The 60,948-nt window shown below is 36.4% G+C and overlaps 6 protein-coding genes across 9 annotated transcripts in view; all 6 read left to right on the forward strand.

Moving 5' to 3' along the window:
• Nucleotides 1-4,227, forward strand: part of LOC109147781 (disease resistance protein TAO1-like) — a 5,957-nt gene extending 1,730 nt beyond the window's left edge. Inside the window, exons 2-7 of one of the 3 annotated variants that reach the window (XR_002048708.1) lie at nt 1-79; nt 273-542; nt 693-1,451; nt 1,743-2,594; nt 2,678-3,287; nt 3,862-4,227. The exon at nt 1-79 is cut by the window's left edge and continues 1,020 nt beyond it. Coding sequence is in view for 1 of the 3 variants with exons in the window: in XM_019295440.1 (XP_019150985.1) it covers nt 1-79; nt 273-542; nt 693-1,451; nt 1,743-2,594; nt 2,678-3,190 (2,473 nt within the window). In the remaining 2 variants the exon portion in view is untranslated. Of the gene's footprint in view, nt 80-272; nt 543-692; nt 1,452-1,742; nt 2,595-2,677; nt 3,394-3,861 lie in introns of those variants that run through there. The other 2 variants (XR_002048709.1, XM_019295440.1) reach the window with 2 other exon arrangements.
• Nucleotides 1-12,677, forward strand: part of LOC109147852 (TMV resistance protein N-like) — a 14,627-nt gene extending 1,950 nt beyond the window's left edge. Inside the window, exons 2-7 of the mRNA XM_019295510.1 lie at nt 7,959-7,963; nt 8,642-9,223; nt 9,368-10,484; nt 10,678-10,947; nt 11,094-11,228; nt 11,661-12,677. Of these exons, the coding sequence (XP_019151055.1) occupies nt 7,959-7,963; nt 8,642-9,223; nt 9,368-10,484; nt 10,678-10,947; nt 11,094-11,228; nt 11,661-12,677 (3,126 nt within the window). The remainder of the gene's footprint in view (nt 1-7,958; nt 7,964-8,641; nt 9,224-9,367; nt 10,485-10,677; nt 10,948-11,093; nt 11,229-11,660) is intronic.
• A 358-nt stretch (nt 12,678-13,035) lies between these two features.
• LOC109147791 (putative adenylate cyclase regulatory protein) lies at nt 13,036-15,085 on the forward strand. 2 transcript variants are annotated; one of them, XR_002048710.1, is made up of 4 exons: nt 13,036-13,473; nt 13,578-13,921; nt 14,082-14,164; nt 15,008-15,085. XR_002048710.1 is itself a non-coding variant. In XM_019295451.1 (3 exons), the coding sequence occupies exons 1-3, from the start codon at nt 13,354-13,356 to the stop codon at nt 13,894-13,896; spliced, it is 384 nt and encodes a 127-aa protein (XP_019150996.1). In that variant the 5' UTR covers nt 13,036-13,353; the 3' UTR covers nt 13,897-14,071. The 2 variants fall into 2 exon arrangements, 1 of the variants encoding a protein (XP_019150996.1); XM_019295451.1 differs by lacking the exons at nt 14,082-14,164; nt 15,008-15,085 and having other exon boundaries at nt 13,578-13,681; nt 13,737-14,071.
• A 4,363-nt stretch (nt 15,086-19,448) lies between these two features.
• On the forward strand, nt 19,449-53,690 carry LOC109147853. Its single transcript, XM_019295511.1, has 14 exons — nt 19,449-19,690; nt 35,784-36,259; nt 41,276-42,380; nt 42,465-42,743; nt 42,833-43,612; nt 43,695-44,644; nt 45,182-45,351; nt 45,631-46,207; nt 47,008-47,430; nt 47,562-48,669; nt 49,274-50,332; nt 50,455-51,000; nt 51,069-51,101; nt 51,183-53,690. Exons 1-14 carry the CDS (start codon nt 19,640-19,642, stop codon nt 53,397-53,399), a joined length of 9,774 nt encoding a protein of 3,257 aa, XP_019151056.1. The 5' UTR covers nt 19,449-19,639; the 3' UTR covers nt 53,400-53,690.
• On the forward strand, nt 36,197-39,883 carry LOC109147787 (disease resistance protein TAO1-like). Its single transcript, XM_019295445.1, has 5 exons — nt 36,197-36,215; nt 37,372-37,505; nt 37,681-37,950; nt 38,096-39,049; nt 39,145-39,883. The coding sequence occupies exons 2-5, from the start codon at nt 37,383-37,385 to the stop codon at nt 39,697-39,699; spliced, it is 1,902 nt and encodes a 633-aa protein (XP_019150990.1). The 5' UTR covers nt 36,197-36,215; nt 37,372-37,382; the 3' UTR covers nt 39,700-39,883.
• LOC109147790 (TMV resistance protein N-like) lies at nt 46,724-47,495 on the forward strand. Its single transcript, XM_019295450.1, has one exon. The coding sequence runs from the start codon at nt 46,913-46,915 to the stop codon at nt 47,447-47,449; it is 537 nt and encodes a 178-aa protein (XP_019150995.1). The 5' UTR covers nt 46,724-46,912; the 3' UTR covers nt 47,450-47,495.
• Nucleotides 53,691-60,948: the final 7,258 nt, after the last annotated feature.

The following is a 60,948-nucleotide window of genomic DNA, read 5'->3' on the forward strand; positions in this document are numbered from 1 at the left end:
GGAATCTCCTATGCAGCCTGAAAAAAGAAGTAGATTATTTTTGGCTGATGAAGTTTCGGATGTTCTCACAAACAACAAGGTAAAATGCTTGTTTGTACTTGATTTGCTGTATTGTTTTGGTTTGTTTTATTAAATCACTTGCTTAGTTAATTGCATTTTTTACTTTTTGATCAATAATTCATCTGTTATTTAATTTTTACATTTTCATTATATTTGTGTAATTGTGTCAGTCATTAGGAGTGTTTTAATGCAGTGAAAATTTTCTTTTACAGGGCACAGACGCAATTGAAACAATGATCATAAAATTGTCAAACGAAGTGCCTTTGAGTTCCAAGGTATTCTCAAAAATGACTAAGTTAAGAGCACTCAAAATCTTAGACATGAATGTCAAGGGATCTTTGAAATACTTGTCCAAGGAGCTTAGATTTCTTTATTGGCATGGTTGCCTGTTGAGTCGCATATCATCCGATCTTTGCTTGGAAAAACTGGTTATCTTAAAAATACAAGAGAGCAATATTAAAGAATTTCAACCCAAATTGCAGGTTTGATGTTTATTATATAATATTTGTTTTGATGTTTATTATATAATATTTCTTTTGACGTTGTATAATTTTTAAAAATGCATTATAATTTGATTAGATTGAAATATAAAGAAAAGCTAACCACTGTTTTTTATATTTTGTTCTCTACAGAATTTTAGGTGCTTACAGAGTTTATGGTTGGAATCTTGCAAGAAACTTAAAAGAGCTCCAAACTTTGTTGGAGCACATAGTCTAAAGGAGTTATACATTGATGGTTGTTCAAAGTTGGTTAAATTGCCAAAATCAATAGGAGACTTAAAAAATCTTAATTCCTTATATTTGAAGGGCTGCAAGAATCTCAATGCCCTTCGTAGTAGCATTTGCAACTTGAAGTCTCTTAAGCTTCTTGTTCTGCAAGGGTGTTCTAAGATAAAAGAATTGCCGCAATCAATTGGAGATTTAGAAAACCTTGTTGCGTTATATTTGAGTAATTGCAAGAATCTCAATGTGCTTCCTAGTAGCATTTGCAACTTGAAGTCTCTTACACGTCTTAATTTGGAAAGTTGTTCCAAGGTAAAAGAATTGCCGCAATCAATTGGAGATTTAGAAAACCTTGTTGAGTTATGTTTGAGTAATTGCGAGGATCTCAATGGGCTTCCTGATAGCATTTGCAACTTGAAGTCTCTTAAGGATTTTGTTCTGCATGGGTGTTCCAAGATAAAAGAATTGCCTCAATCAATTGGAGATTTAGAAAATCTTATTGAGTTAAATTTGAGTAATTGCAAGGATCTCAATGCGCTTCCTAGTAGCATTTGCAACTTGAAGTCTCTTACGCATCTTGATCTGAAATGGTGTTCCAAGATAAAAGAATTGCCGCAATCAATTGGAGATTTAGAAAACCTTGTTGGGTTATATTTGAGTAATTGCGAGGATCTCAATGGGCTTCCTGATAGCATTTGCAATTTGAAGTCTCTTCATCAGTATCTTAATTTGGAAAGTTGTTCCAAGATAAAAGAATTGCCGCAATCAATTGGAGATTTAGAAAATCTTGTTGAGTTAAATTTGAGTAATTGCAAGGATCTCAATGGGCTTCCTGATAGCATTTGCAACTTGAAGTCTCTTAAGCGTCTTGATGAGAAATGGTGTTCGAAGATAAAAGAATTGCCGCAATCAATTGGAGATTTAGAAAACCTTGTTGAGTTAAATTTGAGTAATTGCGAGGATCTCAATGGGCTTCCTGATAGCATTTGCAACTTGAAGTCTCTTAAGGATTTTGTTCTGCGTGGGTGTTCCAAGATAAAAGAATTGCCCCAATCAATTGGAGATTTAGAAAATCTTGTCATGTTAAATTTGAGTAATTGCAAGGATCTCAATGCGCTTCCTAGTAGCATTTGCAACTTGAAGTCTCTTACGCATCTTATTTTGCAAAATTGTTTGAAGATAAAAGAATTGCCTATTGACTTGGGAAAATTGAAGTTGCTAAATTTCCATGATGCAAGTATGACGTCCGTGACATATGTATCCACTTCTTGTGGATCTTTGAGACATCTCAAGTGTCTGAAACTAGTGCCGCACCATTCCGCTGTTGGTGGGCATTATAATGAGAGATGTATTGGGCATTTGGAATTTCCAAACACTAATTTATTATGTTCCTATGAAATGCTAAGTGCTCCTTACCAGTACATGCAACATTTAGATCTTAAAATTGGTGATGAGAGATTATCCTTATTGACATGGTTAGATCTAAGCTATAGTGACTTTGATACCCTGCCCTTTAACCTTTCTCATCTTTCCAATCTACAAGGCCTTCATTTGGGCAACTGTCCCAACCTTTCGGTGATTAAAGACGATGATCTTCCACTTAGCCTATATAGTTTCACAGTATATAATTGTCCCTTGTTGAAAAGTATACAAGATGTATCTGGGTTATTAAGGCTAGAGGAATTGTATCTTGGCGGGTGTAGTAATTTGAATGAGGTTGTAGGCGTTGAGAATCTGGTTAATTTAAAAGATATGAACATAAGAGGGTGTAGCGCTCTGAGCAGTAAATATTGGTGTGACAACTGGTTCAAGGTTAGTACAGTTATCTCTGTCTCTGAAACTGCTTTTAATAAAATTTAATACTCCGTATAATATAAACAACGTTGCTGTTGCAGGCACTTTTTAAAAGGCCAACCCTTACTGGATGGGTTAGAATGCGTGTTTCAAAAGATATGGTTCCACAATACTGGCGGAGGAGCAAGCAAGTAGATGGAGTTGGAGTTGGAGTTGAAGGACGTGGACGTTCATGGAAGAATAAACGGATATTTATCGTTGTGATGGTTTCATGTTTGCTTGACCCTTGGATTTTATACCAACAAGAGACGAATGGAAGATATGGAATAGTGTATGGTTCTAAGGACTTGGGATGCTGTGTATATGAGCTACCCAATAAAGTGGAAGAAGGAGAGGTGTTGATAGAGTTTTGTCCAAAAGATGCTGAAGAGAACTCAAGTGTTGAGACGTGTATAGTATATGAAGAAGAGGGTGAGGTATGCTTCTTTCCTATCAACCCAAACAAGGTGCTCAAATTCCAACCCCCTACTTTTGGCTTTGTCCCTCAACGCTGGAGAAGTGTCCCGTCCATCCAAGACCGCAACATTGTCGAGGTTATTCTAACACGCCGTTAGCTCAGCTCACTCTTCACAACCTAACCTTGAGTAACTCTTTAGGCTTTGTCCCTCAACAATCTTTGCAATCCAACGCCGCTTCCAAAGCTCAGCTCAGGTAATTTATATCATGGACCAGGTCCAGGTCTACATACCATTATGAACCCTGGATCGAGGTACATAATTCATATTCGTAAATATAGAATTTCATAACACAAGGCACATACATGTTATATGTGTGGGTTATGTCCTAGTACTCTGCAAAGAATAAGATAACAAACAACTTCATATTTGCTAGCTATTTTATTTTTCTGTGTGTAAATCTATGCATCATGTATAGATGAACTTACACAGCTGAACTTTGTGTATAGAGTAATAGAGATGCTTTTGTCTTGTAGTCTTCAGTTTGCTCTGGTTAAAGGATTAAAGCCTTATAGTTAAATTATCTTATGCTTGCTTCTGAAATTTATTTGCGTCATGACTGATTAATGCCATAAATACATTTATTTGGTTCAGTGATGGAGAAATTCTTTAAAAGAAAAATCTACTTTTGAGAATTTCATAGTTCAACATAAACATTGTATTGTAATTTATAATGTATTTTGTATTTGAACCATATTGTACGTGTTTGATATTTTGTCGTGGACTTCGCCCCCACTCACAAACTTTTCTGGATCCGCCCTTGCCCCCAGATGTTGCTGCTGCAAGGCTTTAGGGTGATTGGTCGAACGAACTGAGCTAGCTTGGCAGAGAGATTCAATATGGTTTCTTAAGAGATGAGAAGAAGAGAGATGAAGGGTGTGGATGTAAATGCAGTAGGAGATGGTCTGGTTTTTGGGGTGTAATTTTCCGTGTACATTTGTGAAAATGGTGTATGTAGGATAGCTCTCATACACCGTTCAGAAAGATGGGACTCAAAGTGTGTAGCTGATACATAGGAATATGTTAGTAGTAAATTACTAGTTTGCAGGTATCTTACATTTACTACTCAATTGATTAACTGATTTTAGGGTTGTGCAGCATTTTTAATCTCTTCTATATAGTCTTGTTGGCTTGTACACATTGTTTTGTATGGTAATGTTCTGCCATTGGGTTTGCTCTTACGGCTACATTATTTGTATTTTTATAACTGCAACAATTTGATTGAGCTTCGAGGCCTTGAGAATCTCGTTGAGTTAAGAGAAATTGACGTAAGAAATTGTAGCACTCTGAGCAGTAAATCTTGGTTTGTGAACTTGTGTAAGGTTAGTGATCTCTCTCTCTCTCTGAAACTGCCTCTAATGTTTTCTTATTGCAGCTGGTAATGTTTGTCGTTTTTAATATACGCAGGCACTTTTGCAATACCCAAACTGCCATGAATGGTTTAAAATGAGTGTTTCCAAAGACAAGGTTTCAAAATATGTGTGCAGCAATAATGAAGTAGCTGGATGTTCATCGAATTACAGTTTGCCATTGTTTTTGAAGAAAAAAAGGGATATTTATTGTTGTGGAGAATTTATGTTTGTTTCGGCTGAAATTTTTGGATTACAAAATGATTGGAACAGAGTTGATATATCCAGATGATGATATGGAGGTTCGATGCACAGTATATAATCTTTTTACAGAACCCAATAAATTCGAAGAAGTAGAGGAGCTTATAGAGTTGCATTCATCGTCTGAGCAAAGATGGAAAGAGAGAAGCATTCTTCAAACATGTATAGTATATGAAGAAGAGGGTGAGATATACTTCATTCCTATGAACCCAAATGTGGTGATAAAATTCCACCCTCAATCTACTGACGATGAAATTACAGGCATGGAAAGAGAGCAGCAGAATGAAGGGAGTTGCATTCGGGATGTTGTATGCCTGCACCCTTTATTTTAATTTCTTGGTTTTTCTGACTGACACAATTAGCTCAATTGTTTTAATCTGTTCTATATATAGTCTTGTTGGCCTGTGCACATTGTTTTGTATGGTAATGTTGTGCCATCAGGTTTGCTCTATAAATTGTGTAAACACTAGAATGCTTGTACATGAATAATTTTATACTGAAAAATAGAAAACATAAAACATGTTTGCTAGCACAGTTTTTCATTTTGAAAACTGAAAATAATTTCTAGATATTTCTGAAAAACTGGAATACTCTTAAAAACTGTTTTCTAAATGAAAAACAAAATCATCTATCATCTATTTAGTTATATGTCACTATAACCACATTACTATGATTACATTCATTATCATCTTATTTTACTTATAACTATCTTCTATCTTTTCTACATATTTTACTTATTTAAACATAACTTTTTTTTAAACATTTAAACATAACTTATTTGCTTACACTTTAATTAAAGTTAAACATTATTTACATTATCAAAATTAAGAATTAAACTCTATATAATGTTTTAGATTTTGATTTAACTCAATAGATTATTAGTTCGAATATTTTTAATTATGTTACATCGTAATACAAGTTCGGTCCAGATATCGGATGAAATCTCACATATATTAGAATTCAAAGTAAAAGTTATATATTCATATACATGTCATTCAAATGAATAAATCCAAAAAATATTTTAAATATTAGCTCAAAAAATATTAATATTATCTAAACTAAATTTTAGGTGAAAACTGAAAAATTAGAAAACATAGAACAGTTTTCTCTGTTAGTAAACAAGTTTTCTAAACAGAAAATAGAGAATAGAAAACAAGAGAACAGTTTTCTGTTAGTAAACGGACCCTTATGTTTTATTAGTGAATTTTTATACTTTTTAGTTTAATTTAAAAAAAAAAAAAATCAGGCGTCTAGGCGCCCCCTAGGCACCTAACATTTTTGCAACATTGGTCTGCAGTAATAGAGTTATAGAGATGCTTCTGTCTGTAGTCTTCAGTCTGCTTTGGTTAAAGGATTAAAGCCTTATAGTTAAATTATCTCATGCTTGCTTCTGAAATTTATTTGTGTCATCACTAATTAATGCTATAAATACATTTATTTGGTTAAGTTATGGAGAAATTCTTTAGATTTTGGATCAAATAAAAAAGTTTCTTTTGGTAAAAAATGTTCACAAAATCCAATCGAAGATGCATTCCAAAATCAAAAGGCAAGATTCAATATTAATTAAAAAAAAAAAAAACGTACGGGTGATATATTTGCAATTTTGAATAAGTAGGTCAGATTTTCTTTTGTATTTGAGTGCACATTTTTTTTTTTTTGAGTACACATTTTTTTCCTTCTTCAAATGTATATTTCTCTTTTCGAGTGCATCTATTTTGTTCAGTACTTAGTTTTTCTTTTGAGTGCACATCTTTGTGCCTTTGAGTGCAAGCATTTGGCCTTCAAGTGCACGTTTTGTAGCCTTCAAGTGCATGTTTTTCTTTCTAAGAGTGCACAATTAATTAATTTTTTTTTTCTAATTTTCCCTTTTAGTAATTTTTTTTTTTTGAATTGCCTTTCTAGTGATCCTCCCTATGCTTTCAAGTGCTCAATTTTATGCCTACAAGTGCATATGTGTCTATATTAGTATTGTGTTGAAAAAAATACTTAGCATTCCATTGAATCATTTTTTCCTCTTAATGTATGTTTTAAGCCTTCAAGTGCACGATTTTTCTTTCTAAGAATGCACAATTAATTTCTTTTGAATTTTCCCTTTTAGTGTCCTTTTTAAAAAAAATTATTATCACCATTGCCTTCTAGTGATCCTCTTTATGCCTTCAAGTGCTCAATTTAATTCTAAAAGTGTATGTGTATCTTACTATTGTGCAAAAAAAAAAAAAAAAAAAAAAAAAAAAAAAAAAAAAAAAAAAAAAACTTAGAATTCAAGTAAGCCTTTTTTTTTTTTTTTTCCTTTAGTGTAGATTTTTTGTCTTTAAGTGCACATTTTAATGCATTCAAGTGCATGTTTATTTGTCTTTAAATGCACAATTCTTGATAATATTTGTTATATCTTGTACATTCTTTTCAATAACAAATAACTAAATAATAAATTATGCTCTTCTTCCTTATCTTTACCTACCAGTGTTTCGGTCATGGAATGAAATCCACTTCTAAAACTAATCCAACAACAAGGATTTGGTATATGAGTTGGTGATGTACTTATTACTTCCTCAAATTATTTCGCTACACGTAACAAGTTTTACCCTATAAAAGTCCATATATCACTTTCCATGAAAATAATACAAGAAACTCACCTTATCAATAATGTTGACTATTCTAAATGAAATGCGTGGGGGTGACTATATCTTCATAATTATCTCCTACTCCTAAAACGAAAGCAACATCTATAGAAATAATTTCCATTATATTCCCTTTCCAAATTACAATTGCTTCTTTTTGTCAAACCAAAAGGGGCCACTCTAACACCCACAGAAGTCTGCTAAAAAATTCATACCAATTAGATTATATTTGTTTTATTTAGTGCTCTGATCTGCCCTACATCTTTATTAAAGATGGATGCAAGATATTGAATAATTATTAAGATATTGAATGGTTATGGTTGAGGAGTTTCTTTCCTCAAGGAGGTAGTTGATATTTCACTTAATAATAGACAAAATGAAATGGATGGGGCCACTGGCCACTCACACAAATGGAGCCCTGCTCACTTGTCCAGCTCCAATTTTATTTGGCGTCTACAGTTCTACCGTTTAATTAACATCGCTAATCAAGGGAGGAACTTAATTGCCTCTAAATTTCCATGGATGCTTCTTTCATTTTTCCTGACAATTCACAATTGCTTTCTTTTGTCAACCCAAATGTGGTCACAATAGGGACAATTCCAATCAAGTTAATTAAACTATTGACTTGTAAGTTGTAATCGTACGTAAGGTTACAAATTCAATTTGGCCTGGGAGCGGCCTATTAGCATATTGACACTCTAGAGATAACGAACTCCAACCTATGCTAGTTTACCTTATTGTGACCATTTGCTAGCTAGGATCACAAGACACGATTGATCTGTATACTTCTTAGAATAGTGACTGCGAATTTCTCTCGTAACTTAACAACAACAAAAGCACTCTAACATTGGCAAAAGTGTAGTAACTTAAGAATAAAATTAACTTCGTTGAAAATAATGACAGTTGGACTTTTTATCACCGAATTATAAGATGAACAAATCGGGGCCATTTGTCAAGGGCAAATAATGGTAATGCCAATAATATAAGCTCTAAGTTTACTATTACTCTAGAGAGTAATATTCTTTGATTTATACTAACTTTTAAACAAAGGGTAAGTTTATAGACGGTAAGATGTGGCTTTTAATTAGTTTGAAGGTTAGACCTTCCTTATGTACTAGTAGGTGTATGCTTTAATTGTTAAGTAGAAAAATAAAAGTGTTGCCTTTCCATCATATCAAAGGTGTTGAATAGTTCAATGGTATTTACATATGCTTTTTCAAGTCTATACATTCACACCGCAACTTCATACCAATTTCCAATATTTCTTACACTAGATCGATATGATGTGTCATGTGTATATAAATCCCACATGAAGTAGTAAGTATCAGACGCACTACTAACCATACACAAAGCAACCTCTACTTCCTTGTTTTTACCATAACCATCATGGAATCCACTTCCCAAATTAATCAACTGATCCTTCCCGCCTCTTCTTCCTCTTCACTTCCGCGCAAGAACTACGATGTCTTTTTGAGCTTTAGAGGTGAAGACACACGAAAATCCTTTACGGATCATCTCTTTGCGGCACTGTGCAGGGTTGGAGTTCACACTTTCAGAGATGCAGAAGAGCTCCGCAAAGGAGAGGACATCTCCACTGACCTCTTTAGTGCTATTCAAGAATCGATGGTTTCTATCATCGTGTTCTCCAAAACTTATGCTTCCTCTCGCTGGTGTCTTGAGGAGGTTGTGAAGATAGTGGAATGTAAAGAAAAAGCAAATCAGGTGGTTCTTCCAGTGTTCTATGATGTGGATCCTTCTGAGGTCCGCAATCAAACGGGTGAGTTTGGTGTTGCATTGGCTCTACATCAACAACGATTCGGGACAGAAAAAGTTAGCCAATGGAAAACAACATTAACTAAGGTTGCAAATTTTTCTGGATGGGACTTACAAAACGTTGCTGACGGGTACCTCTGGTTTCTCCCCTTTAAATTAAAAGAAAAAATTACTGCATACTTTTTGTTACTCTTTTCTTGTTTTCCTTGTCCTTTATTCCTCTCATTCACATGATTCTTTGGCCAGCCAATAATTTATTCAACTATAATTTACAGGTATGAATCAAAATTTATTGACAATATTGTAGACAAGGTTCTGCAAGTAGTGAACCATACATACTTTGATGTTGCAAAATATCCAGTTGGAATTCATGCTCCTGTTAGAGAAGTACTTTCTTTATTAAGAAGTGAAGCAGATGGTGATGTTCGTATGATTGGGATTTATGGCATGGGCGGGGTAGGAAAAACAACCTTAGCAAAAGCTGTATTTAACCAAATTTATAGATCATTTGATGGTAGTTGCTTTCTTGGAGATGTTAGGCAAGAATGTGTGGATAGAGGGCGTTTAGGATTAAAACGTTTACAGGAGAAGCTTCTTTGTAAAACTCTCAATGGAAAGAGATTGAAAGTTCATCATGTTGATCAAGGAATTAGTTTAATCAAAGGAAGACTTGGACTGAAAAGGGTTCTTATTGTTGTTGATGATGTAGAGGATAAGAGCCAATTAGATGCATTGGTTGGAGAACGAGATTGGTTTGGTCCAGGTAGTATAATTATCATCACAACCAGAAATGTTGATTTGTTAAATGGCCTTAGAAGAGACTGTGAGAAGTATAATGCTAAAGTCTTAAGCCGGAAGGAATCTTTGCAACTCTTTAGTTGGCATGCTTTTAAGAACCCAAATCCTTTGGTGGCTTTTATAAAACTATCAAACATGATTGTAAGTTATGTTGGTGGACTTCCTTTGGCACTTACCACCCTAGGTTCACATTTTGGAGCAAGATCTTCAATTCAAGAATGGATAGATGACTTTGAGAAGTTAAAAAGGATTCCTCATGGACCTCATAGAAATATTATGGAGACTCTCAAAATTAGTTATGATGCACTTGATGATGATACTCAAAGAATCTTTCTTGACATTGCTTGCTTTTTTACGTGTGGAGGTTTCTGGAAGGAAGATATTGTTAAGATAATGAATGGTTGTGGTTTCTATGCTCAAAGTGGAATTAGAACTTTAATTGATAGATGCCTGTTAGAAGAAAGTCTTAGTATGCATGTTTTAGTTCGAGATATGGGAAGAGAAATTGTCCGCAAAGAATCTCCTATGCACTCTGAAAAAAGAAGTAGATTATTTTTGAATGATGAAATTTCGGATGTTCTCACCAACAACAAGGTAAAATGCTTGTTTGTACTTGATTTACTTTATTGTTTTGTTTTTGTTTTTGTTTTTGGTTTTTTTAATTACATCACTTGCTTAGTTAATTGCATATACTTTTTCAATAATTCATTTGTTATTTACCTTTGATATTTTCATTATATTTGTGCCAGTTAGGAATGTTTTAATACTATGAAAATTTTCTTTTCAGGGCACCGAGGCAATTGAAACTATGATCATAGAATTGTCAAAGGAAGTGCCTTTGAGTACAAAGGTATTCTCAAAAATGACCAAGTTAAGACTACTCGAAATCTTATACTTGGATGTTAAGGGATCTTTAAAATACTTGCCCAACGAGCTTAGATATCTTTATTGGCGTGATTTCCCGTTGAGTCACATATCATCCGATTTTTGCTTGGAAAAACTTGTCATCTTAGAAATAAAAGGGAGCAATATTGAAGAATTTCAACCCAAATTGCAGGTTTGATGTTTATTAAATAATATTTCTTTTTACATTGTATAATTTTTAAAAGAGCATTATAATTTAGTTAGACTGAAATACAAAAAAAAAAAAAAAAAAAAAAAAAAAAAACTAATCACTGTTTTTTTATATTTTGATTTCTACAGCATTTTAGATGCTTGCAGATTTTAAGGTTGATATTTTGCAACAAACTTGAAAGAGCTCCAAACTTTGTTGGGGCACATAGTCTAAAGGAGTTATCCCTTTATGGTTGTTCAAAGTTGGTTAAATTGCCGCAATCAGTAGGGGACTTAAAAAATCTTATTTCCTTAAATTTGAGGGATTGTAGAAATCTCAATGTGCTTCCTGATAGCATTTGTCATTTGAAGTCTCTTACGTGTCTTGATTTGAAAAGTTGTTCTAAGATAAAAGAATTGCCGCAATCAATTGGAGATTTAGAAAATCTTGTCAAGTTAGTTTTGAGTAAATGCAAGAATCTCAATGTGCTTCCGGATAGTGTTTGCAACTTGAAGTCTCTTACGCATCTTAATTTGAAAAGTTGTTCTAACATAAAAGAATTGCCGCAATCAATTGGAGATTTAGAAAATGTTGTCAACTTAGATTTGATAAATTGCTATAATCTCAATGTGCTTCCTGATAGCGTTTGCAACTTGAAGTCTCTTACGTGGTTGAATTTGAAAAGTTGTTCCAAGATAAAAGAATTGCCGCAATCAATTGGAGATTTAGAAAACCTTGTTTGGTTAGATTTGAGTAATTGCAAGGATCTCAATGTGCTTCCTAGTAGCATTTGCAACTTGAAGTCTCTTAAGCATCTTGTTCTGAAATGGTGTTCCAAGATAAAAGAATTGCCGCAATCAATTGGAGATTTAAAAAATCTTATTAATTTAGATTTGATGGATTGCAAGAATCTCAATGTGCTTCCTAGTAGCATTTGCAACTTGAAGTCTCTTGAAGGTCTCATTTTGCAAAGTTGCTCCAAGATAAAAGAGTTGCCTATTGAGTTGGGTAAATTGGAGGGGTTAAATTTCCTTGATGCAAGTGGGACGTCCGTGACACATGTACCCACTTCTTGTGGATCTTTGAGACATCTCAAGTGTCTGATACTAGGGCCGCAACACTTTCCTAGGTATTATTATGGTAGTAAGGAAGGTATTGGGCATTCAAACAGTACTAATTTATTATGTTCATTGGTTACTCTACATACTCCTTACCAGTATGTGCAACATTTATTAGATCTTCAAAAAGGTGATGGGGGTTTATCCTTATTGAGAGAGTTAGATCTAAGGTATAGTGACTTTGATACCATGCCCTCTAACTTTTCTCATCTTTTCAATCTAGAACGCCTTTGTTTGGACAACTGTCCCAACCTTTCGGTGATTAAAGGCGATCTTCCACTTAGCCTACATGAATTCTCAGTACAGAATTGTCCCTTGTTGAAAAGTATACAGGATCTATCTGGGTTATTAAGGCTAGAGAGATTGTATCTTGGCAAGTGTAGTAATTTGAATGAGGTTGTAGGTGTTGAGAATCTGGTTAATTTAGAAAGAATGGACATAAGAGGGTGTAGCGCTTTGAGCAGTAAATATTGGTGTGAGAACTTGTTCAAGGTTAGTACACTCATCTCCATCTGTGTCTCTGTCTCTGGAACTGCTTTTAATTTTAATTTAATGCTGCGGGCTTTGTCATTTATAGTGAATAGTACAGTAGATGGTAGTGCATGCAATGCTTAATTAATTTTCAAGCATTATATTATATTGATTTGTTAATATAATATAATATAAACGCCGCTGCTGCTGCTGCAGGGACTTTTTAAAAGGCCAACCCCCCTTGGACAACATTTGGTTAGAATGAGTGTTTCAAAAGAGATGCAGGTTCCACAATACTTGCGGAGGAGCAAGGAAGTGGAAGTAGTTGGAGTTGGGGAATGTTCATTATCTGCAAATTACACCACTACTACTACTACTACTCATCTCCCATTGTTTTTGAAGAATAAACGGAGATTTATCATTGCCATGGTTTCATGTTCGCTTCACTCTTGGTCGTTATATGTATCCAACCCAGGAAGAGGAACAGAATATTTTGGTGGTAATAAGGAGTTGGGTTGCGGAGTATATGAACAACCCAATGAAGTGGAAGAAGTAGAGGTGCTTATAGAGTTTTATTTGTTTACGCTAAAAGAAGTTGAAGATAATTTGAGTATTGAGACGTGTATAGTATATGAAGATGAGGGTGAATTTTACTTTTTTCCTATCAACCCAAAAAAGGTGTTTAAATTTATCCCTCATAATATTTATCCTCCCTTGGAAAAAAACTACAAAAATGTCAAGGTTACTCTAAGTGGCAATTAGTTCGATCTTCACAACCTTGAGACACTCGGATCTTTAGACTTCGTCCGTCAACAATCCAATGTCACCTCCAAAGATCAGCTCATGGCCGGTCAACTTCACTCTGGACCAATTCCGGAGTGATACGGCCTGGACGAAGAATTCTGATTCTACGGTTGAGAAATTTCAACCTAATTTGCAGGTTTGACATTACATCTTTTTAACAAAAGGCATCGCAATTTAATTAAACTAAAAGATAAAAAAAGGAAAAGCTGACATCTGGTTTTTATATTTTGATTTAAACAGGATTTTGGATGCTTGGAGGTCTTAGAGCTTGTTGGTTGCAAGAAGCTTAAAAGAGCCCCAAACTTTAGTGGACCATGTAGTCTGAAGACACTGTCCCTCTATGGTTGTTTAAATTTGGTTGAATAGCCACAATCAATTAGAGACACTGTCCATACGTTATTGTTCATTGCTGGAAAATGTACAAGATCAATCTGGCTTATTAAGGCTACATGAATTTTATCTTTATGAGTACAGTAATTTGATTGAGCTTCGAGGTGTGGAGAGTCTGGTTAATTTAGAGCGCATTGACCTACATGGTTGCTATCACTCTGAGCAGTAAATCTTGGTGAGTGAAGTTGTTCAAGGTTAGTCATCTCTCTCTCTCTCTCAAACTGTCTCAAATAATACTTTTTCATAGCATGTATGTGGTATTTGTGAATTCAGCTTTTGTACGTTTATTATCTTAGCAATGCTTCGATGAACATATTGGATTTGCAGTTAATTTGGCTGTTTCACTTGCCTTAGAGTCGGGTTGCTGGATGCTGATATCTATGGGCCTTTAATTCGTATGATGATGAGACTCCATGGAAAGGCTGAAGTGAGTCAAGGTGAGGCTTTAAAAGCTCCCTCCCCCCTTCTTTTTTCTTATTACTTCTCTTTTGTGCAATCAAATTCATTATACGACTTAGTTATATGAGGTTAACGAACACTTAGTTCAAGATGAACGTACAATTGAACAGTAAATTTGTATTTACAATCAGATATGTTCTAGGAAATTTAATTAAATCTACATTTAAGGCACTTTGAAACACTGGTGAGAATGTGAGATAGTAAGAGAGAGAGAGAGAGTAAGAATTCTTGCTGGTAGTAAGGTCATAATAATCAATATTTCAACTAATGGAGTACAAAATTCAACTACTTCGTTTATAGTTATGTGTTTCCCTTGCTATTTGTTATATGAGCTTTCTACTTCTGGTGAATTGTTGTCATAGTTTGACTATTGTGCTTCAATTCTTTGATTCTCATGTTTTCACCCCGAGATAGTGATTTGTTAGAGTAAAGAAGCACAATAGCTCTTAGTTCACCCGCAGATAGTTATTTATTTTTTACTTATTCTCTTTGTTTACCAAATAGCTCTTAGTTTACCTTCTTTTTAGTAATCGTTACTAGCTTTGAAGTCAAGAATGCTCTCTCTGAAGCCGAAGAGAGTACACATCTATAAAATACTTTTAATTCCTTTCTCACGTTTATTTCTTTTTCTTCAATGCATTTTGATTAATAATTGGCCTTTTAGGCCATATTAACTTTGTTTTAGGCTATATATAAGAACATGGGGAGCGGAAAACAAAAATGACTTCCTTTCACTATCATATAAAAGGCATGCTGAATATTTTGTTATAACCTTTTAGTTTGATGCATTGCTTCATTAAGCCATATTTTGAACTCTTCAGAAAGGAGTGGCAGCTGGTGAAGAGGTGATGGTTGGTGTGAGAGTTTCCATTGCAGCAAAGTCGGCGCAATGAGATTCTCTACATGTTATGACTATATATCATTTTAAATATGGAGTGAATTGTATTCTGAAGATAATAGTAATGTGATTAAAGTAATTGTATAAAATTTGTGTAATTATAATGATATTCTCAGTGAACTTTGTGTTAACTAATCAACTAAATAGAATAACACTCCAAACATCAATCTGAATTTATTTTCAGTCTTATAGACAGTCTTTAATTTTTAATTACTTTTTGTAGGTATGATCGTTGGTGAGAGGCTGGTCTGATCAACCACAAAGGTATAAACTGTTGGTACCGTTGGTAGAAAACAAATAATAATCAAATAAAAAATTGACTATTATTTTCTGGAAAGAGGGGAAGAAAAAATGAAGAAATTGGCTAGTGTTTGGTGTTGGGTTTTTGCAAGAGTCGAGTGAGCACTCTCTCCTTAAAACCTTATTTGCCACCTCCCAAAGATGCTAGGAGGGTTGTGGCCTAGGCTTCCCAGGATAAAACTTGCTAATGATTCAATGTTTGAGCACTCAAACAAGGAATCCGGCGAGCAAGACAATGGCTATGAACACAGTAGGCCAAGAAAGAGTAGAAGCAGAGAGGTTTTGAGGTTGGAAAACAAAAGTTTCGTGCAGTGTTCTTGCTGTTCTCACAGTGTGGATTATGGCAATGAAAAATGACATGTTAGCGTACCGAAGTTTGGCGCCCGCAAGGCCAGCCAATTTTTGTGCCCCCAGGTGCCGGCGCACACGAGCTCGGGCTTGAATCAAGCCTTTTTCAAGCTCTGCTAGTTGGGGGGAAAATCTTCATACCAAAGCAATGTGGGACAAAAAGCTCACTTTTTCCCTTCATTTTCCAACTCAAATGGGTCTACTTTGAGAATCAATATCTCATTCACCCATTATCCGTTTTGAGCGTACAATATATCGATCTCTTCGTCTCACTACGAAGAATCGGAATCCACTTTAACCCGACCCAAATCGAAAATGGACCACACTGATAATTGTACCACAAAATAGCCACTTAACATGCCATTTTATGCCATTTTAAGCTATTTTTTCCAACATAAACCAATTCTGAGCAAGTGCATTGTGCAGGGAGATCTTGAAATTGGAAGTGTTAGAGAAGTTAACTTTAGGTCAGGACTTCCGGCAAGTCGACAACCACAAGCAAGGAGAGAATTAGAGCTCCTAGGTGATAATGAACATATCTTCAGCCACTGTTACAACAGCAATCGGAGGTTTCTCGCTGCTTCGTCGACGCGGCTTTCTCGCCGGACACGGGTTCGGCGTGCTTCGGTGCCATACATCTCTCAGCCGATGGGGAGTTTCTCGCTGGTGTGAATGGGCCACTTCCATATGCGGCGAATGTGCTAACGGTCGAAGTTTTAGCATGTAAGGATGCGCTTTCTTGGTTAAGAAATCGTGCAGTCGACTCGGTAGCCATTCACACTAATTGCTCGGCTCTACATCGTCTCATTAAGAGTTTGGGGGAAACACCAAGATCATATGTTGGAGTGGTGATTAATGATTGCAAGGCTACAATGGTCTCGTTAATTAGTTTACTGTTCTTGTGACACACAATTAGCAATTAGGTAGGGGCACTCTATAGGCAAATCAAACTCCACCTTTCTCAGGCTAAGTTGGTTTGGCTATTAACTTGTGTCCTGCTGGTTATTAGCTATCAGTTAATACATTCATATATCAATTATGAGTTATAAGGTAATTGCCAAACACCTAATTTCTTTTCTTATTTCTGATCTTCACTCTTTCTCCGAATTCAAGCTGCATGCCTGCATGCCATTTGGTCTCCATTTTCCAACTTTTGCTATGCTACAAATTAAGTTAAAGATTGAGATCGAAGAAAAACAATCCACTTTTTGTAGTCTTCCATGCAACTTCATACCAATTTCCAATCAATTTCTTAGATTATGGCCTGGCCTACATGCATCTTCTAATTTTCTGCTTAATTTCTAGGAATGACCGAGCTTGGTTTTTCCTTCAATTTTGTGATTAGTGTCTAAGGGGCGGTGCAAAAGGTTGGAAATTAAAGTTATACACAAGATTAATAAACAGCCGGTGTGTGTCTCAACAGCATTCAATATCTGCTTGTCAAACACAAACGCAAGACCATCAAAGTCAATTAGAAGCATTAATTGGAGATCGAGATTGGTTTGGCAGTATAATTCTTCCAAAAAAAGCTGAACCCCAATCCTAAGGGCTCCCCACACCCCGGCCCGACAGAGCATTTGGGAGGATGTAAATCATGGTGACTCAACTGAACATGAACCACAGAGGCTAGACCGGTGCTCACTGCGCACAAGGAGCCCCCTCACTTTGAGAGGTTGCTCCCACACTGCCGCTGGTGAGACTCGATCATTATTATTATTACAACTAGGAATGTCAATTTATTGAATGGTCCTAACAAAAATTGTGATGAGAAATACTCCGTATAATGATGCACTGCTAAACTCCAAAAAATCATTAGAGCTCTTTAGTTGGTATGCGTTTAAAAATCCAAATTCTTTAGAGGCTTTTGAAAACTATCAAACATGATAATATTTTATGCGAGGAACTTCCGTTGGCCCTTACCATTTTAGGTTCACATTTTGGAACAAAATCATCAATCCAACATTGGAAGATAATTCTTGATATTGCTTTTTTTCTTTTTTTAAGGATTTTTGGCATAAAAGAGATTGTTAAGATATTGAATGGCTGTGGTTGGCTACTTGTTTTCTAATTTTCTACAGTGTAAGCTTGTACCTAGGACAAGATGAAATGGAGCCCTGCTCACTTGTCCTATTCGATCTAATTTTCTTTGCCGTCGCCAATAAAGGGAGGAACTTGCCTCTAATTTTCCATGGATGCTTCTTTCATTTTTCCTGCCAATTTACAATTGCTTTCTTTTTTCAACCCAAATGTTATCACAGGAGAAGCAACCCCAATCAAGTTGGTGATTTTTTTTGTATTTTGTGTTATATGTCTTGTATTGTGATTTTTTTTGTATTTTGTGTTATGAAATTATGTACTTTACGAGTATAAATTTTGTACGTCGTTTTAAATCAAGGACCATAATACTATGTGGGCCCTCGTCCATGATATAAACGGTCAATTTTTCATGTTTTAAAAGTAGAGAAAAAAATGACAGAATTACAGTTCTTCCAACCAAAGTCCCAGTAAATAGTGGGTATCCCCCTTCTAGTTTCATGACTTGCATCTAAAAAACAAAAAGTCCCAGTAAATAATAGTAACCATAAAATAATAAATTATGCTCTCCTTCCTTGTCTTTACCTGCAAGGGCAAATTATGTCCTAGAAACGTGTTCACCGTGAATGGTGAACACAAGACCAAACGACGTCGTTTTTAGGCAAAAAAAAAATATTCGCGGATGTGGAGTTAACGACGCGCGTTGATCAAATTATGAATTTTCTGTTATGAGATTATGAATTTTCATAAAATCCATAATCTCATAACAGAAAATTCATAATCGCATAACAGAAAATTCATAATCTCATAACAGAAAATTCATAATCTCATAACTGAAAATTCATAATCTCATGGTTCCAAAGTGAATGTGTAGGCATGGTTCCAAAGTGAATGTGCAGGCATGGATTCATAATTTATGAATGTCCGTGATTTCGGACGGGAATGTGTAGGCATGGTTCCAAAGTGAATGTGCAGGCATGAATTCATAATTTATGAATGTCCGAAATCATTGTTCACCTCAAATTAAAGTGAAACCGCAAAATGTGAAAATGAAGAAGAAAAATCACGCAATTAATTAAAAAAAAAAAAAGATAACGGTGTACTAACACCGTTGGAACCGTGTTCACCATGAATGGTGAACACGGTTCCATGGCATAACGCTCCACCTGCAAGTGTTTGGGTCATGGAATGAAATCCACTTCTAAAACTAATCTAACAACAAGGATTTGTTGTATGAGTTGGTGTATGTACTTATTACTTCCTCAAATTATTGCACTACACGTTAAAAAAAAAAAAAAAAAAAAAAAATTACCCTATAAAATTTCATATATCATTTTTCATGAAAATAATACAACCTAACAAACCCACTTTATCAATAATGTTGACTATTCGATCGGAGCACTATGAGAGTTGGCATCTAGCTCAACTTTCGGGGTAAAATAAATGCATGGGGTGACTCTATGCTATCTTCATAATTATCTCCTACCAATATCACCTAAAACGCAAGCAACATCTATAGAACGAAATTTCCATTCCCCTTCCAAATTACAATTATTGCTTCGTTTTGTCAAACCAAAAGGACCACTCTAACACCCACAAAAGTCTACAAAATAATATATACCAATTAGATTATTTTTTTATTATTTAATGCTCAGCCATACATCTTTATTAATGATGGATGCAAGAAAATACATACCAATTTCCTTTTCTTACAGAAGATGTATATATAAATGCCTCCACATGAATTAAAAGCAACAAACGCAGTAGTAATCGTAAGTAAAGCTTTAATCTCCACCCATCCTTAGCTTCCTACCTTCCTTAGCTTGTTGTGTCTTTACCTTAAGGTGTTTCCACTTTCCACCACCATCATATCATGGAATCCACTTCTGAAACTAATCAACTGCTGCTACTTCCCTCATCTTCCTCTTCACTTCCCCGCTGTTGGCACTATGATGTCTTTTTGAGCTTTAGAGGTGAAGACACACGAAAGTCTTTTACAGATCACCTCTTTGCTACGTTGTGCCGAGTTGGAGTTCACACTTTCAGAGATGCAGAAGAGCTCCGTAAAGGAGAAGACATCTCCACTGACCTCATCAAAGCTATTGAACAATCAAAGATTTCCATTATTGTGTTCTCCAAAACCTATGCCTCCTCCCGGTGGTGTCTTGAGGAGCTTGTGAAGATAGTGGAATGTAAAGAAAAGAAAAATCAGGTAGTTCTCCCCGTATTCTATGATGTTGATCCTTCTGAAGTGCGCAAACAAACCGGTGGGTTTGGTGAAGCCTTAGCTCAACATCAACAACGATTTGGGACCAAAAAAGTTGGTCAATGGAAAACATCTCTGACTAAGATTGCAAATTTTTCCGGTTGGGATTTACAGAATGCTGCTGAGGGGTATCTTATTTCTCCCTTTTATTTAAAAAACTAAATTATTAAATACTGTCTGTTAGTATTTTCTGGTTGCTTGTCTTCTTCCATTATTCCCCTTATATAAAACAATTCACCAGTCAGTAATTTACTCGACAAAAATTTGCAGGTATGAATCAAAATTTATTGACAAAATTGTAGAAAATGTTCTACAAGTGGTGAACCGGACATTTTTTGATGTTGCAAAATATCCTGTTGGAATTGATACTCGTGTTAGAAAAATACTTTCTTTATTACAAAGTAAATCAAATGGGGATGTTGGTATAATAGGGATTTATGGCATGGGCGGGGTAGGAAAAACAACCTTAGCAAAGGCCATATTTAACCAAATTTCTGAAACATTTGAAGGTAGTTGCTTTCTTGATGTTAGATCAGAATGTTCAAAGGGAAAGATTGTAGGCTTAAAATGTTTGCAAGAGCAGCTTCTTTGTAAAACCCTCAAAACAACGAGATTTGAAGTTAACCATGTTGATGAAGGAATTAGTTTGATCAAATTAAGACTTGGATCGAAAAGGGTTCTCATTGTTGTTGATGATGTAGACCATGAGAGTCAAATAGAGGCATTAGTTGGAGAGCGAGATTGGTTTGGCTCAGGTAGTACAATTCTCATTACAACTAGAAATGTTAATTTGTTGAACGGCCTCGGAAAAAATTGTGAGAAGTACAATGTTGATGTGTTAAGTTCTAAGGAATCTTTGCAACTCTTTTGTTGGCATGCTTTTAAGGACCCAAATCCTTTGGAGGCTTTTACAGAACTATCAAACGTGATAGTAAGTTATGCTCGTGGACTTCCTTTAGCACTTACTGTTCTAGGCTCACATTTTCGGTCAAGATCATCAATTCAACACTGGAGAGCTGACTTTGAGAAGTTAAGAAAGATTCCTCATGAAGATATTTTGAATATTCTCAAAATTAGTTATGATGCACTTGACGTTGATACTCAAAGAATCTTCCTTGATATTGCTTGTTTTTTTGAGGGTGGAATTATCCGGGAAGAAGAGATTGTTCAGATATTGAACGGTTGTGGTTTCTTTGCTCAAAGTGGAATTACAACTTTAATTGATAGATGCTTGTTAAGGGGAAAAGATTATTATTCTTATTATTCTATGCATGATTTAGTTCGAGATATGGGAAGAGAAATTGTCCGCAAGGAATCTCCTATGCAACTTGAGAAAAGAAGTAGATTATTTTTGTATGATGAAGTTTTGGATGTACTCGTGAACAACAAGGTAAATTAAAACACACTTGATTTGCATTAATCTATTATTTTGGTAGGTGAGTTTTTCAAATCATTTACTTAATTAGTAATTACATTTTGCACTTCTTCAATAATTTATTTGCCATTAATTTACGTTTTACATTTTGATTATACTTGTGTCACTTATGAATGTTTTTTTTTATTTGTTAGGGCAATGAAGCAATTGAAACAATGATTATTGATTTGCCAAAGGAAGTGCATTTGCATACTAAAGTATTCTCTAAAATGAGCAGGTTAAGATTACTCAGAATCTTATCCATGAATGTCAATGGACCATTAAAATACTTATCCAAGGAGCTTAGGCTGCTTGTTTGGAATAATTGTCCATTGAGACACATATCGTCTGATCTTTGCTTGAAGAAGCTTGTTATTTTAAAAATAACAAACAGCAATATTAAGGAATTTAAACCTAAATTGCAGGTTTGAAGTTTAGATGATTTTTTTTTTTTTTTTTTGACATTACATCTTTTTAAAAAAGTTATCATAATTTATTTAGACAAAATGATTAGAAAAAGCTTACTACAACTTTTTATATTTTGATTTAACAGCATTTTAGATGCTTGGAGATCTTAAGGTTTGATGGTTGCAAGCAACTTAAAGGATCTCCAAACTTTGCCGGAGCACACAATCTAAAGACATTGTCTTTCTCTAGTTGCTCAAAATTGGTTGAATTGTCGCCATCAATTGGAGATTTGGAAAGCCTTGTTGAGTTAGATATGAGAAGTTGCGAGAATCTTAGAGCGCTCCCCAATAGTATTTGTAACTTGAAGTCGCTTAAGTGTCTTAATTTGGAAATGTGCTTCAAGATTAAAAAATTGCCTACTAACTTGGGAAAATTAGAGCAACTATGTGTGCTTAATGCTAAATGGACTTCAGTGTCACATGTACCTTTTTCTTGTGGATCTTTGAAATATCTCTACTATCTGACACTAGGGCAGCCCAATTATAACAATGAGTATAGGAGTGTGGAACATATTTCTTCAGATGCTAATTTATGTCTCTTGGAAACTCTACAGGCTCCTTACCAGTCTATACAACATTTAGATGTTCAAATGGGGAGTCTATCATTCTTGAGATTTCTAGACCTAAGCAATAGTTACTTCACTACCATTCCCTTTAACCTTTCTCATCTTTCTCAGCTAGAAAACTTAGGTTTGAACGATTGTCAGAACCTTCAACTGATTAAAGATCTTCCACCTAACCTACGTAGGCTCTCTGCACAACATTGTCCCTTGCTGGAGAATATACAAGATGTATCAGGGCTACATGAGTTGTGTCTTTCTATCTACAAAGGTTTGATTATTGAGCCTCGATGCAGTTTCAAAAAGCTCAAATATTTAGATCTGTGTGATTGCTACTTGGATACCCTGCCCTTTAACCTTTCTCATCTTTCTCAACTACAATGTCTCAGTTTGCATAACTGCCAGAACCTTCGAGTGATTCAAGATCTGCCTTACTCAAGTTTAATGGATTTGTATATTCATAACTGCAGTAATTTGATTGAAATTCAAGGCATGGAGAATTTTGTTGATTTACGTTCAATCGACATGTTACAATGTAGCGCTCTAGCCAGTAATTCTTGTCGTGCAAAGTTGTTCAAGGTTAGTGATCTGATCTGATCTATCTCTGATCTAATGCTTCTCATGCATTTATTAATTAATTTCTTTCTTAATATATATATACGCACACAGGCGTTTTTACAAAACCCAAACTTTCACGGGGTTAGAATGTCGGTTTCAGAAGACATGGTGGCAGAAGTAGTTGTTGGATGTTCATCATCAAATTACACATTGCCATTGTTTTCCTCGAAAAAACGGATACTTATAGCTGTGTGGATTTCATGTTCGTTTTATTGTAATTGTTATTTAAGATACAAAACCACAGAGGAGTTTGAGGAGGTGAGCTGCACAAATCCCACAGAAAGGAATACGGTGTTGGAGTTGAGAGTATATGATGATTTTATAGAAGCCAATAAAGTGGAAGAAGTAAAGGTGGTTGTAGAGGTTTATTCAGCGCTGGAGCAATTAGGAGCTGAAGAGAATTTGAGAATTGGAACATGTATAGTTTATGAAGAAGAGGATGAGGTTTACTTCTTTCCTGTGAATCCAAATACGGTGATCAAATTCCACCCTGAAGATTCTACACACACCCAGATACATCATACGCTGATCAAATTCCTCTCTGAATATTCTACACACACCCAGATACATCAAAATCCAAAGGTTAATATAACAGTCACAATTAGCTCTCCAACCTCTGATTCAAAAATGGAAACAGAGCACCAGCGCCATAGGCGATATGAAGAAGAAGAAGAAGAAGGGAGTTCGAAGCCTTTATGTGGGTGTGTTGGCCGCTTTCTCTGACACACAATTCGGCTGGGGCGTGGGGGCACAATTTTGGGCAGAAGGGAAACAGTGGTAGGCAATCACCTCTTGCCATTTTGACTTTCAGTGGTTTTCTGATATTTGTTTTTTTTATTATTGGGGTAATATGTGATTATAATTATATTATTTTCATCCCTGTAGTTTTAGTTGTATATCTGATTTTTTTTTTTACACGTATATCTGATTTAGCTCATGTATATAGTTAAGGACATTATTTTCTAATGTTGTTTATTATATTAATAATCTGACCTAATAATAGTGATTGAAATTTTTAGTAAATATGATATATCTATATTCTAATTTGTAGGATATTAATTAAAATATTTGTTAAATTTATTTATTTTTTAATGTAAAATTATGTAGCCTTCTTCAAACATATATAGCATATATGAAGAAGATGATGATGGTGGGGTATACTTCATTCCTATCAACCCAAAGGTGGTGATGAAATTCGAAGCTGAATATAGAGATGGTGAGAGTACGTAGAGAGCAGCAGAATGAAAAAGGGAGTAGCAGTAGCATATGAGATGTTGTATTTGGATGTGTTGGTTTTTGTGACACACAATTAGCAATTAGGTAGGGGCACTCTCTAGGCAAATCAAACTTCACCTTTCTCAGGTAACCCAGTTGGTCTGACTATTGACTTAATAATGTGAGCTTAATTGTACATGTTTTTCGTGTTAGGTTGAATCTATTTGTGATTTTAAATTTATTAAATTGATACTTTAAATGTATATTCCATTATTTTCTCATTTAGATATAGTTTTACACTTGTTTTGAATATTGTACGGTGTTTGTTATTGTTTTGGAACAATTGTAGATCAATTGCAAAAGCAAGGGAAGTTCTAATACAAGTTTGGAGCCAAAATGGACCAAATGGTGCTATCACAGAAGATTTGGCGCGTCGAGAAGTTCCAGCAGGCTGAGTCCGAGTGGTCATCGAGGAATCGACGCGTCGAAAGTTTCCAGAGAGTGGTTTGAGAAGTCAACGTGAAGACTTGGAGTGTCGAGTCAACACTTGACGCGTCGAGCAGTTGTCTTGGGCTGATTTGCGGAAACTTCTTCTTAATTTGCTATTATTTGAGCTCCCGCTATAAATGTCCGCCTTCCTCAAACCCTAAGATCATCAAGCCGCGTTTTTGAGACAAGAAAATAGAGAATCAAGAGCTACAAGTTGCCTTTGGAAGCAAGAAGATCGAAAGCTAGAAAGATTCGAGAGTATTTCTTTGGTTTATTCTTTTGCTTTCTTTGATTGCTTGTAAACTCTTTATTATGATTGCAATGAATTCTATTCTAGTCATCAGTGGCTAAGTTATCTTAGAGATTCTTGGGTAAAAGTGTTTATGAACCTACGTGCCTAGTTCTTTAATTCTTTAATATATTTATATTTGGGTTTATAACTTGTGTTGCAATTGTGATTATTTATATTATTGATGCTTGTAATTAATGGTACGGTTATAGTTACTTGTTCCATAGTTATCTTTATGTCTTAACGGGGGTTAGGGTATAATTGAGAGCACTCATAATTGCATTTGACTATTGCACCTTGGGAGATGACATATTTGTTAAGGAGTTGTCTCTTAAATATTGCACATCGGGAGATGATATGAGTTAGGGGTACGTTTACATTATTGAATGCTTGTTCTTACATTGTTGGGTGTCTATATCACGGAAGTACGTGAATATTCAGTTGTATTGTTTTAGATTGGAGTTACAGGACTAATTCTTTCCCTTGTTTGCATTCTCACATTTATTTAAACCCATATTAAATATTGTTCTTAAGATTGACACCAGGGGCAAATTATGCTGTGCATCCGTATGCACCATGCATGGTGCATACGGATGCAAAAACGACGTCGTTTTAATAAAACGCGCGTCTCCCCTTAAAAAAAAAAATCAGGTTCGATTCCCAGCAACAACATATGAACTAAAATTCCATAATCGATGAACTATAATTCCATAATCTAATCTATGAACTAAAAATTCCAGAATGAATGAACTAAAATTCCATAATCTATAAACTAAAATTTCAGAATCGATGAACTACAATTCCATAATCGATGAACTATAATTCCATAATCAATGAACTATAATTCCATAATCTATGAACTATAATTCTAGAATGAATGAACAATATAATGTTGTTGCTGGGAATCGAACCTGAATTTTTTTTAAAGGGGAGACGCGTATTTTTTAATAAAACGACGTCGTTTTGGCATCCGTATGCACCATGCATGGTGCATACGGATGCACAACATAACTATCCGACACCAGGTGATTAATTAAATATTTGAATCTCACGAATCTCATTCTTCCTCTATTACTTTTAACCACCTGCTATTTTGTTTTCTTTTTAATTAGTTATACTTTTAACCAATCATCCATAATTTTTGTTAGGATTAGTTTCACAAGAATAAATTAGTAACAGTTATTTCGTGCTTCGTTGGCTACTTGCTTAAAGTAGTGTTGTGTTGATAAGCCATATTGTCCCGTGCGTGCAAACGGTTAACTCGTGCCTAGCTGGTTACTTGCTTAAAGTAGTTGGTAATCCAAATTGTTCCATGTGTGCAAACGGTCATTTCATTCCTCGCTAGCTACTTGCTCAAAGTAATGCTAGGATAGCTATATAGATTGTTCGGTGCACAAACTGTTATCTTGTGTCCTGCTAGCTATTAGCTATGAGTTAATACATTTACATATCAATTATGAGTTAAAATATAATACCTGTCATTCACCAAGAAACTTCCTTCATTCGTATCACCAATTCCCAATCAATTTGTTATATTATGGCCGTCATGCATCATCACAGCATCTACATCAATAGTTTTTTCTTGATTTTTTGTGCGGGTTCAAAATGAGATTAAGAATAAAGGAGTAAGATAGAGAACGCATTTTTTCGATAAAAATATCTACAAGGCTCATGTATTATAATATTTTGTTCAATTTAGTTTTTATACCTTTATTTTATTTAATTTAGTCCATGTGTACTTTTAAAAGTGGAGCATTAAGGACAATAATTAATGGTGTTAATATTACCGTTACCTTCAGTTACATGACGCTGACGATATTTATGTTCCTACTCATATATTACTTTATAAATATTTAAAATTAAAGTTTTTTTACCACTAATATATTAAATTAGTATGTCCAAAATAAATAATTATAACCATGTTCCTAATGAGATTTGGACCATTATCTTTAGTTTTACTACTTTTTAAAGTATATGGACTCAATTGAACAGAATAAAGGTATAAGGACTAATTGAATGAAACACTATAGGGGCACATTGAGGAACATACAGGGGCAAAAGATGCAGGGACAAAATCGTTAATAAGGAACAGTAGAGAGACTAAAATTGCATTTTTTCCTAAAGATCCGTTTGAAAAGCAGGAAAATGACTTCTGAAAAATGAGTTATTTTTTCAGAAAATATTTTACTTTCCTGTGTTTGGCTATCATGCATTTATTAATTAATTTCTTTCTTAATATATATACGCACGCAGACATTTTTACAAAACCCAAACCTTCACAGGTTTACGCACGCAGACATTGCTACTTTGACTTTCAGTGGTTAGTTAATCATTTTTTTTTTTGGTAGTATGTGATTATAATTATATTATTTTCATCTTTATAGTTTTAGTTGTATATGTGATATATGTGATTTAGCTCATGTATAGTTAAAGGACATTATTTTCTAATGTTGTTTATTATATTAATCTGACCTAATAATAGTGATTCAAATTTTTAAAAAATATGATATATCTATATTTTAATTTGTAGGATATTAAAATATTTGTTAATTTTTTGGGTGAATCAACGATTTGGTCCCTCACTTATTCGCGACTTGTCAATGTTGCCCCTGAATCACGTATTCATCGATTTAGTTCCCGAAAATAATTGTTTTTCGTCAAATCAGTCCCTATGGCCGTATTCCGTCAAGTCTCATGCGAGAGCTCCGATTTGCCCTGGGCATTTTGGTCTTTTCACGCCTTCTTCTTCATTCCATTGTCGCCGATGTCAGCTTCACCTCCGATGATGAGTTGTTGATCCCAAACGTCACTCTCCGGCGAGTCATCCAGTCGTGGTGCCGGTTTGCTGCTTCGCCGGGAGGGATCAACTGCCAGGGACCCACCACTGCCGTCTCTGCCTCGCCGGGAAAAGGGGAGGTCGCCGCCGCCATCTCTTGAGCAAGGGTCGCCGGAAAAACGAAGCTAAGCTTGCCACGCCGCCGCCGATCTATTTGCTTCGCTGGAAAAGAAAGAGGGGCGGAGGTCGCTGCTCCGATCTGCTGTTTCCACCTCTTCGTGATTCCACCAGAAAGAGGGAGGGGAGATGTAGGTCCATGGACCTTGTCTCGCCGTCGGATGTTGTTGAAGCCGTACGTGAGTTAGCCGAGAGAAGAAGGGAGAGACGAGAGGTAGATAGGGATTTGTTTGGTTGTTGCTCAGCTTTTATCAAGAGAGAAGAGAGACGGAGCTAGCCGCCGCCTGTCGCCGCGATCTGCCGGGGGATCGCCGGCGCTCGCCGTCGGAGGAGAGGAACAAGAGAGAGAGCTAAGATGGAGAGATACGGCAGAAAAGGGTTGTTTGCTGAGATTCTCAAATTGCATGATAAGGAATGGAAGAATTCTCCTTGTTTACCATTGGATTTGATTCATAACACCATAGGTGTTAATTAGGCAAGCCATCGGAGGTGCAGCTGACGTCAGCGGAAGAGATGGAGCTCCCTCCGACGAGCTTGAGCTTCTCCGGCGAAGTTTGGTCAGAGTTAATGAAGAAGAAGGCGTGAAAAGACCAAAATGCCCAGGAAAAATCGGAGCTCTTGCCTGAGACTTGACGGAATACGGCCATAGGGACTGATTTGACGAAAAACAATTATTTTCGGGGACTAAATCGATGAATACGTGATTCAGGGACAACATTGACAAGTCGCGAATAAGTGAGGGACCAAATCGTTGATTCACCCTAATTTTTTTTAATGTAAGATTAAAATTTGAAAAATTAAGATGAATGATACATGATAGAACTCATTTGTACTTGTACCTATTGATACACCAATGTGATATTAAATATTTAAAAGAATATTTAATGAATAATACAAAATACTCTTATCTATATATAAAAAAAAAATATCACTTCATTTATGAATTAAATTCAATATATGTTTGAAAGTCATAATGTCTTTGGACCATATTTTTTTCTATTCTTTTTGTCATATATATATATATATATATATATATATATATATATATATATAATCAAATGAGACAATTTATTTAGGTTTGAAATAAGAATTGTTGCCCGGCACCTCAGTTGATATTCATAGGGGTGAAATAATGTCTAATCTCTATTTTTTTTTTTTTTCTTTAGGAGAGAGGGGGGACACCCCAAGAAAACACAAAACACTCAATTTCCAGACAAAGCGCTGGGGACCTGTCGCGTCACGTTAACTCCGAGCTTGTCGAGGCAAACAGCATCGCATAACTCCCTTGGAACGTCGAAGATGACCCGCACACCTAGTTGGTGATTTAATGCTGCCGTAGCCAATTTATCCGCCACCACATTTCCATCTCTAAGCGTGTGTTTGAAAACCACCTCCGGGATTTTCTTTGACTCTTGCCAACAGCGTCCGATAAGATTAGAGGTGATGGGGTGGTTCGTGTTCGTTTGGCAAAGGATTTCCACAAGTCTCTTAGAGTCACATTCAACGATCAGCTTTGTCACCCCGTACTCGGCTGCCATGCAAAGGCATAGCCAAACTCTCCAAGCTTCTGCGTCAAAGGCCTTACAACGCCCAAGGTTTGAAGAGAAACCTCGGCACCATGTTCCATCTGAGTCTCTGAGAAGCCCGCCGCAGCCAGCCATGCCGTTTGCCTTACTGCATCCATCGGTATTAAGCTTTAGCCACCCGACGTCCGGCTTCGTCCATCCCACCTGGTCATCAATGCGAGTAGCATGCCCCTGATCGGACTCACCCGCTTGGCAAAAGCGGCTTTAGTCTCACTATCACACCGCTCAAGCCAAACTGACTTCTGCCTCACGTCCAGCGATTGCGACTTGAAGATCTCAGCATTCCGCCAACGTTCTGGCCAGTCAGCCGGAAAACCTCGGCTCAATTCGCCTTTTAGATTCGTCTCCAACCAATCGCTCCAGCTGAGTGATTGAAGCCTGTTAAGGGTGCGCCAGTGCAAAGCGGTTTCCCGGACACTTGTCGCTGCCAGGCAGAAGCGAAAGAGGTTATCTAAGTCTTCTACCTGACCTGCACAACGAAAACAAAACTTGTCAGTAGTTAGATGACGCCTAACTCGTTCGGCGTTGGTGAGGATGCGCCCATGCGCACCAACCAAACAAATGGTGATCTTGGCCGGGACTCGTATTCGCCACATGTTGCGCCAATACCCTTCCATATTCGTCTCAGTCGTGTTCACAATCATCTTATACGCTTTTCGGATTGAAAAACGTCCATCATCTTCAAAGGTCCATCCGACCCTGTCCGAGCTGCGGTCCTCCGCCAGGACTACACTCGCCAAGCGTTGCATATTCTCCTTTGTTTTTTTTTTTTTTTAAAAAAAAAATTTAATATTGATTTAATGGTTTAGACTGGTAATTCGAATCCGTTCAACTTGGGTTTCTATATCAAATTGAGATCTCAAACTCGGATACCCATTTTGCTATAGAGTTTGGGTTTCTCGTTTTTCGAGTCATGCTGACCTTTAACTCCATGCATGGCTTTTCTATCAAGTTAAGAATAGTTCAATGTAATATTTCACCGAGTTCTACTATACATACTCTCAAATTCTCTTTCTTACTTTTACTTCTAAAGATGATAAACAAGGATTGGTTATTTTTATCATGTGAGTCCACAGAAAAATGTCTATATCAAGAACATGTGAGAGAGAATACAAGTTGGGAGTATAAAATAAGAGTCCATCAAGTATTTTCATATTCCACCTTTTTCTAGCATTCACCACGAAACTTCCTATATGTACTAATTCCCAATCAATTTGTTAGGTTATGCCAACATCATTGATGGATATATTTAGAATGGAATCGGGCAGAAGCAAATTGATCTAAAGGGAAGCGGAAAAATGATCCTGGAAGAGGCGGACTGACTCGGTCAAGGCCGATCCCTAGGTGGTCAAGGTAGACCAGAGGTCGTCAAGGCAAACCAGAGGTTGTCAGAAGCAAGCGAGCGGCACGGTCTAATCGAGGGTCGTAACTACTTCACCAAACATATAGCGCCTGAATTGCGCTGCAGTTACTCGAGAGTTGTGCATAAATAATTGCATTTGTCTTGTTATGACATTGGATGCCTTATTAAAAATTCCTCTTTGAGTAATTAATGTGATTTCAAGACAACTTGTTTCTTGAAACACTTATTTATCTTTACAAGATATCCTTTCATCCCTGGCCGTAGACAAAGAAGTTCTTCTTCTGCAGCGAAGGGACCTCTTTGTCTTCAGGCTAGAGACGAAATTGAGATCCTTTTTTTTTTTTTAATTTGTTATTTAAAATTATTTAAATAAAATAAAAAATAATTATTTTAATATGATAATCTCCACATTAACAAACTAACAGGTCAACAGGACATTTTTGGCTTAATTATATCATTTTGAATTATTTAGTGACCTAATTGCATTATTTTTTTTAATTCAATAAGATAATTACATTGTTGTATGTAGTTTTTTTTATCATTAAGAAGGGGGAGACCCAAGCAAACACGAGTAAGGTTTACACCGAGACATATACATTTCTCCAAGAAGGATAGCCTAACATATCATTTTCCAGGATGTTGCTGATTTCATCCGGGGGGTCGGTCAGAGAGAGGAGTCCGAAATCATGATTTAATGCCATTTTAGCCAGAGCGTCTGCTACGCAATTTTGTTCCCTGAATATAGATGTAAGCTGCCAGAAGTCGAAATGCTGGAGTTCCCGCCTACAGGCCAAAAGGACATTGTGTGCCGCCATTGCCGATGGTCTAGAACTGTGGAGAAAATCGGCAGCTTCCTTTGAGTCAGTCTCAATGAGGATTCTTTTTACTCCTTGGGCAGCGGCGAATTGGATTCCCTTGAGGATTGCCCATGCTTCAGCTTCAAAGGGGGAGCAAACGCCAAGCTTCACTAAAAAGCCCATCTTCCAAACACCCAAAGAGTCCCTAATTACGCCGCCACAGCCTGCAAGGTGTGAGTGGTTGGCCACAGCTCCATCAACGTTGAGTTTAAGGGTACCCTCAGGGGGTCTGGACCAACAGAGCATTTTCCATGCTAGATTATCCATGGGTTGCGACCCTTTCGACCTTGCAAACGCACGATTGATTTCCTCTGATTGAGATGTAATAAGCAAGACTTTTGATTTCAGAGGTAAAGACGAAGCTTTGAAAATGGCTTCATTACGCCATTTCCACAACCACCATAGAATAATTGCAAAAGTGTGGTTATCGCTGCATGGCCTTCTTCCAAGGCCCTTGGTCCTCAAGCCTTCATCAAGCCATTCAACAAGGGGGAGGTGTCGCAGACTATCATGCAGCTGGGGCAACGTGGCTTTCCATACTTCCTCCGCAACTGGGCAAAACCTTAGTATATGATCAGCATCCTCAACAACAGATCTACAGTACCAGCAGTTTTCATCGTTCGTGAAGCCTCGTTTTTTGCGATTCCGGTTTGACATAATTCTATCATGTCTTAGCAACCAAAGAAATGTGCATATACGATTTGGAACTTTAAGTTTCCAAATATTATTCCATTTAGCCGCATCAACTGACTCCGGAGTGGCCATTGCAGACTCATATGCTGTGCTTATCGAAAACTGTCCATTTGCCTCTTTGCTCCAAACAGATTTATCGTTGACGTGCGGATCTTCAATGAGAACAATGGTGGCAAGTCTACTCAATATATTGGCTGGGAGAAGGCAGTCCAACAAGTCCCATTTCCAGCCCTCACCCGGATTCCAATAATTCGCCACAGAATTGTTTAGGATAGAGGGGGCAATCTGTTCAGAAACAGCACCAAGTAGAGGGAATTCTTCCATCCATACGTCTAACCAAAAGCGAATGGTCCTGCCATTGCCTACATGCCATTTAATTCCACCTTGCAGGATTGGTAGAGCTTTGAGAATCCCTTTCCAAATATTGGAACTGCTGCGTCTTGGTTGCCAAGTGGAAAAATCAGCAGGAACGACTTTGTATTTGGCTCTTAGGATTTTTACCCAAAGGCAATCTTCCTCTTTAAATAATCTCCACGCAAGCTTGGCAAGAAAAGCTAGGTTCATATACTTGAGGCTTTTAATACCCAAACCACCATTGGTTTTGCTGTTGGTCACCACATCCCATTTAATCAAATGACATCTTTTTTCTCCTTCCTTGTTGCCCCAAATGAAGCCTCGGATGCGCTTCTCGATGGCCTCGATCACTCCTGCTGGTAGTAGAGTCAACTGCATAGTATAATATGGGATGGCCGATAGGACTGATTGGGCCAATATATGACGACCGGCAAGCGAGAGAGACTTGGATTTCCAACCTGTGAGTCTTGATTGAATTCTGTCAAGCATGCTACTGAAGGATTCCTTATTTATCCTGCCATGAATTGAAGGCAGGCCCAAGTGTCTGCCTAGGTCCAAGACTTTAGGAATGCCCAGGGATGCTTCTATGCTTTGCTGAATTATAGGATCTGTGTTCTTTGAGAAGAACAAAGAGGATTTGTGCAAACTGATGCTCTGGCCAGAACTCGAACAGAAGGAATCTAAGCATCTCTTCATCTCCAGCGCCTGATTGATGGTAGCCTCCCCGAAAAGTACTAAGTCATCTGCAAAAAATAGATGTGTCATATTAGGAGCATCATGAGATATCTTCACACCTTTCCATTGACCACAATTGGCAGAGTTTACAATTAAATGGCTTAAACGCTCAATACATAAAACAAATAAAAGAGGGGAAATTGGATCTCCCTGTCTAATTCCCCTTCCCGGGGAAAACCAATCAGTTTGGTGACCGTTCCAAAAAACCGCTAGTCGTGACGTTGAGACGCAGTGCAAAATGTTCCTGACCCATGTCTGATTTAGTCCAATATCTAGCAGGGTGTCTTTTATAAAGTCCCAAGAGAGCTTGTCATAAGCCTTCTCGAGATCAACTTTGAGAACCATCCATCCCGATCTTCCTTTTTTGTTGGCTAAGGAGTGCAGCAATTCCTGATATGCTAGCGTGTTATCTGTGATCTGCCGGCCCTGTATAAAACTTGATTGTTGGGGACCTACGAGTTTCTTAGAGACAGCTTTGAGGCGTTCCGACATAATCTTGGTGATCAGTTTGTAGACCACATTACAAAGCCCAATGGGTCGGAACTGTTTTATGTTTTCCGGTTTATGAACCTTCGGGATAAGAGAAATAAATGTGTCGTTGCAACCGGGAGGAAGGGAACCAGTTTCAAAAAACTTCCTAACAAACTGATGGAGAGACTTGCCAACAGTAATCCAAGCCTTTTGATAGAAGCCAGCTGAGAATCCATCGGGACCCGGTGCCTTACAAGGTGCCATCTCAAACAAAGCTGCTTTGATTTCATCCAAGGTGATGAGGGCATATACTGGATTCCAATCCTCAGAAGTAAGGGGTGGGAAGAAACCATGTTGTAACTCGTGGGTGATGGCTCTGTTATTAGCAGTGAATAAATTCATGAAGTAATCCCGGACGTGATTCCTGATAAGATTCAAGTCAGATAATATTGTACCATCCTCCTCCTTTAAACAGACTATTTTGGATTGGTTTTTCTGGATTGAGGTTGCCAATTGGTAGAATCGAGTGTTCCGATCCCCAGATTTGATCCACTCCTCCCTTGACTTTTGGAACCACAATAGTTCTTCTTGGTAAAGAGTTTCTTCGAGCTCCTTGCGTAGTCTACGATTCAATCTGATAAGATCGGACCTTGATGATGATGAAAGTCTTCGTTGTATACCATCTAACCTTGCTAACAATTGTTGCTTCCTCCGGAATACATTGCCGAAAGTGGATCTATTCCATATAGTAAGGACCTGGGCCATCGCTGCTAAGTTTGTGTTGATTTCTAAATCATCTTTCCAAGTTGATTGTACACAGGCCTGGAAGGTGCTATGCGTTGTCCATGCCATATTGAACTTAAATCTGTTGATGGCAGCCTGGTGGGCAAGTTCGGATGTGGAAATAAGTAGCGGTGAGTGATCCGATCCGATCATGGGGAGGTGGGAAACAATAGCATCAGGGAATCGAAGTCTCCATTCGTCGTTACTTAAGGCACGGTCCAAGCGAGCTCCTTTGAAAGAAGAAGTGTCTGCTCCTCTCATCCAAGTAAAGGTCGAGCCTGAGTAGCCAAGATCTACCAAGCCTTCCCTGTAAATCCAGTTATTGAAAGCTGTACATCTGGAGTAGGAGAAAGAGTCCGGGTTGCTAACTTCATTTTGCTCGGTGACGGAATTGAAGTCCCCAACAGCAAGCCACGGTCCGTGGGGCACAAAGTATTGACCTGACAAATCCATGAACAGCCTCCTTCTTAAGGCCGGGTTGGGACTTCCATATACCGCAGACATAAGCCAGGGTGATGACCCATTCTCGATAACCTGAAACGAGATAAACTGAGGATGTGTGTATAAAATCTCAACAGAAATTGAATCCTTCCATAATTGTTGTATGTAGTTAAATGACTTATTTGATCATTTTTCCTATTAAATTATTTACTTCAGAGCAATTTACATTCACCGGACACTTAGCTGCTGCTGTTTATCCGAGAAACTTCATACCAATTTCCATTTCTTACACAAGATATGAAGATGTATATATCTCCAAGAGACGCAGTATGCCAGTATGTAGTAACCCTAAATTAAGCAACCTCTGCTTCCTTCCTTCCTTTTCTTAACCTTCAATTCAGATGTTTCCACCACCACCATCATGGAATCCACTTCTGAAACTAATCAACTGCTCCTTCCCTCGTCTTCCTCTTCACTTCCGCGCAGGCACTACTATGATGTCTTTTTGAGCTTTAGAGGTGAAGACACACGAAAGTCTTTTACAGATCATCTCTATGCGGCGTTGTGCCGAGCTGGAGTTCACACTTTCAGAGATGCAGAAGAGCTCCGTAAAGGAGAAGACATCTCTACTGACCTCATCAAAGCTATTCCAGAATCAAAGATTTCCATTATCGTGTTTTCCAAAACTTTTGCCTCTTCCCGGTGGTGTCTTGAGGAGGTTGCAAAGATAGTGGAGTGTAAAGAAAAGGGAAATCAGGTAGTTTTTCCCATATTTTATGATGTTGATCCTTCTGAGGTCCGAAAACAAACAGGTGGCTTTGCTGATGCATTCTCTCAACATCAACAACGATTCAAGCCCGAAAAAGTTAGCCAATGGAAAACAGCTCTCACTAAGGTTGCGGATTTTTCTGGGTGGAACTTACAGAACTATGCTGACGGGTACCTCTAATTACTCCATTTTCATTAAAAATAATAATAATTTTACTACATACTTTTTGTTAGTCTTTTCTTGTTTTCTTTGTCATTTATTCCTCTCATGTGCATACAATTCTTTGGCTAATAATTTGCTTTAATTTACAGGTATGAATCAAAATTTATCTATAAAATTGTAGAAAATGTTATACAAGTGGTGAACCGTACATACTTGAATGTTGCCAAATATCCTGTTGGAATTCATGCTCGTATTAGAAACATACTTTCTTTCTTGCAAAGTGAAGCAAATGATGATGTTGGTATGATTGGGATTTATGGCCTGGGTGGGGTAGGAAAAACAACCCTAGCAAAAGCCGTATTTAACCAAATCTATAGAACATTTGATGGTAGTTGCTTTCTTGGAGATGTTGGAAAAGAATATGTAAATGAAGGTCATGTATGTTTAAAAAGATTACAAGAGCAACTTCTTTGTAAAATTCTCAATAGAAAGAGGTTGAAAGTTGATCATGTTGATGAAGGAATTAGTTTGATCAAAGAAAGACTTGGATCAAAAAAGGTTCTCATTGTTGTTGATGATGTAGACCATGAGACTCAATTAGACTCATTAGTCGGGGACCGAAATTGGTTTGGTTCTGGCAGTGCAATTATTATTACCACTAGAAATGTCAATTTACTGAATGGCCTCAGAAAAGATTGTGAGAAGTATAATGTTGCAATGTTAAGTCACGAGGAATCTTTGCAACTCTTTAGTTGGCATGCTTTTAAGAACCCAAATCCTTTGGAGCATTTTATAAAACTATCAAACATGATAGTAAGTTATGCTGGTGGACTTCCTTTGGCACTTACTGTTCTAGGCTCACATTTTCGAGCAAGATCGTCCGTTCAAGAATGGAGCAATGACTTTGAGAAGTTAAGAAGGATTCCTCATAATGATATTTTGAAGATTCTCAAAATTAGTTATGATGCACTTGACGATGATACTCAAAGAATCTTCTTAGATATTGCATGCTTTTTTATAGGTGGATTCTATAAAGAATACATTATTATGGTGTTGAATCGTTGTAATTTCTATGCTCAAAGTGGAATTAGAACTTTAATTGATATGTGCTTTTTAGCAGAAGATCTCTCTATGCATGACTTAGTCCGAGATATGGGAAGAGAAGTTGTTCGCAAAGAAGTGCCTACACAGCCTGAAAAAAGAAGCAGATTGACTTTAGCTGATGATGTCTTTGATGTTCTCAAGGGTGACAAGGTAAATGCTTGTTTCTAGTTGTTGTTTTTTTAGTTAATTACATTTTATAGTTTTTCAATTATTTATTTGTTATTTATATTTCCAAATTAGGGACATATTACTTGACCTGGACATTTACATTATATTTGTGTCATTTAGTAATGTATTAATGATGTGAAATTATTTTATATGTCAGGGTACCGAAGCAATTGAAACAATGATCATATATTTGCAAAAGAATGTGAATTTGAATACTAAGGTATTCTCTAAAATGACCAGATTAAGATTACTCAAAATCTTGTCCATGAATGTTAGGGGATCTTTAAAATACTTGTCCAATGAACTCAGGTTGCTTTATTGGAAAAATTGCCCTTTGAGATGCATATCCTCTGATCTTTGCTTGGGAAAACTTGTTATTTTAGAAATACAAGGAGACAATATCGAGGAATTCCAACCTAATTTGCAGGTTTGAAATTTATATGTTATTTCTTTTGACATTACCTTTTTTTTTTTAAAAAAAAAAAAAAAAAAAAACAGAAGGTATCACAATTTAATTACACTAAAAGATAAGGAAAAGCTGACCTCTGCTTTTTATATTTTGATTTCAACAGCGTTTTACATGCTTGGAGGTCTTAGTGCTTGCTCTTTGCAAGAAACTTAAAAGAGCTCCCAACTTTGGTGGAGCACATAGTCTAAAGAAACCCTCCCTGTGGGGTTGTTCAAAGTTGGTTGAATTGCCACAATCAATTGAGGATTTAAAAAACCTTGTCCAGTTAGATTTGGGTGCTTGCAAGAATCTCAGGGCGCTTCCTAATAGCATTTGTAAGTTGAAATCTCTTCAGGATCTTAATCTGCGAGGATGCTACAAGATAAAAGAATTGCCTGCTAACTTGGGAAAATTGGAGCAATTAGGTCTGCTTAATGCAATTGATACTTCGGTGTCACATCTACCTTTTTCTTGCAGATCTTTGAGATATCTCAAAACTCTGCTACTACCACCATTGTTGGAAGGGTATAGGAGTGTGAAACCTATTGGGCATTTGACATCTTCATGTGCTAATTTATGTTCCTTGGAAACTCTAAGGGCTCCTTACCAATCTTTGCAGCATTTATCCTTATTGGCAAATTTAGATCTTCAAACTGGTCATGGGAATTTATCCTTATTGAAAGATTTAGATCTAAGGTATAGTTGTTTCCATTCCTTGCCCTTAAACCTTTGTCATCTTGCCCAGCTACAAGTACTCCGCTTGGACAACTGTCTGAACCTTCAAGTGATTAAAGATCTTCCACCTTGCCTGGAGAATCTCTTTGCAGTAAATTGTCCCTTGCTAGAAAGCGTACGAGATCTTCCACCTAGCTTAAAGGATCTCTTGTTAGATGATTGCCCCTTGCTGGAAGACATACAAGACCTATCTGGCTTAATAGGGCTACATTATTTGTATTTTTATAACTGCAGCAATTTGATTGAGCTTCAAGGCCTTGAGAATCTCGTTGAGTTAAGAGAAATTGACATTAGAAATTGTAGCACTCTGAGCAGTAAATCTTGGTTTGTGAACTTGTGTAAGGTTAGTGATCTCTCTCTCTCTCTCTCTCTCTCTGAAACTGCCTCTAATGTTTTCTTATTGCAGCTGGTAATGTTTGTCATTTTTAATATACGCAGGCACTTTTGCAAAACTCGAACTGTCGTGAATGGCTTAAAATGAGTGTTTCAAAAGACATGGTTTCAAAATACTTGTGCAGCAATAATGAAGTAGCTGGATGTTCATCGAATTACAGTTTGGCATTGTTTTTGAAGAAAAAAGGGATATTTATTGTTGTGGAGATTTTATGTTTCTTTCGGCAGCAATTTTTGGATTACAAAATGATTGGAACAGAGTTGATATATCCAGATGATGATATGGAGGTTCGATGCACAGTATATAATCTTTTTACAGAACCCAATAAATTCGAAGAAGTAGAGGAGCTTATAGAGTTGCATTCATCGTCTGAGGAAAAATGGAAAGATAGAAGCATTCTTCAAACATGTATAGTATATGAAGAAGAGGGTGAGGTATACTTCATTCCTATGAACCCAAATGTGGTGATAAAATTCCACCCTCAATCTACTGACGATGAAATTACAGGCATGGAAAGAGAGCAGCAGAATGAAGGGACTTGCATTTGGGATGCTGTATGTCTGCACCCTTTATTTCGATGTCTTGGTTTTTCTGACTGACACATAATTAGCTCAATTGATTAACTGTTTTAAGGCTTGTGCAGCAGTTTTAATCTCTTCTATATATAGTCTTGTTGGCTTGTGCACATTGTTTTGTATGGTAATGTTGTGCCATCAGGTTTGCTCTATAAATGCTTGTACATGAATAATTTTATACTTGAGTTAAACCAACACTTTCATTTCTTTCGATCTAACCCAATTTGCCCTAAAAAGGGTGACCGAATGAGTGGAGCATTCGTTCCATTCTGATTACTTGTTATCACTCTCTCGATATCCATTTGTAAGCAACCTGGGATGGTACTCATCGCGTGAAAACTGCTAAAGTTTGATTCTTTTCAACAATCGCCCAACTGCCGGATAATTACTGGTAAGCAACCGGACTTCTTCATCTCAACTGATACTTTGTTCATGTCATCTCAACTGAAGCTATCCCTGATTCAGACATTGATACAGAGCACAGTAGTTTGCCAAGGCGATGCAAAGAGAGTGGATTTTCAATTTGGAGCTTTTTCGCTGTTTTAAGCTTGGAGTTGGATTGAACAAACTACAAAGATGGTATTTCTGAACCCAATAAAAATTCTAATGAACCCAGTTTTTGCATTTTGAAGGTTTTGAAAAAGTCTTTGTTTGGGTGGCTAGCTAATCATTGCATGGATTTTTTTATTAATAAGAAATTTCTTACGATGATGTATGAATTGACTTTATGGGAGTTAATAATTGTTTAAGCTTCCTTCCATCCAAATTCCACAATCAGACAAAATTTCAACCATTGTGCAGCACCCCATTGGAAAGAATCAGTGAATGGGTGTTTTTCTTTGAATTCTCCGCTGCGTTACAAAAAAATGGCAACTTTACAAAGAGCATGAAAGCCCAGTTCTGCAGAAAACCACTAGTAACCAACCAACTTGCCTCATCAGCTTCTTCATCTCACCCATGGCTGACACCGCAACATCTTCTTCACTTCCTCGCTGGTCATATGATGTTTTCTTGAGTTTTAGAGGTGAAGACACGCGAAGGTCCTTTGTGGATCACCTCTACTCCGCGTTGTGCCGGGTTGGAGTTAACGCGTTCAGAGACTCGGAAGAGCTCCGGAAAGGAGAGGACATCTCTGTTGAGCTCTTGAAAGCCATTGAGCAGTCCAGGATTTCCATCATCGTATTCTCCGAAACCTACCCTTCCTCCAGATGGTGCCTTGAAGAGCTGGTGAAGATCTTGGAATGCAAAGAGAGGCTAAAGCAAGTGGTTCTTCCTGTATTCTACCATGTCCATCCTTCCGAGGTCCGCAAACAAACGGGTGGATTTGGTGATGCGTTGACTCAACAAAGACAACGATTTACCAATGAAAAAGTTAATGAGTGGAAAGCTGCACTCACTAAGGTTGCAAATTTCTCAGGTTGCGATTTGCAGAATGTTGCAGATGGGTATGCCGTTTTCTTATTGCCAGAGTAAATTTATAATGGTTCTTAGAACAGTGGAATTGGGATCCAAGAATTTAAATTTACAGTGCATTTGCCTGTTTTCCTTACACTTAATTTGCCAGTGTGGTCTAATACTTCTCTGCAATAAAAATTTTCAGGTATGAATCAAAGTTTATTGATAAAATAATTGGAGAAGTGTTATTGGAGGTAAACTGTACATACATGAATGTTGCAAAACACCCGGTTGGGATTGATATCCGAGCCAAAGAACTACTTTCAGTCTTGCAACTGGGAACGAATGATGAGGTTCGAATGATTGGAATTTATGGCATGGGAGGTATAGGGAAAACTACCCTTGCTAAATCTGTATACAACCAAACATTTCAAATGTTTGAGGGTAGTTGCTTCCTTGCAAATGTTAGATCAGAAGCCTCGGAGAAACATGTTGGTCTAACTCATTTACAGAAGAAACTTCTTTGCAAAACTCTCAGGAAAAAGAAATTTCAAGTTGACAATGTGGATGAAGGAATTAGTTTGATAAAAGCGAGGCTGGGATCAAAAAGGGTTCTTGTTGTTCTTGATGATGTAGACCATATAAGTCAATTGGAATCGCTTGCAGGAGAAAGGGACTGGTTTGGTTCAAGCAGTAGAGTCATCATAACAACTAGAGATGCTCATTTGTTGAGTGACCTTAGAACGGATGAGAAGTATGAGATGCAAAGGTTAAGCTCAAATGAATCTCTGCAGCTCTTTAGTTGGCATGCTTTTGGTTGTTTTCCACCCGCGAAAGGCTACAATGTGCTATCAGAAGGAATTGTAAATTATGCTGCAGGCCTTCCGTTAGCACTTGTGGTTTTAGGCTCGCACTTCCGTGGAAGATCAAAACAAGAATGGATATATGACTTCGAGAAATTAAGACAAATCCCCCATGGCGATGTTCAGAAAATTCTTAGAATAAGCTATGATTCACTTGATGATGACACTCACAATATCTTTCTAGATATTGCATGTTTTTTCATTGGATCTGACATACAAGATGTTGTTCCCATATTGAATGGTTGTGGTTTCTACGCTGAAAGTGGAATTCAAACTTTGGTTGATAGAAGCTTGTTAACAGTTTGTAAAGATGGTGAGCTTCAGATGCACGATTTAATTCGAGACATGGGAAGAGAAGTTGTTCGAATGGAATCGCCCAGAGATGTTGGGAAAAGAAGTCGATTGTTTTTACCTGATGACGTCTCTCAAGTTCTTCAAGAAAACAAGGTTCAATTCGTTCTTGCTCAGTTTTTCTTGTATTTACAAGATTCAGGTCTAACTTACTATTATGATTTTTTTTCCTGTTGTCAGGGAACCGAAGCAATTGAAGGAATGATTATACATTCTCAAATGTTAAAGAATGTGCATTTTAGTACCAAATTGTTCTCAAGGATGGTTAAATTAAGGATACTCAAAATTGATGGTGATTTGCAACTAAAAGGATCTTTCAAGTACCTATCCAATGACCTTAGATTGTTTTCTTGGCGAAATTGCCAATTAAGACACATACCATCTACTTTTCATCTGCAGAAACTTGTTTGTTTAGATTTGCAAGGTAGCGATATAGAGGAATTTCAACCTCGTTTGCAGGTTCGATGCATTGTTTACTATTATATAAAAAGTACTACTTTGATAGGAACATAAGAGACTGACTGCAAGTTTTTTATTGATTTGGACAGCATTTTAGTTGTTTGAAGATCTTAAAACTTGATGGTTGCGGAAAACTGAAAACAGCCCCAGACTTCACCAGAGCACAAACTCTACAGAGGTTGTCCCTTACATATTGTTCTAATTTGGTTGAAATGCCAGAGTCAATAGGGGATTTGAAAAGCCTTGTGGAGTTAGATTTATCGTTTTGTTCTAAGCTGAGGAAACTGCCAAACAGCATTTGCCAGTTGAAGGCCCTTGAGAAACTAAGCATGTGGAGCTGTTCAGACATCCAATTGCCGACTGACTTGGGAAAATTGGAGCGCCTAAGGGAGCTGGATGTAAATGTGAATGCTTTTTCCCATCTATCATTTTCTTGTGGAGACTTGTGTTCCTTGAAGATTCTACGGGTCAACAACGACCATGGGCACAAAGTTGGTCTTCCGCCAATCTGTTTTGGGGGTTTATCCTCAGTGGAATATGTGTACATAATTAGCAGTTACTGTCATGTCTTGCCATTTAACCTTTTTCATCTTTCCAATTTAATCTCTCTCACATTGATTCACTGCACTAATCTTAGAGTGGTCCAACAATTCCCTCCTAGGCTAAAAGAACTCTTTATGTATGGTTGTATCTCACTGGAAGTGCTGCCGGATCTGTCAAACTTAACAAGACTCAACATATTGGATCTTCATGGATGTGAAAGTTTGGTTCAGCTTCAAGGACTTGAGTTTCTTGAATCTCTACAAGAAGTTGATATAAGGAATTGCAGTGCTCTGATTAATTTTCCTTTGACTGATGAATTCTTCAAGGTTAGTGATCTCTCTTCTTGCTTTAGTTCTCATATTTAGATGGCTATACATGTCATGTATTATATTCCTAAATATATTGCAGGCTCATTCTGAAGGTGATATTATCGAGATATTCCTCACCCTCAATGAATTTCTAGAATGGAATATCAGCCTTCTCCAAGGAGTTGGATGTTCTTCATCCACAGGTCTTCGAATGCCATTGCTTTTCGAGCATGAGTTCATAGGAATGATCTTTGGGTTTTTTGATCAGGGAGCACACTCTGTAATTATCAATAACAAAACTACAAATGTTGAGTTGCTTGAATATTGGGCGATGGGTGGTGGATGGAAAGTTGAGGATGGTGATATATGGTTGATATACATACCGAAACACCACTTTAGAGGCTCCATAGAATTTGGAGACAAACTGGAAGTGGTTGCAGATACTCCTGAAAAGGGATCAGACGAAGAACGAGATGTGCTTCTTGATACTCCTGAAAGAAATCTGGCATGCGAGTGCAAAATTCAGCTAGGGATATATCAGGACAAAGACGGGCATCTGTTTTTCTTTCGTATGAATAGAAATCTGGAGACGAATGACATAAGTGAATGCACCACTTCGCCTAGAAGCTGTAAGTATTCATTGTCATTCTCTAATCAGGGATCTGATTTAGACGCAGACTATGATTCAATAGGGGAAATGGACACATACTCTTGTGCCTATGATTCAACAGCAGAAATAGACACATACTCTTGTTCAAGTTATACAGGTGATCACAACATTTCATCCACTCCTGGTGTATCTCGTTTTGATGGTAGTTTGGCCACTTCTTCATTTAACAATGCCACTACTGTTGAATTTTTGGATAGTCCTGGGGTTGTTAGTTTTGATGGTAATTTGACTGTGTCGTCATCCAGCAATGCCACTCCTGTCGTGTTCTGTTCTGGTGATAGTTTTGTTACTTCCTCATCCAGCATCACAACTCCCAGTGCATTCAGTTTTGGTGGAAGTTCTATTGCTTCCTTGTCCAGCAATGCCACTCCCAGTGTATTCAGTTGTAATGGCAAGTCTATTGCTTCCTCGCCCAGCAATGTCACTCCCAGAGTTTACAATTTCAGCGGTAATTCTTTTGCTTCCTCATCTAGCAATGACAGTCCCAATGAATTCACTTCTGGTGGCAGTTCAGCCTCTTCCTTGTACAGCAATGCCATTCCCACTGTCTTCAGTTTTAGTGGCAACTCTATAACTTCCTCGGCTGGCAACTCTATTGCTTCATCATCTAGCAATGCCAATCGGAGTGTATTCAGTTTCAGTGGCAATGCTTTTGCTTCCTCGTCCAGCATCACCATTCCCAGTGTTTTCAGTTTCGGTGGCAGTTCAACTGCTTCTTTGTACAACAATGCTACTCGGAGTGTATTCAGTTTCAGTGGCAATGCTTTTGCTTCCTCGTCCAGCATCATCACTCCCAGTCTATTCAGTTTCGGTGGCAGTTCAACTGCTTCCTTGTACAGCAACGCCGCTCCCAGTGTATTTAGTTTCAGTGGAAATTCTATTGCTTCCTCGCCCAGCATCACCATTCCCAGTGTATTTAGTGGCAGTTGTATTGCTTCCTCGTGCAGCAAAGCCACTGCTAGTTTCAGTGGCAACTCTATTGCTTCCTCGCCCAGCAGTGCCACTCCCAGTGTTTACAGTTTTAATGGTAATTCTATTGCTTCTTCATCTTGCAACGCCACTCAGAGTGTATTCAGTTTTGGTGGTTGTTCTACTGCTTCCTTGTACAGCAAAACCGCCACTCGTAGTGTTTTCAGTTTCAGTGGCAATTCTACTACTTCCTCCTCCAGCACCACCACTCCCACTGCATTCAGTTTTGGTGGCGGCTCCATTGCTTCCTTGTCCAACAATGTCACTTCCAATGCATTCAGTTTTGGTGGCTACTCGATTGTTTCCTCGTCCAACAATGCCACTCCAGGTGCATTCAGTTTTGCTGCTTCCATGTTCAGCAACACAACCCCTGCCTGTGTATATAGTTTTAGTGCAAATTCTACTGCTTCCTCATCCAGTAGAATTTGCAGTGTCCACACAGATATCTTGCCCATTAGTGCTGGAGCAGGATCAACAACTCCTCCTGCCTTGAGCTCTTCTTCCCCTTTGTCAACCGAGTTCACCTTTGGCGCACCAGCGCCAATGATTTTAGCCTCAAGAGGTCCCGGCTTTGCATTTGGATCAGCATCATCAACTTCCAATTCCCGGACTGCATTGGGAAATTCTGTTTCCACCATTGGACCAAGAAATGGAAACAATGGCTCAACAAGTATGGAGGACAGCATGGCTAAGGAGGATGCAGTGCAGTCATCTGCAACTGCAGAAGCTTCTGCATCATGCTGTTTCCCTTTCTCCCACTTCCTCTCTGTCTTGTTCAACACTTGCTTCTCCAGTCCATTTCAATCTGGTGTTGGTGGGCAGCATAATCAATCTACACAGCAAAATTCGTCTGCGTTTCAGGCATCAGATAATCTGGAAATCGGAGATGGAAGGAGCTTCTCATTAGGCAGTGGAGGCCACAGCAAATCAGGTCTAAAGATTGCAACAGTTAGAAGAAGTAAGAAAGGAAGGAAGTGAAAGCAATAAGCAAAGCCATTGCTCTAATTCTGTGTCGCCAGCAACTCGTCCGGTCAGTTCCCAGCTTCCCTCCCCTATCTGTACACTCTGTCCACAAGAATGGATCTTCATCTCCTCTGTCCGATTAAGGTTTCCATGACCTCCAAGTTCCAGTCAGATTTGGAACAAGATTTTACAGTGATTGGCTCTATTCATTCTTAAATGATTTAATTAGAAAATTCCATATATCATTTTCCATGAAATATATAATACAAGAAACTCACCTTATCAATAATGTTGACTATTCTAAATGAAACAGATTTATTAAATGCCTGGGGTGACTCTATCTTCATAATTATCACCTAAAACGAAAGCAACATGTATATAAATTTCCATTATATTCCCTTTCCAAATTACAATTGCTTCGTTTTGTCAAACCCAAAGGGGCCACTCTAACACCCACAAAATTAACTCTACTAAATAGTTCATACCAATTAGATTATTGTTTTATTTAATTAATGCTCTGCCCGGCCTACATCTTTATTAAAGATGGATGCAAGAAAATTCATAGCAATTTCCATTTCATACAGAAGATGTATATATAATATAAATGCCTCCACATGAATTAGAAGCAGCAAACGCAGTAGTAATCCTAAGTTAATTAGCTTTAATCTCCATCCATCCTTCCTTAGCTTGTGTCTTTACCGGCAGGTGTTTCCACCATGGAATCCACTTCTGAAACTAATCAACTGCTCCTTCACTCATCTTCCTCTTTATTTCGGCGCTGCTGGCACTGCGATGTTTTTTTGAGCTTTAGAGGTGAAGACACTCGAAAGTCCTTTACCGATCATCTCTTTGCAGCGTTGCGCCGAGTAGGAGTTTATGCCTTCAAAGATGCAGAAGAGCTCCATAAAGGAGAGGACATCTCCACTGACCTCATTAAAGCAATTCAAGAGTCAATGATTTCTATCATCGTGTTCTCCAAAACTTATGCCTCCTCGCGGTGGTGTCTTGAGGAGGTTGTGAAGATAGTGGAATGTAAAGAAAAAGCAAATCAGGTGGTTTTTCCCATATTCTATGATATTGATCCTTCTGAAGTGCGCAAACAAACCGGTGGGTTTGGTGACGCCTTAGCTCAACATCAACAACAATTTGGGACCAAAAAAGTTAGCCAATGGAAAACAGCTTTGACTAAGGTTTCAAATTTTTCTGGTTGGGATTTACAAAATGATGCTGACGGGTATCTCCCCTTATATTAAAAAATATATATATTGAATACTTTTTCTTAGTATTTTTTAGTTGTCTTCTTCCACTATTCCCCTTATATGCATACAATTCATCTGCTAGTAATTTACTCAACAAATTTTGCAGGTATGAATCAAACTTTATTGACAAAATTATAGGAAAGGTTCTACAAATGGTGAACCGGACATTTTTTGATGTTGCAAAATATCCTGTTGGAATTCATACTCGGGTTAGCGAAATACTTTCTTTATTACAAAGTAAATCAAATGGTGATGTTTGTATGATAGGGATTTATGGCATGGGCGGGATAGGAAAAACAACCTTAGCAAAAGCCATATTTAACCAAATTTATGAAACATTTGAAGGTAGTTGCTTTCTTGATGTTAGATCAGAATGTTCAAAGGGAGAGAGTTCAGGTTTAAAATGTTTGCAAGAACAGCTTCTTTGTAAAACTCTCAAAACAATGAGATTTGAAGTTAACCATGTTGATGAAGGAATTAGTTTAATCAAATTAAGACTTGGATTAAAAAAGGTTCTCATTGTTGTTGATGATGTAGAACATAAGAGTCAATTAGAGGCATTAGTTGGAGAGAGAGATTGGTTTGGTTCAGGTAGTACAATTCTTATTACGACTAGAAATGTTGATTTGTTGAATGGCCTCGGAAAAGATTGTGAGAAGTACAATGTTACAATGTTAAGTTTCAAGGAATCTTTGGAACTCTTTAGTTGGCATACTTTTATGGACCCAAATCCTTTGGAGGCTTTTGTAGAACTATCAAACATGATAGTAAGGTATGCAAATGGACTTCCTTTAGCACTTATTGTTCTAGGCTCACATTTCCGGTCAAGATCATCAATTCAACACTGGAGAGATGACTTTAAGAAGTTGAGAATGATTCCTCATGAAGATATTTTGAATATTCTCAAAATTAGTTATGATGCACTTGACGGTGATACTCAAAGAATATTCCTTGATATTGCTTGTTTTTTTGAGGGTGGATATATCCGCAAAGAAGAGATTGTTATGATATTGAATGCTTGTGGTTTCTTTGCTCAAAGTGGAATTACAACTTTAATTGATAGATGCTTGTTAAGGGGAAAAGATTATTATATGCATGATTTAATTCGAGATATAGGAAGAGAAATTGTTCGCCAAGAATCTCTTATGCTCCCTGAAAAAAGAAGTAGATTGTTTTCATGCGATGAGGTTTTGGATGTACTCGTGAACAACAAGGTAAATTAAAACACACTCGATGTGCTTTAATTTATTATTTTGGTATGTATGTTTTTCAAATCGTTTGCTTAGTAATTACATTTTGTACTTTTTCAATAATTTATTTGTCATTAATTTACGTTTTATATTTTGCTTATACTTGTGTCACTTAGGAATGTTTTAACGCTATGTTGCTTCTTTTTTTTTTTTTTTTTTTTTTTTTTTTGTATTTGTTAGGGCAATGAAGCAATTGAAACAATGATTATTGATTTGCCAAAGGAAGTGCATTTGAGTACTAAAGTATTCTCTAAAATGAGCAGGTTAAGATTACTCAAAATCTTATCCATGAATGCCAAGGGACCATTAAAATACTTATCCAACGAGCTTAGATTGCTTTTTTGGAATAATTGTCCGCTAAGACACATATCGTCTGATCTTTGCCTGAAGAAGCTTGTTATTTTAAAAATAACAAGCAGCAATATTAAGGAATTTAAACCTAAGTTGCAGGTTTGAAGTTTATATGAGATTTTTTGACATTACATCTTTTTTAAAAAGCTATCATAATTTATTTAGACAAAATGATTGGGAAAAGCTTACTACAACTTTTTATATTTTGATTTAACAGCATTTTAGATGCTTGGAGATCTTAAGGTTTGATGGTTGCAAGCAACTTAAAGGATCCCCAAATTTTACTGGAGCACAGAATCTAAAGACATTGTCCTTCTCTTATTGTTCAAAATTGGTTGAATTGTCACAATCCATTGGAGATTTAGAAAACCTTGTTGAATTAAATATGACTTGTTGCAAGAATCTTAGAACGCTCCCCAATAGTATTTGCAACTTGAAGTCGCTTAAGTGTCTTGATCTGGAATGGTGCTACAAGATTAAAAAGTTGCCTACTAACTTGGGAAAATTAGAGCAACTATGTGTGCTTAATGCTAAATGGACTTTGGTATCACATGTGCCTTTTTCTTGTGGATCTATGAGATATCTCTACTATCTGACACTAGGGCAGCCCATGTGTACCAATGAGTATGAGTATAGGAGTGTGGTACCTATTTCTTCAGATGCTAATTTATGTTCATTGGAAACTCTACAGGCTCCTTACCAGTCTATGCAACATTTAGATGTTCAAATGGGGAGTCTATCATTCTTGACATTTCTAGATCTAAGCAATAGTTACTTCACTACCATTCCCTTTAACCTTTCTCATCTTTCTCAGCTAAAAGACTTAATTTTGAACAAGTGTCAGAACCTTCAACTGATTAAAGATCTTCCACCTAACCTAGGTCGGCTCGTTGCATACCGTTGTCCCTTGCTGGAGAATATACAAGATGCATCAGGGCTATATCGGTTGTCTCTTTCTATCTACAAAAGTTTGATTATTGAGCCTCGATGCAGTTTTGAAAAGCTCTGCCGTTTAGATCTGTGTGATAGTTACTTGGATACCCTGCCCTTTAACCTTTCTCTTTTTTCTCAACTACGACGTCTCTGTTTGTATAACTGCCAGAACCTTCGAGTGATTCAAGATCTGCCTTACTCAAGTTTAAACCATTTGGGGATTCATAACTGCAGAAATTTGGTTGAAGTTCAAGGCATAGAGAATTGTGTTAATTTACGTTCAATCAGCATGTTATATTGTAGCACTCTAGCAAGTAATTCTTGTGGTGCGAAGTTGTTCAAGGTTAGTGATCTTATCTGATCTATCTCTGAAACTGCATGCCTCAGCTCGATCTAACACTTTCATGCTAATGCTTCTCATGCATTTATTAATTAATTTCTTTCTTAATATATATACCCACGCAGGCATTTTTACAAAACCCAAATCTTCACGGGTTTAGAATGTTTGTTTTAGAAGACATGGTGCCAGAAGTGGTAGTTGGATGTTCATCATCAAATTACCCATTGCCATTGTTTCCGTCGAAAACATGGATACTTATAGTTGTGAGGATTTCATGTTTGTTTAGTTGTATGTGTTGTTTAACATACAAAACCACAGAGGAGTTATTTGAGCATGTGGTCAACACAAGAAGGAATAAGGTGTTGGAGTGGAGAGTATATGATGATTTTATAGAAGCCAATAAAGTGGAAGAAGTAAAGATGGTTGTAGAGTTTTATTCACCGCTGGAGCAAGGAGCTGAAGAGAATTTGAGAATTGAAACATGTATAGTTTATGAAGAAGAGGGTGAGGTTTGCTTCTTTCCTGTGAACCCAAATAAGATCATCATATTCCGCCCTGATGATGATTCTGCACACACCCAGAGAGATGTATATCCAAGGGTTAATATAACACTCACAATTAACTCTCCAACATCTGATCCAATACAGCAGCAGCGCAATAGGCAATATGAAGTCTCTTAAGTATCTTGAGTTTCTTGAATCTCTACAAGAAGTTGATATAAGGAATTGCAGTGCTCTGATTAATTTTTCCTTTGACTGATGAATTCTTCGAGGTTAGTGATCTCCTTCTTGCTTTAGCTCTCATATTTAGATGGCTATACATGTCATGTATTATATTCCTAAATATATTGCAGGCTCATTCTGAAGGTGATATTATCGAGATATTCCTCACCCTCAATGAATTTCTAGAATGGAATATCAGCCTTCTCCAAGGAGTTGGATGTTCTTCATCCACAAGTCTTCGAATGCCATTGCTTTTCGAGCATGAGTTCATAGGAATGATCTTTGGTTTTTTTGATCAGGGAGCTCACTCTGTAATTATCAATAACAAAACTACAAATGTTGAGTTGCTTGAATATTGGGCGATGGGTGGTGGATGGAAAGTTGAGGATGGTGATATATGGTTGATATACATACCGAAACACCACTTTAGAGGCTCCATAGAATTTGGAGACAAACTGGAAGTGGTTGCAGATACTCCTGAAAAGGGATCAGACGAAGAACGAGATGTGCTTCTTGATACTCCTGAAAGAAATCTGGCATGCGAGTGCAAAATTCAGCTAGGGATATATCAGGACAAAGACGGGCATCTGTTTTTCTTTCGTATGAATAGAAATCTGGAGACGAATGACATAAGTGAATGCACCACTTCGCCTAGAAGCTGTAAGTATTCATTGTCATTCTCTAATCAGGGATCTGATTTAGACGCAGACTATGATTCAATAGGGGAAATGGACACATACTCTTGTGCCTATGATTCAACAGCAGAAATAGACACATACTCTTGTTCAAGTTATACAGGTGATCACAACATTTCATCCACTCCTGGTGTATCTCGTTTTGATGGTAGTTTGGCCACTTCTTCATTTAACAATGCCACTACTGTTGAATTTTTGGATAGTCCTGGGGTTGTTAGTTTTGATGGTAATTTGACTGTGTCGTCATCCAGCAATGCCACTCCTGTCGTGTTCTGTTCTGGTGATAGTTTTGTTACTTCCTCATCCAGCATCACAACTCCCAGTGCATTCAGTTTTGGTGGAAGTTCTATTGCTTCCTTGTCCAGCAATGCCACTCCCAGTGTATTCAGTTGTAATGGCAAGTCTATTGCTTCCTCGCCCAGCAATGTCACTCCCAGAGTTTACAATTTCAGCGGTAATTCTTTTGCTTCCTCATCTAGCAATGACAGTCCCAATGAATTCACTTCTGGTGGCAGTTCAGCCTCTTCCTTGTACAGCAATGCCATTCCCACTATATTCAGTTTTAGTGGCAACTCTATTGTTTCATCATCTAGCAATGCCACTCGGAATGTATTCAGTTTCAGTGGCAATGATTTTGCTTCCTCGTCTAGCATCACCACTCCCAGTGTATTCAGTTTTGGTGGCAGTTCAACTGCTTCCTTGTTCAGCAACGGCGCTCCCAGTGTATTTAGTTTTAGTGGAAATTCTATTGCTTCCTGGCCCAGCATTGCCATTCCCAGTGTATTTAGTGGCAGTTGTATTGCTTCCTCGTGCAGCAAAGCCACTGCTAGTTTCAGTGCCGGTTATGTTGCTTCCTCATCTAGCAATGCCGCCACTCCCAATGTATTCAGTTTTGGTGGCAACTCTATTGCTTTCTCGGCCAGCAATGCCACTTCCAGTGATTACAGTTTTAATGGTAATTCTATTGCTTCTTCATCTTGCAACGTCACTCAGAGTGTATTCAGTTTTGGTGGTTGTTCTACTGCTTCCTTGTACAGAAACACCGCCACTCGGAGTGTTTTCAGTTTTAGTGGCAATTCTACTACTTCCTCCTCCAGCACCACCACTCCCACTGCATTCAGTTTTGGTGGCGGCTCCATTGCTTCCTCGTCCAACAATGTCACTTCCAATGCATTCAGTTTTGGTTCAACTTCAAGAACTCCTGCCTTGAGTTCTTCTTCCCCTTTGTCAACCGAGTTCACCATTGGCGCAGCAACGCCATTGATTTTTGTACCATCTCCCGGCTTTGCATTTGGATCAGTATCATCAACTTCCAATTCCCAGACTGCATTGGGAAATTCTGTTTCCACCATTGGACCAAGAAATGGAAACAATGGCTCAACAGATATGGAGGACAGCATGGTTGAGTCATCTGCAACTGCAGAAGCTTCTGCATCATCATGCTGTTTCCCTTTCTCCCACTTCCTCTCTGTCTTGTTCAACACTTGCTTCTCTAATCCATTTCAATCTACACAGCAAAATTCGTATGTGTTTCAGGCATCAGATAATCTGGAAATCGGAGATGGAAGGAGCTTCTCATTAGGCAGTGGAGGACACAGCAAGTCGAGTCTAAAGATTGCAACAGTTAGAAGAAGTAAGAAAGGAAGGAAGTGAAAGCAATAAGCAAAGCCATTGCTCCAATTCTGTGTCGCCCTCCACTCGTCCTTACAGTTCCCAGGTTCCCACTCCATTTGTACACTCTGTCCACAAGAATGGATCTTCATCTCCTTTGTCCGGCTAAGGTTTTTCAATAACCCCTTAAGTTTCCAGTCAGATTTAGAGCAAGATTTGAAAGTGATTGGCTCTATTCATTCTTAAATGGTTTAATGTAACACACTTTGTGAAACTGCATACAATGGTGGAAACTACAGTCATGCACATAAATTCAGGACATTTTGAGAAATCTTTTTTTTTTTTTTTATTGTATTGATATTCATATCTCATCTCACAAGATAAGAATAATTCAACTGACTTAAAAAAAAATACATATAATGCAGTCAGCATAACAATTTTTACTGATTAGAAAGTTTTCCTTAAGATATTTCTCAAAATTTCAATCACTATGAGTTGAGAACATGACATGCTTTTTGACTTCGCAAGTGCACGTGCTGCTCTTTCTCAAAGATTACATTTTTTCTAGGTATGGTGATAGGTGATATATTCTCCACTTATTCCCAAAGAAAATGGAAATTCTTGAAAGTGAAAAAGATTAAAATAATACGTGAAATTGTATAAAGGTTTGTTGGTAACAACCACAGCAATTGGACAATTATAGATTTATAGTGTTGGGCATTGATGATTAGGATTCAATCCTTAAAACTGCATGCCAATAGGGGAATAGGCGTGGCATTGACTTGTCTTCTTGGTCTAAAACCTTTATTTGTGGTTTAGTTATTTGTCTCTAGACAAACATTTTGTGTCTGGTTTGGGGTAAAAATTTTGAACAATTTTAATCATAGGTATTGATTATAATTATAGAGTTGTAAATAATAATTAATCAGAAAAAATGGTGGACAGTTGTTTGTCACTATCATGTGTTCCCAGTAAACAAGGTGAAGAGCATTGGTATATATTCACCTCGTCTCTCTTTCATCTTCGCATCATCTTTTCATTTACTATCATGCAGCCGGATGGATAAGGTGTAAAACATCTGTACATTCTACAACTTATCTTTCTCTCCTCTTTACATTATTTTTTTTTTACTGTCATGCGTCCTAGTAGAGCAATTTGTATAATTGTACCTTTTACACCTTGTCTCCTTTCACTCTACATCATCATTTTGTTCACATAAAATTAACTCAATAATAAATAAGGGTAACTAATAAGTAACAAGTCAACTAGAAAATAAAGTTTTAAATTTCAAATATGAAATGGGGAGCAATAGCAATGGGCAATGAATGAATGTGCAAAGCTGTGCGCCACAAGAAATGATTGTTGCTTTTCTCTCATGGGAATTGGCATTCAAAAGTCTATGGTGTGATGTCAACCCCACATAGTGCCTATGCAAAAAAGAGAAATTGATGGAAAGATTGAAAGCAAACTATTTTTTGTTTGGGTCCTCAATCATATATTTTTAGTACCATATGGAGACTGGTCAATTCTTGTGTGTCACAAGATTTCTTTTTCATATTTTTTTCCCCCAATTTGCTTGCCTTAGTGCTCACTGATAAGATCAACCAATGGGGGTCCCCTTTGCCATGTGCCATTGACAAAATTCTAAAATTTTTGGGCCATCAAATGAGTAGCTTTTTGAGGTCAAGGAATTGTGAATTTTCAAATACATGCATTAAAAAAGAGCTGTCAAGTTTGAGAGGAAAAAAAAGAAAGATAAAACATTATCATAAATTTGACATATATACATATAATGAGGTTGGCTAAATTGATAAGTATCATTTATTTTAGAAAAAATGATAGTTACCACTAGTGGTGGAACTACAGGCGTAGGAGAGCAGTCCTTCCTAAAATTTTTTAAAAAAATTCTTAGTGTAAAGTACTTTATGAAAATTTTAAAAAATGACATATTTTTGCCACTTATTAAATTTAGATATAACAATTCTTAAATTGATTTCTCTCAATTATCGTGATGTGACTTATAATCATTAGTGTCCATGAATTGAGTGATTCCACCATTACTTAACACAAAATTTTTTTGTCTAATTAGTAATTAGAAAATATCATGTAAAGAAGGGAAGATTGGAAGGAAAAGTTTTGAAGGGGTAAGTAACATTATTCTTTTTAAAATTTTTAGGAACTAGAGTACCAACAAAAAAAAAATTAAACAAAATAAAAAAGTAAATTAAGAATATAATCAAAATCTCTATAAATTTATAATTAAAAAAATAGTCTGAATCTATAATAAATACACTTTGAAATCTTAATATACACTCTTTTTTATTTTATACGTCAGAATTCAGAATGCAAAACCCAACTAAAAAAAAATGAAAGATAAATCGCATGACAATATGCAATATACAATATCTTTTGGTTCAAGGTGCATATTTAAATTAGATTAAAAAAAAAATTGACTTAATCCAGTAATCCACCAATTATATACCGAATATAATATTGAATATTAAAATACTACAAAAATTGCCCCCACCCACCCCCAAATAAATAAATAAATAAAATTTAAAAAAAAAAAAAAAAAAAAATGGCCCGCCCTTCACTCTCAAATCTTGGTTCCAACGTACCATTGCTTTTCACGAATTAGATTGATCATTTCCAAGTGCCAGTTGGTTCATGAAGGGATTCGATCAATGTTTTCTTTTTCTTTTTCTTTTTAAGAAGGGTAAATAAATAAACAAAAACAATTGATTCTCCAAATTGCTAATTTTTAATTCTCAATGCGCATTATTTATAAATTAAAAAAAAAATTTGTATTTTTAAATTAGTCGATTTCACTATAAATTAATAAAAAAAAAAATGAATACAATCACAAATGATTGATCATTTTCCTCTTTTCCTTTATAGAGGATAAGCTTCAAGTTCCTCATTGAGGGGGATACAACATTCCTTGTAATACACTAGAAATGAGTCGGATGTTAATAGTGTACATATTTCTGTCACGTTCTGAATGGGATGACCAAGTAAATGAAGCATGATTTTCATATCAAAAGATTACGAATTTAATTTTTATTAATATCTTTTTTGGTCGAGGCTATTGCACCGTGTCTTTGTTGTGCAGTTTACATTTCTTATCATTCTTGAAATCAGCAAAAGAAGTCCCAAAAAAAAAAGATTGATTCACATGAATATAGTAAATTATTGCATATGGATGCAATAACAAGAATCCAAAAATATCACAAAGCAACATATAATAAGAATTCATTTAGAATAAGCAATATTTTTTAATATTAAAAAACAACTATTTTCTTATATGTTCTTTTTGGCTGAACATTTAAGCAAACTTGAAATACCACAAACACCGCCCCCAAATAAAATCACAAATCACATATCCAAAAGTTGCTTTCAAAGTGGTCATTTTTGTCAGTTTCTTTCTTTTATTTGAACACGTATTTTTCTTAATTAAATTAACTATACTTTGGATGCTAATCACTCGTAGTTAAACACTTGTTAGTAGCATCTTTTGTCACTTCTAAGCAAATCTATATGATTAGGTAAGTAGAACATTTTTTTTAAAACTAAAATTGGCTTAGCTTTATTATGTACTTAATTATATAATTTGATTGTACCACCGAGGGTGTAGATAAGATGGCGTAGGTTTTTTTCAACTCTTTAAATCTTATCCGACACGAAGAGAATTAGTCTGATTTTGTTGTGTAGTTATAGTTTACTAGGTAATGAAAATTGAAGTGAGACTAAAAAATATATATAATTTGATTGAATGTGCTTCTTATCAAATATATTGTATAATCTAAATATGTAATTATTATTTAATTTGTTGATTTTGTGATATTCAGTTACCATAAACAATATCAAATTTACATAAAAAAAAAAAAAAACTGCCGTCTTTCTTATTTTTTGTATTTTATTTATTTATAAGATAAGATAAGAAAGGAAGGCCATTGATGGCATAAATTGCCAAAATGTATTTGGTTTGTAGAACAATATATGTACAGTAGAGAGTAGATGGGAAATTTTAGCTAAATAAAAGGGCATTTTTATTCATTCTTTCATATTCTAGAGAGGAAGTAGAGAAGTAGAATGCCCAAGTGATATTAATAGAGAGAGAGACCACCCCTCCCCCCCCCCCCCCCCCAACCCAAAAAAAAAAAAAGGAGAGCCCTTAACAAAGGGTCAAGTGACTTTTATATAGGCTTAAAGTTGACCTGCTAAATTGACTTTTGACCCGAGCCATTTGACCCCAATCCAACTACAAAAAGAGAGCAGGGCGTTTAGAGAAGTCAAAATCGAAGTATATTTCGAGTAGCCCTCAGTCTGTGCCCTGACATCTAGCTAATGAAGAAGGGTTCAGGTTGAAAAATCTTACTATACAAATATTGACCGTAATTAATTTACAATTATTAGCATTTAATAGATAGGATAGATGCTTTGACCCAAAAAAGAAAATAGATATGGATAGAAAATGTGATAAATATGTACTATAATTAGATGCTGCATGAATGGATTTTTATTCTTTTAGTCAAGCAACAAGTTTACTCTGTCAAATACACTAAGAAGTAAGAAGCAACGCTACATCAAAATTAATCATATTCATATCAGATAAGATCTCAAAAAATCACCGCCACTTATATCAAAATTAATCATATTCGTATTAGATAAGATCTCAAAAAATTACCGGCACTTACATATAATAAATAGTATATTCATAAATTATAAGTATATTTATGGAAACATTTTATTTTAAAAAAAACGTGCAAAAATCATTTCCGTACTCAAAGAAGATATTATGCACGAGTGTACACTCTCATCTTTACATAAAATCCAAAATGTGGGGGGAAATGAAAATGCAAAAGATTTTTTTAGAAGAAGATTATTAAACTCAAAAATTGTTAAGCACTTTGTGCTCAGATGGTATGTCATGACATCTCTCATATAGAAGGTCATGAGATCAAACTTCAGTAGAAGTTCATTTTGAAATCATGCTTCCCATGCGATAGTGTGGTCCTGCATTAAAAGAGTGAATTTCATTTTTGGTCCTATTGTTATAGGGGCTTTTCCAATGTTAGTCCACCATAATTATTTTTGTCACATTGCGTCCACTGTTATTAAAAGTGTTCCAATTTTAGTCCACGGTTTTCGTGGACTAAAACTGGAGCACTTTTAATAATAGTGGATGCAATGTGGCAAAAATAATTATAGTGGATTAAAATTGAAATGACCCCTATAACAGTAGGACCAAAAATGGAATTCACTCTGCATTAAAATGCATATATAATGGTGCAATCTGCATCGGCGCTTCCCATGCGATAGTGTGGTCATGCATTCAAATGCATATTAATCTTAGCCGTCTATGAGTTCATCAATGATTAAGATTTTAGTAAATAAATTACAGAGTCAATTTTATAATTATTGAAAACTTTTAAGAACGACGTTCATTTTATAATTATTGCAAACTTGAGAATTTAATAATGGTAAGATCCTAGCCTTTGATTTATCAAGATGGTGGATGTGGATATATTCATACTTTTTAATTACCGAAAGAAGTATTCTCACGTGAACGCTCCCCTATATATATATATGTGTGCGCTCACGCATGTTTTTCTTAAAATGGTAATGAATTATAGTATGAGTTAACAAAAAAAAAAATTCACGTAAAATATCTAATAAAATAATGATACGTATAATGACTATTATTTAGTGATTTTTGTAAAAGTGTAACATGAGTGCATGACTCCTATATTAATATATTTATAATAAATTGATCAATTCATACCTTTACTGGCTCTATTACATTGTAGTATCTGTTCATATACTTTCTCAACTTATTGAAACGTAAAGAACCAATAACGCTTCCACTGAGGCTTGAACTCATAATTTTCCAAATGGAAGTCCAACCCGAGTACCATTGGACCACATAATCCTGGTGATCAATTCATACCTAATTAATCACAAAGTATTTTTATAAGTCAATTGATTAATAAATTGATACTAAAAGGTTATGAGTTTGATTATTTTTAATACTCTCTCAGTTGAGTCATTTACATAGAATCTTTCTAATGTGATTTATCTCTCATGTGTAATTTGTAAACACCATCAAATAGTAATTATAGATTTTTCTTATCTAAAAAAATTATAAATCAGCCACTAAGAATAATAAATCACAATTCTATATATATGTGACATGTGGGGACGTTCTAAGAATTGAAATTATGATTTAAAAGGAAAAGAAATGGAGTGGCAACAAACAATGACTCACATTCCAATTCCTTACGTTTTTATTTTTTTGTTGGGTAACTAATCGACCTGTCAATAATGTTACAAACATCTTTCGTGTCAGTTTAAAGTGTCGGACTCACCTAAGCAAATAACTAATAACAAACCAATTAAATATAATAATATATATACTAAAAACTATAATATACCCCACTAAACTCATTATATTTCTTTTTTAATATTAAAAAAAATGTTACTTTTTCTATCACTATTTGGTGCAGTATTAATTATTTTTTATTTTCATTGGATATTTTGTAAATTAATCACCTTTATTATAAGTTAATAAAAAGTTTATTGCGATATATAACACGTATTTTATAAAATAACATAACATTAATCTTTACAAAATGTTGACCGTTTCATGAGTGCATGTCTTCATTGTTTTCCACAAGATTAATGTCTTGCCTTTACGAAATTTGTGATATCATTATGTTGCAGCATATCTTAGCTTTGTACATACAACCTCAAACTTATTGATATCAATACCATCCCAACACACTCAATTATATAGGAAGCATGCCTTCATGTAATAAGTAGAAGATAATAGGATTTTGTGTCTCATAAGGAATGATCGAATAAACGAAGCATGATTCTCGCATAAAAAAATTACAAGTTCGATTTTTGTGAATATTATATCCCTCTTGTATCGTTTACGGACTATTACATTAGAGCGAAATTTATTCAATGCACACCGGTCATCAGATAGTGGTTCCATCATCACCCAAATAACATTGAATTTTCACAACCTTGGAGTAAAATGTTCACCATTTTTCTATTTAAAGTAAATTGATCTCACGATGTATTCGATTTTAATTTCAAATTATTAAATTAACTGTTTGACTTACTCGGCTGAAATTTTTTCCAAGCTCAAACACACTATTTATCATCGGTTATAACTTATAAGTACTTTATTCAATTCTTTAATCCCTTGCCTTATTTAATTATTTATTTATTTTCATACAACATTTGTTATGTCCAAACTAATCCGGATTCATATCGAAACACGCTTGTAAAATTTGACTTTTATTTAGACGAAAATCTCACCCATAATTTAAGTTGACAACCTGTTGGCCATAAAAGGGTATAAATATTTTAAGCAATTAATATAATTAAAGAAATCATTTAATTGTCAATGACATTCTTCCCAAAATGACATTGACAACCTGGGATTCTTATTATATTAATTGCTTAAATGTTTGGGAAGAAATCACTTATGTTTATTTTAAGAGTCATTAATCACATTTATTCGCATTTCCGCAGGATAACTCTTTTTCTCACGTGATCTTAAGCATATATGTATACACAC

Source organism: Ipomoea nil, unplaced genomic scaffold (assembly GCF_001879475.1).
Source record: "Ipomoea nil cultivar Tokyo-kokei standard unplaced genomic scaffold, Asagao_1.1 scaffold2036, whole genome shotgun sequence".
In the NCBI taxonomy this organism is placed as follows: Eukaryota; Viridiplantae; Streptophyta; class Magnoliopsida; order Solanales; family Convolvulaceae; genus Ipomoea; species Ipomoea nil.

Bases quoted from the DNA above. Each gene is read 5' to 3' on its own strand.
- LOC109147791 (XM_019295451.1), top strand. From the start codon at position 13,354: ATGTCACCTCCAAAGATCAGCTCATGGCCGGTCAACTTCACTCTGGAC. The intron at 13,474-13,577 runs GTTTGACATTAC...TGATTTAAACAG, and splicing joins AATTTCAACCTAATTTGCAG to GATTTTGGATGCTTGGAGGT. The intron at 13,682-13,736 runs TTGTTTAAATTT...GTCCATACGTTA, and splicing joins AAGACACTGTCCCTCTATGG to TTGTTCATTGCTGGAAAATG.
- LOC109147790 (XM_019295450.1), top strand. From the start codon at position 46,913: ATGGAATCCACTTCTGAAACTAATCAACTGCTCCTTCACTCATCTTCC.
- LOC109147787 (XM_019295445.1), top strand. From the start codon at position 37,383: ATGCATGACTTAGTCCGAGATATGGGAAGAGAAGTTGTTCGCAAAGAA. The intron at 37,506-37,680 runs GTAAATGCTTGT...TTTATATGTCAG, and splicing joins ATGTTCTCAAGGGTGACAAG to GGTACCGAAGCAATTGAAAC. The intron at 37,951-38,095 runs GTTTGAAATTTA...TGATTTCAACAG, and splicing joins AATTCCAACCTAATTTGCAG to CGTTTTACATGCTTGGAGGT.
- LOC109147853 (XM_019295511.1), top strand. From the start codon at position 19,640: ATGGAATCCACTTCTGAAACTAATCAACTGCTGCTACTTCCCTCATCT. The intron at 51,001-51,068 runs GTCTCTTAAGTA...GCAGTGCTCTGA, and splicing joins AGCGCAATAGGCAATATGAA to TTAATTTTTCCTTTGACTGA. The intron at 51,102-51,182 runs GTTAGTGATCTC...AATATATTGCAG, and splicing joins TGACTGATGAATTCTTCGAG to GCTCATTCTGAAGGTGATAT.